This window comes from Zingiber officinale, chromosome 6B (assembly GCF_018446385.1).
Source record: "Zingiber officinale cultivar Zhangliang chromosome 6B, Zo_v1.1, whole genome shotgun sequence".
NCBI classification, from domain to species: domain Eukaryota; kingdom Viridiplantae; phylum Streptophyta; class Magnoliopsida; order Zingiberales; family Zingiberaceae; genus Zingiber; species Zingiber officinale.
In genome coordinates, this window is record NC_055996.1 from 88488423 (window position 1) to 88559992 (window position 71570).

The following is a 71570-nucleotide window of genomic DNA, read 5'->3' on the forward strand; positions in this document are numbered from 1 at the left end:
GCAATTTTAGAAATCCATAGGACCTGAAATGACTACAATCTGAGGTCTCTAGGTCGATCAGTGAGTTTCGGTTAAAACCCACTGATGGACCTAGCGAGCTCCGATTGCACTCATTTCAGTTCCTGTGGATTTATAAAATTACAAGGAGTTTAAATATGCTCTCCATTGTTATTTTCGGCATTCCTAGTGGTGGATCAAAGGTTTTGAAAAACATAAATCTCTTTTTTTTTTCCTTTTTTATTTTTTTCCTATTGTTAGGCCTGATATCTCCTCATATCAGGCCCACATTGGGCCTGATATGGAGAGATATCGGGCCCAACGTGGGTCTAATCTCCTATAATAAGTTTGAGAAAAAAAATTGAAAAAAAAAAAAGAAGATAAAAAAGAGGATAGGAAAAGAGAAGATACGTTGCATGCATAGTAGGAAAGAGAAGAGAGAGAAATGACAAAGAAAAGAAAAAGAAAATCAGTTAAATTTGTCAGGAGGGTAGAATAGGAAGACCACTATAAAAAGGTGCGCTCTTTGGTAAATACTAAAGTAGTATGCACCTTTTAGTAAATTCAAAAACCTAAGTACATCTTTTGGTAAATTACCGTAAATGATTACAATATTTGTTTATTTTATAAACCTCTGATCCTCCCACATCATTAACATTTGATGGACCATCATACTCCATGATAATTTATGATTATGACCATCCGGATTAGGTCTATAAGAAAAAGGGCGGATGGTCTTTGTAAGAATTAAGAAGTTGAGTCTGGGAATAGGATTTGAGAAGAGGAGGTGTTTGAGAATTGGGTGTGGAGTTGTACGGTGCACAAGAATCGGGTTCAGAGTTGTACAATGCTCATCAATCGAGTTCGGAGTCATACAATATTCGGGAATCGAGCCCAAGAATTGAGCTTGGAGTAGTATCTGTTAAAGTTGTAATACATCATATATAAGCTAAAGAATGCATCTACAATAAGATCTAGCTATTATTAATCTCTAAAGTACAATAAAAAATCGAAGCAATATCTTATAAATGATTGATCTGAATCTATCACAAAGGCTAATGTTTTTTACCCATCGCCAGAGTTCTTCTACAAGAATGGGCGGCGACAAATCCTTAGTCCTCTCTCGATGGGGAAGAAAGGAGGCTGAAGAAAGCTTTAGAACGTGCCCTAATTCATGAGCATCTTCCTTTGTATACCAAGCTCATCTTATAAGGACTATCCACCTTAAAGGCTATCCTTCATTAACAGTCTATCAATGTTAATGAACTGGATTATTGGATCTATATATTAAATTCACATCCTTTTAATCCAAACTCTCTTGATATGCATTGAAGCATTAGATCACTTAATTGAGTTTAGTTACTTTAATGACAATTAATTGTGGGTATGTGTTAATCAAGTGTAAGCCCACCTTATGGAGATTAAGTTCACCCATGTGAATTCAAGTAAATTTAGTCCATCCATGCGAACTTAATCCTACAATCTCCCACTTAGGATATATTTGATTCCTTATACATTACATAACCCCTTAGTTGAACTCAACAAATCAAACTTTATGAGTTAAATATCCCTTTAAATAATCTCATTTCTTAAATTAATTAGTAAAGGATTAAAAAAAGTCATAGCTACTATAACTGTAACAAGACTCAACAATAATCACAATTCTAATATCATTAACGACATACATTAAATGTAAATGTGTAGTACAAGAATGACACGAAATGTAATCTACAAGTGCTCATTCTCAATAAGTCCTCTTTATGACATGAACCGGGTCTAAATCATATTTACCAAAATTTTATGCTAAACTGCAGTGATAAATCATGATTCAACTTTATGACACCAAATGAAGTCCACATTATATTTATAACAACTAAATGCAAAACTGCAATAGCAAATATGATATACATATGTCAAAGAAGTAAAAAAAAAACATGCACATTATAGAAAAACTACAGAATATATAATGAACTAAAATATGTGTTCATGAACATAGAACATCACACAAAATATAAATTCTTACATAATGAGTACTTCATCAAAATAAAGAATCTCCTATATTCAACACATGTTGATGAAACACCTTGGGTAGTAAACCCTTGGTGAATGGATCTGCTAGCATGGAATCTGTCCTTATATGCTCTATTATCATTTGATCATTCTGAACTCTTTCTTTAACTGCCAAAAATTTTATATCGATATGTTTAAAGTTTGATGAACTATGATTATTTTTGGAATACAATTCTACAGCATTATTATCATAGTTGATCCTTAATGGTCTGTCAATGCCCCCAATCATCTGTAATCCTGTGATAAGGTTCCACATCCATATCCCATAGTTGGAAGTTTCATAGCAGACTATAAACTCTATCTCCATAATTGAAGTAGCTATTAACATCTGTTTGATGCTTTTCCATGATATAAACCCTTCCGCCAATATTAAGACATAACCTGAGGTGGACCTCCTGCTATCCAAACATCCAGAAAAATTGGAGTATAAGTATCCAATGATCTCTAGATGACCTGATCTTCGATATATAAGCATGTAATCCTTCGTTCTTTGCAAATACAGTATAACCCTATTTACAACTTTCTAATGCTCTAGTCTAGGGTTACTCAAATATCTACCCAATATCTACACAATGTACGCAAGATCCGAATGCGTACAAACCTGAGTATACATCAAATTCCCTATTGCTAAAGCATGTTGGGACCTTGACGTTTACTAGAGGGGGGGCGGGTAAATAGTGTCTTACCGAAAACGTCGCTTCCTACAATGGTTAGTACACACAACGGAATACAAAAATAAATACTAACAAGAGAAAGTAAACCTAACATGTAGATTTAACGTGGTTCGGGGATAAAGCTCCTACTCAATGATTGTCCGTAAGGTGGACGATTCTTATTCGTTGGTAGATGACTCCCTAAAAAACCTCCAGCTAGCTCAAACTCCTTGTCGGTGGAGAAACCTCGCCACAAACACTTGAATACAAGTACACCGATCACATGAGGGCTTGAGAGACTCTAATAGGCTTTAACCAAGTCTATTTCGTCAACTTTGCCCAAGCACCCTGAGCACTATTAAATAAAGCTCAGGAGGAAAACACAAAGTATTTTCCCGCCACCAGTCGAATGGTATAACCACTAGTCACTGGTCCTAACTGAAATTCAACCGTTACAAGCCAACGATCGACTACCAGTCGACAGCTATAGTGCATCAATCGACTGCTACAGTGCATTAGTCGACTGTTACAGTGTACCAGTCGACTGCTACAGTGTACCAGTCGACTGCTACAGTGTCGTTTGGCTGCTACAGTATCGGTTAACTGCTATAGTGTCGAACGACTATTTTCGCAGCCGTCGGGCACAAAAACACTTTGTGCCCTACCCTAGGCAACTAGTCAAACCATAACCCTAGGATTTGACCTCCGAATACATTCACTCAGGGCTCGTCCTTGCTTGACCAACCTATACCTAGCATTCTAGCCTCCTCCAGCAGTCTCGCGTCCCTCGGATGTCTCCCCATCCTTTACATCTTGCTTTCTGGAGCTTCCTTCGGCCTTGTCCTTGTTGTCGGATCTTCCTTTGCCACGAGGCTCCTCACCTTCGGGACTTCATCCATTGCCAAGTCACACTTGGACTTACGTTGTCAAGACTACATGTTTGAACTTACACTGCCAAGACTCATCCTTGGACTTTCCTCCTTTGCCAAGATTACACTTGGACTTTCCTTGTTGTACCTGTATCCTGCACACTTACAATGCATATCAAATACAACAATAAACCTAACTTAAACTTTTGCCCAAACATCAAAACCTAGGGCACCAAGATTGCTCCAACAATCTCTCCCTTTTTTATGTTTGGCAACCTGTTTAAGTTAGGGAAACATAAATGCAATAATAATGTGAATAAATATAAAATCTACACATGCATAAGTCATGAAACATAACCCTAAGCTCCCCCTTCACCTAAGCTCCCCCTTGAGTTAGGATTTCCCGCAAAGGTAAACTTCTCTCCCTTTACCTGAATAATCGCTACCCCTTCACCTAAGCTCCCCTTAGCAAGGATTTCTTGCAAAGGTGTGTAGGTTTCCCACTTAAATCTAAACTCCTCTCCCTTTGCCATATATCAAAAAGAGCTCCAACAATATCTAAATTGTTGAAAACTTGCCATCCAAACTAACCCTAAATTCATGTATTTATTCCCCATGGATCTCATACATCTAAACGAGTTGACACGATCAAGAACACTGCTTAAAAACTCTTTCAGACTTGTATCAGTCGACTGCACTAGGTACCAGTCGACTGCCCCCTTCGATTTCCATTCACAGAGCTCTCTATGTTCGAAAGACACTGTTATCAGTCTACTGGTATCGATACCAGTTGACTGCCCTCATTAAAATGAGTTTACAGAGACATTATGTGCTCAAAAATACTATTACTAGTCAACTGGTATTTGCATAAGTTGACTGGTACCCTATTTTTACAAAAATTAACCTTTTGACCTAACTTCAAAAATGAACCAGAAATTCTATAAACCTCAAAAAATTCTCAAATTTTGTGGAGACGTCTATTTTATCCTTGTCTACTTGGAAAAATATATATAAAAATATATTTATCACAGATCCCAAGAATGACATAAAATTCAAAACTATCTAAATGATTCAATTGAACCTTGACCTAAAATCCTAATTTTGGCTTCCTCTTGATGTATTTGCCCATACTAAACCATAATGCATCCCTAGAATTGCTTTATATGGCATATATACATCCAAAACTATTTTTCATACAATATGAAACCTTTTTCATATTTTCATGTATGATACTCAACCCAATTATGTCAATTTCTTGGATTTGAGACTCAAGTCTGTCTCTAAACCACTTTGGCACATTTGATGACCCATTTTGAGTCCCAAGCATGGTCGCTTGAGATTTATTTACCATATATCCCAAAGACTCTTTGAGCTCCCCTTAGAGCTCTTAGTCTTAGCCACCTCTCTAGGTGACTCATCCACTATGGTTAGGCCATTTCGATGCATCTCAGGTGACACTTGGCCTACAAAACTCATTTTCTTAACTTTAGACACCTTGTCTTTGGTTAATTTATTCTTGTCCTTAACCTTAGACACCTCATCCTTGCCATAATTATATGTCACCTTAGCATATTCCTTCTTATTGGCCTTGGATGACTTTCCTTTGTCCTTGGTCACTCCTCCCCTACCAATGTCATGTGCCACCTTAACACTTGACCTCCTTTTGTTCTTGGAGAGATCCAATTTGATATTTTTGGATCTTTAACCACCCAAATACATGTCAAGTACTTTAGGTCCAATAATGAATCTCTCTAGGACTTTCTCCATTTCCTCAAGCTTTGCCTTCAAGACTTGATTTTCCAATTTTCAGGTTCTAACCCTAGAATCAACATGTCCATCATGGACATTCCTAGACCTACCCTTCTTAGGCATGTGTCTCCCCTTCTTGGGATTAATGCCTAGGTTTTCAACCACTTTCTTCTCCTTAGGCAAGATAGATTGTTTCCTTTTAGGTCTATCATTTGAAATTGATTTCCTAGGGTTATCACCTACATTAACCCTATTCCTATCATTATATCTAAAACCATAAATATGCATGGGAAAATAATTCATATTATTTCTAACATGCATGGAAAAATTTGAATTTGAACTTGAATTCAAGTTAGGGTTTACCTCCCTTACCCTTGAAGCTCTCTTCTTCTCCCACTTTTTTAAGTGCATCAATTTCTTGAGCTCTCCTCTTCTTGGACACTTTGTGTGGTAGTGACCTCACTCACCACATGTGAAGCATCGAATATGCTCCTTCTCCTTGACTCTATCCCTACACCTATATTAGTTCTTAAAGCAACTTTACTAGGTTTTGAGATTATCTTCTTTACCTTCTTAAGCGAAGGACGCATACTCTTGTAGTGACCCATCTTACCACACTCAAAGTATTTGATGTGATCCTTTGCACTCTTCTTAGTATTTGAGGTGGAGGGTTGAACCTCCAAGATCTCCTCTTCCTTGGATTGCTCTTCTTCTTCTTCACTTGAAGATGTGGATGGTTCCACTTTTTCCTCCCTTGAAGATGTGGATGGTTCCACTTTTTCCTCCCTTGAAGATGTGGATGATACCTCCTCATCTTCCTTCTCCTCCTCGAACATTGAACCCGTGTCAACATCCGATTGGTCTTTCTCTTCTTGAACCAATGCTCCTTTCTCCTTGGGCTCCTCCTCTTCTTGGATTTGTGTAGGACTCTCATGAAGCACAATTATCTTTTTCTAAAGGTTGCTTGCGTTCTCGTATTCATCTACATCCAATACCGTATTAGGAGGTAATAAATTAATTAAAATTCTAGTTACCTCCTTGTCTGTCTTCGATTGCTCCCTTTGCTCCTCGGTTCAATATCGAGGTCGAAGACGCTTTCCCTTTTTATCGGTTGGAGTTTTAAATGGTTCCTCCAATGCAATCCATTAGTTCCAATTCATTTTGAACCACATCTCCTTGCGCTTCCTCCATTAGTTGAAGTCCTCACGCTCGTATGGATGTGAGATTCGGATGTCCCATCTGAGAGATCCCTCCAACTACATCTTCTTCCTCTAGTCGCTTTGTTGGCGATTAATCCAACAAGAGCTAACCTCGCTCTAATACCATTTGTTAAGACCTTGACGCCCGCTAGAGAGGGGAAGGGGTGAATAGCGTCTCACCCAAAACGTCGCTTCCTATAATGGTTAACACACACAGCAGAATAAAAAAATTACTAACAAGAGAAAGCAAACTTAACACGTAGATTTAACGTGGTTCTGAGATAAAGCTCCTACTCCACGCTGTCTGTAAGGTGGATGCTCCCTATTCGTCGGTGGATGACTCCCCGAAAAACCTTCGCCTAGCTCAAACTCCTTGTCGGTGGAGAAACCTCGCCACAAACACTTGAATACAAGTACACCGATCACACGAGGACTTAGGAGACTCTAATAAGCTTTAACCAAGTTTATTTTGTCAACTTTGCCCAAGCACCCCAAGCTCGATTAAATAGAGCTCGGGAGTAAACACCAAGTGTTTTCCCGCCACCAGTCGACTGGTCCTAAGTGAAATTCAATCGTTACAAGCTAACGGTCGACTATCAGTCGACTGCTACAGTGCATCAGTCGACTGCTACAGTGCATTAGTCGACTGCTACAGTGTCTGTTTAGCTGCTACAGTACCAGTTGACTGCTACATTGTCAAACAACTATTTTCACAACCGTCAGACACAAAAACACTTTATGCCCTACCCTAGTTAACTAGTCAAACCCTAACCCTAGGATTTGACCCCCCTGAGTACATTCAGTACTCGTCCTCACCCGACCAACATAGACCTAGCCTTTTAGCCTCCTTCATCAACCTCACGTCCATCGGATGTCTCCCCATCCTTCATGTGTTGCCTTTTGGAGCTTCCTTCGACCTTGTCCTTGTTGTTAAGTCTTCCTTTGCCAAGAGGCTCCTCACCTCTGGGACTTCATCCATTGCCAAGTCACACTTGGACTTACGTTGCCAAGACTACATGTTTGGACTTACACCGCCAAGACTCATTCTTGAATTTTCCTCCTTTGCCGAGATTTTACTTGGACTTTCCCTGTTGTACCTATATCCTGTACACTCATAATGTATATCAAATACAATAATAAACCTAACTTAAACCTTTACTCAAAAATCAAAACTTAGGGCATCTAGATTGCTCCAACAAAGAATAGGAGAATTGCTGCATTTCCTTGATCTCAAAGTCATGACGCGGACATTGTTGCAAGCTAAGCCTATCACCTTTTCCATCGGAGTGTCACCGAAGGCATAATTCTGTATGCCATACTGAATGAGCACCTTCTCTATATAGGCCTTTTGTGATAGTCCAAGTATGTACCTTGAATGATCACAGACAATTTTTATGCATAAGACAAAAGATGCTCTACTAAGATCCTTCATTTCAAATTCACAGGACACATACATACCTGAGCATACATCAAACTCCATATTGCTGAAACATAGGGGAATTGTTGCATTTCCTTGATCTCAAGGTCATTATGTGGACATTGTTGCAAGGTAAGTCTATCACCCTTTGCCATTAGAGTGTCACCAAGAGCACAATTCTGTATGTCATACCGAATGAGTACATTTTCTATATAAGCCTTTTGTGATAGTACAAGTGTGTACCTTGAACGATCATAAATAATTTGTATTCTTAAGACCAAAGATGCTCCACTAAGATTTTTTATTACAAATTCACAAGATAGAAATGACTTAATTTCTAGCAATAGATTTTTATCATTGCTTGTTAACAATATATCATCCATATATAGAACAAGTGTGATAAATTTATTCCCACAGAACTTGATATACAAACATTGGTCAATTGTATTCTCTTTGAAGCCGTATGAAAAATCATTTGATCAAACTTCCGATATCATTGACGAGATGTTTGCTTTAAACTATGAGTAGACTTCCTTAGTTTATATAGTAGGTGCTTTGAGTCATCTCACTCAATGTTCACCGGTTACACCATGTATATAGTTTCTTCAATGTTTTCATTAAGAATTGTAGTATTAACATCCATTTGGTATAGCTCTAGGTTATAATGAGCTACAAGTGTCATGATTATCCTAAGAGAGTCTTTCATCGAAACCAGTGAAAAGGTTTCCTTGTAATCGATGTCCTTCTTTTGAGTGAATCCCTTGGTGACTACGCGCGCCTTATACTTTTCAAAATTGTCATGTGAATCTCATTTGATTTTAAATATTCATTTACAACCAACAGATTTCGCACCTTCAGACAATTCTATAAGTTCCCAAACGTCGTTGCCCACCATAGACTTCATCTTTTCCACCATTGATTCATTTTTTGGATGAGAGCATTATTTGACTTCTTAGAATGATGTTGGATTATCTTCCAATTCAATGTCAAATTCATCCTCTTGGAGATATAGATAATCATGATACATCGTGAATTTTCTATTTCTAATGGATCTTCATAGTAACACTTGATTTTGAGGTAGTTTGGAGTCATTTTTAATCATAGGAGGGTAACCCTCTATTTGAGATGATGCACCTTCAAATGAATTGAAGGTGACATGGGAATATCATGGCCAACTACTTCTTCTGGCTATGCAACTTTAACTATATGTTGAATAATAACCATTTCACTATCAGCTGTATTTGTAGTTACCATATTATGATCATTAATATTCTCCTCAAATGATATTTTCCTAGCTTTGTCACTCCTATCATCTTCAATGAATTTGAAATTACCTGTCTCAAACAAGGATCTATTCAAGGGGTTATAGAACTTCAAACCTCTTGAATCTTCAGAGTATCCTATAAAATGACAACTAACAGTTCTTGAGCTCAATTTATTTTAATTAGGCCTATAAGGCCTAGCTTCAGTTGGACAACCGCAGACATGTAGATGCCTTAGAGTAGGTGCTCTACATGTCCACAACTTGTATGGGGTTTTTGTTACTACCTTACCAGGAACTCTATTGAGTAGGTAAACTGCAGTCTTGAGTGTTTCACCCCACAAGAACTTTTGTAAAGATGAAAATGCAATCATACTTCTCACAATGTTCTTAAGGGTTCGATTTTATCGCTCTGCTATACCATTCTGCTGAGGTGTCCCAAGCACGATGTATTGCACCACGATACTACACTCAGTAAGGTAATCCACAAATGGCTTAGGACGTTGTTCACCTGATTCGTCAGATCTACTATTGTATTCACCACCACAGTCTGATCTTACGGTCTTAATCTTCTTACCAAGTTGATTTTTAACTTCGGCTTTGAGAGTTTTGAACATGTCCAGGGATTGCGACTTCTCATGAATAAGGTACAAGTACCCATATCGGAATAGTTATCTATAAAGCTTATAAAGTATGTTTGACTATTCCAAGAAGCCTTAAGGAATGATCCACATATGTCCGTATGTATAAGCCCTAAGACTCCATTAATCCGCCTTGAACCCTTATTACTTTTGTTAGTTATTTTTTCCTTGATACACTTAATGCAGATTCTAAAATCTGACAAATCAAGGAAATCAAGAATTCCTAGTGGCATTAACCTTTTTAGGCATTGTTTAGAGATATGCCCTAAATACCTATGCCACAACATAGATGAATTCTCATTTGTGACACCACGCTTCACACCTATAGTATGCATCACAAGATTATCCGTATGAGTTTCAGTGTTCAATTTATATAGTTTGTCAATCAAAGAACCAGCACCACACAATATAGAATTTAAAAAAATACTAAACTTTTCATTTCTAAATGAACAAGTGTATCCGGATTTATCCAAACATAAAATAGAAATTAAGTTATGTTTAAAAGATGTCATTATAAATATGTTTTCTAAATTTAAAAGTACATTGTTCCCTAAACAAACTCTAAAGACAACTATTGCCTCTACTTTTTTTTTTCTTGCCCGTTACGATATAGATGAATCATTCGACATCAATTGACATTCGACTTGTGAGTAACCCTGCATAGTTATACTTATGTGAGTAGTTGCACAAGTATTTATCCACCAAGTGCTATTAGGTATAGTAGTTAGGTTGACTTCTGAACTAATAAAATTGAGAAGTATATTTTTCTTGGCACGCCAATTGGCATATTTAAGACAATCCTTCTTCAGATGACCTTTCTTTTTACAAAAGAAACAAGTTGAGTTCAGATCTTGTTACTTTTGTATCTTATGCTCTGAACACCCAATCACTGCAAGTTGTTTATCCTTACTCTTATCATTACCCTTCTTACTTTTCTTGTGCAAATACTGAGATGAGGATGCATAATAAGCACTTTGAGATGTGTCACCTCTCAATCTCTCTTCTTTCTATACACATTAATCTATGGGCTCATTTAATGTTCATATCTTCTTTTGAGTATTATAGCTAATCTAAAAGGAGTAAAACTGTGTAGTCAGAGAGATTAGGATAAGATTCACAAGGGCACTTTTCAGACATGTCTAACTTTAGTGTTTTAAGCTTTGAACCAAGTTGGACTTCTCCATAATATACTCCCTAATATTACCCTTCCCTATGTACCAATGGGCACTAACTTCGTGAGAAGTGTAGTAGTCTCAACTTTTCCGTTTGAGGTGATATGATCAGCTAATTCCTTAAGGAAGGCTTTAGCATCCTCCTTAGTTATCAAACCTTTAAGTGATTCCGAAATTGATATTCTTATGATCATCAAACTCATGTGATTAGATCGCTTCCACTTGTTAAAGTTCACCTTTTGATTCGCAGTGGAATCATCAGTCAAAGGTGCAGGGCGATCATGTCTAAATGGATAGCCCATATCCATGCAGCCTAATAAAACTATAATATGCTCTTTTTTATTATTCAAAGTTTGTGTCAGTAAGAACATGGATGTGTCGGATCGTAGACGTTCGATAGAGGGGGTGAATATCGATTACGAAAAATTCTTTGAGTAAACGCAGCGAAAAAGTAAATGCAATGCTAACACAAGAACCAATTTTACTTGGTGCGGAACCTTTGGCGACTCCTACTCCAAGGCCCGCACACAAGGGTGCTTTCGTTGGGCAATTCACTAGCAATTCGAAGAATATTACAATTAAGAATTACAGGAATGCTAATAAAAAAAATAATACCAACAAACTGAAAAGAAGTAAACTGAAGACAGCGCTTTGTCGGAGTAGCCTCAAGGCGTCGCAGGAGCACAGTAGAGCAGAGAGTTCTGAGTTGTTGTAGAAGCTCCACCCCTGCCCCTTCTTTTATATGAAGCTCGGGGCGCCCCGAATCCCTTCCGGGCACCCTGGTGGGACGTGGCAGGTCCAACCAGTGAGCTCCACGTGGCGACGACGCGTTTGGATGAACGTTGCCTCCCGGGCGCCCGGATCCCTCCCGGGCGCCCGGATCCCTCCCGGGCGCTCGGACCTCTTTTCTCCAGAAGACTTCTTCTCCTGCAAGACAAGGTTAGTCCGAGGCAAATATATAATTTATAACCTGCAAAACAGAGTGTTAGTTCAGTTTATAGTTTGACAAAAATAGTATGACTTAGATTCCGTCTTTCCGAGACCGGAATCTAGTCACAATCTCGACTTAGATATCCGAAATGGATCTAAGCCGGATTGACGCCTAATGTTCCCTTCCCAGGAACGCGTCCTCACAGTCACTCTCTTCCAGTGACTTACCTTTACTCACCTGTCAGACGTCTGGTCAGCCTTTCGACCCGTCTGGACTTCTCGCCAAGCGTCCGGTCAGCTCTTCGACCCGCTTGGACTTCTCGCCAGCTATCCGGCCAGCCCGTCGACCTAGTTGGACTTCTCGCCAAGCGTCCGGTCAGCTCGTCGACCCGCTTGGACTTCATGCCAGACATCCGGTCAGCCCGTCGACCTGTCTGGACTTCGTCTGCACACTCGGTCAGAGTGTTAGATCACGACAAACCTAACTTAACCTGATTTGTCATTCATCAAAACCTGAGTTAGACCGTTAGTGCTAACCACACCAACAGGATGTTGTTCAAATTAGCAGATATTAAAAGTACTACATAAACAAAAGCAAAGAACATAGCTCAATTTAACAAATAAATAAGGCATATATCTTTATAGTTGTGCGATAACAAAATGTACCAACCGAAACATGCAATTATATGGACATTAATAGAGATTCCTAGTGCAATTTTACATTAAGTCTTTGAACTAAATTTTAATTTGCTATTGGTGCTCTCTGAATAACTCATGATTACCTTTATCTACCACATAACTCGTCGTGCTTTGGACTGACGCATTATGCACATGATACTTTATTCATAAGTTTTCTTAGTTAGTTTATGTTTCCAACACCACTCACAATATTTTTGATAGGCCACATAGTGCCCCTCTTTTGGGCCAACACACTATGTGCATGATCAAGAAGTTTAACTTAATTTGTGAGCTTTCTTAAATATATATCTAGCATAAGAATGATTTTTCTTTGGACCAATCATCCTTAGCATGGACATACATCCCTCTATACCAATACTCCTAGCCTGCCCAAAGTTCTTGCTTTAGCGATAGTATATATTCGACTAAGCAAAAAGAGCAAAGAAGAATCAAGAAAAAAATTACTGAAAACTAAGCTAAATTCAATTATCAATCAATTGATATTGGATATCAATTGATTGACACATTTATCAATTGATCAAGAAAGGATGTGAATCAATTCATGCATGTGCCAATTGATTGAATACACATTAATCAATCCACCGAATGATCCAGAAGGCTTCTGTTCTCTCGTTCATCCACCCCAATCAATTGATTGACTAATGTCAATCGATTCTCTAATTGATTCAGAAAACTTCTGTAGACAATCTAGCGAACTCCAATTGATTGACCGATTGATTGGTAAATCCCAATCGATTCGCCGATCGATTCAGAAGCTCTTTGTTCACTTCTTACAATCTTTAATCGTTTGGATGATCGATTGGTGATCTCAATCAATTAGCCGATTGATCCAGAAGCTCTCTGTTGGCCTCTTACGATCTTCAATTAATTAGCTGATCAATTGGAGATCCCAATCGATTAGCCGATCGATCAAGAAGCTCTCTATTGGACTTTTATCACGATCAGACAATCCCAATCAATTGACTCCTCATACTGATCGATTGGAGAACATCAATCCATCAGCTGATCGATTCCGAACCCTTCTACTCGTGAACTTAAGCATCCCAATCTATTAGCCTTACGCCAATCGATTGGCGACCGCCAATTGATTGACTGATTGATTCGGGAAGCTTCTGTTTGCAAATTCACGACTTTCCAATTGATTGGGAACCTTCACAATCAATTGATATCAGAAAACCTAATTTCTGAACGTGATTTTCTGCCCTAAAATTGCGTCACCAATCTCATTTTTCATAGATAATGCGAAAAACTTGATTTATAGGTTAAATCACAATCTATCTAAGCTACATTAAATGAATATATATATATATCAATTTAAACAGATTATAAGTCAATCCTAAGCTCTGATACCAATTGTTAAAGTTGCAATACACCATACATAAGCTAAAGGATGCATCTACAACAAGATCTGGCTATTATCAATCTGTAAAGCATAATAGAAAATCAAAGCAATAGCTCATAAATGACTGACCTGAATTTATCACAAAGGCTAATGCTTCTTACTCGTCACTAGAGTTCCTGCTAATGCAGAATAGTCTTCTACAGGAGTGGGTGACGACAAATCGTTAGTCCTCTCTCAATGGGAAAGAAAGGAGGTTGAGGAAAGCTTTAGAATGTGTCCTAATTCATAAGCATCTTCCTTTATATACCAAGCTCATTCTATAGAGACTATCTACCTTAAAGTCATCTATCATTAACAACCCATCAATGTTAATGAACTGGGTTATTATCTATATATTAAATCCACATTCTTTTAATCCAAACCCTCTTTACATGCATTGAAGCATTATATTATTTAATTGAGTTTAGTTACTTTAATAACAATTAATTATGTGTGTGTTAATTAATTGTATGTCCACCTTATGGAGATTAAGTCCACTCATATGAACTCAATTGAATTTAGTCCACCCATGTACCCTTAATCCTGTACTACCACACTCGAAAATTGAGTTTAGAGTCTTATGAAACTCGGAAATGGTGTTCGAAGTCACATAATGTTCGAAAATCAGGATCGAAATCGTATAATGTTCGACCTTATAATATTGTGTTCAAGAATCAAGTTAGCGGTCTTATTGTATTCAATCTAAAAATTTTACACGCAAGCAGTGGATCCTAAAGCATTACTAAAAAAAAGGAGATCGTAAAATTGTTGTTAAACAGAGAACTAGTAATGAGGATCGACCATTGTTGTAGAAGGAGAATTTAAATATGGACGTTCTTACATGAAAAACTATATAAAAAAAAAGGTGATAATAAAAGAACAAGATATGCTAATTCTTACAAGATTATCTCTTTCATTACATTGTTTTCTATTATCTATTTCTAAAAATTTCACTTAAGTATTAAAAGAATTTTGCTGGGACAAGATTAACACCCTCTAATTATGTAGTGGCAGGATCATTCAACTTAGTTACGGAAAAACATAAGGAATGCTCTATCATTGGCTACATGCATCCAAATTCTATTTTATTAAAACAAAGAGTTTTTTTTTTTGTTTTTGTCTACTTACATGGATGATCTTGTCCTTGAACATTGAGAAGTAAATCACTAGTGAGTTAGCTTTGTTGTCAACTTAATCATCAATTGTTTGATGACAACTAGGATGATGTTGTCCTACGAACCTAGATGCCAGCAAAACAACAGGAAAATGTAAGTACCCCAGGTTAGTTTTAATGTGGTCAATTGGGTTAAGTTAGATCATGCGATTTTGATGTCTTGTATATGAGTGTGCAGGGATTTGAGAATACAAAAAGTTAAGTGGAAAATGCAACGAGCGAGAAGAATGACACGAAAAATGAGTCGACAAGTTCGGTGCATCCGAGGAATAAAAAGCTACGGAAGAGTACACCGGTGGACGAGAAGGACCCGTGTGGAGCGTTTAAGGGATGAGAAGTGGGAAGGAAGTCTGCTCGAGGAAAAGATTAGAGTTAGGTTTGGGTGAACTCAATTTCGGATGGTCGAAACATCACTCAAGTGATTGGAGATGTTCATTCTCGGATGAACAATGTTCGAAATGCCTCGAAGTGGATTGGAGATACTCTAGCACCTTTATTGGAAGCGCCCTAAAGGAAGCTAAAGGCACCCTTGCACCTGTCTGAAGAAGGCGCCTTGTAGCAGTTTATGTTGGATCGAAAGCGCCAGATTGGGGGGGGGGGGGGGGGGTTGAATCGCGCTCGTGACTTTCACTTTCATTTCGGAAAACTTTTGAGTAAACGCAGCGGAAAAGTAAACAATGCAAACGCAGACACCAAGAATTTTTTATTTGGTTCGGATCCTGGGGTGACTCCTACTCCAAGACCCACGCTCTTTGAGCGTTTACTTTGGGCAATCACTATAAACACGAAAAATTCTTTACAATTTAAGTGCAATAGTAAAGCAGTCGCAAAATCTTATACCGACAACAAAAGACAATAAGTTTGAAGCTCCTGGTCGTCGGGGTTTTGCTATAGCTTTTCTGGATCGTCTTTTGAGCAACATGGAGAAGACGAATTACGATTTCGTTGTTGTTCTAAGCTGCTGCTCGAGACTGCCTTTTATAGCCTGTGGAGGGCGCCCTCAACAGCATAGAGGGCCCCCTCATCCGCGTTGAATCCGCAGCGTGGATGTGCTCCGACCCGGTCATAGCCTATTTGCTTGAGGGTGCCCTCAAGCTCCATGAGGGCGCCCTCACGACAGTGTCCAAGATGCCCTCAAGCTCCATGAGGGCGTTCTTGCGCCTTACTGCGAGGTTGCTTCTCCAGGTTACTTGAGGCAAATACTCCAATTCACTTCCTGCAAAATACGTTAGTACAACATACCCTGCAAAACAAAGTTAGGACATAATAAGACATAAAATTTGACAGACATTGTACTGTCCAGTTCTAACTTCAGATTTCTGATCGGAAACCCTAGGTCGAACCGACGCCTACTGTTCCCTCATCGGGGAACGCGTCCTCACCTACTTCACTCAGGAGAGTTTACCTATTGCCAGTTGATCCTCCAGACTAACTGGACTTTTTCTCAGTGCCCGAGGCTCCAGGACTTTCCATCGGACGCCCGCTCCATGACTCACCCAGTCTTTCACATAGTTTGTGACACTAGGACTTTCCACCTAGAATCCTCGACTCTAGGACTTTTGCCCAAAGCTCTCGATCCGCCAAGACTTCCCGCCTAGGGTTACCACCCCCTAGGACCTAGGGTTATCTCCCCCTAGGACCTAGGGTTATCTCCCCCTAGGATTTTCCACCTACCTAATCGCAGTTAGGACTTTTACCTAAGTACACTTAGGATTTTCCTGCAAGCTCATTCAAACACGTTAGATGACAAATAATCTTAACTTTGAATCCTTTGCCATTATCAAAACTTAGGTTCGATCGTCGGATACTTTCCGTACCAATAGTTTAGAGGTGCCCTCACACCTCTTGATAAAGGCACCTCAAGGAAGGCGGAAGGGCCCTTGCGCCTTTAACACGGAGAGTTGTCAGATGACCATTGTAACGATTGTTATAAAGAGGATAAACTTCTTTGCTCTTGGAGACGCCCTAGATCCCCTTGAAGGCCCCTCAAAGCAACGATAACTTTTTCTAGGAGGCTATAAAAAATCCCCTAGTGTTAGGAATTCATCAACAATCACTGTACTAATCTTCCTAGCTATTTTTAAGCTTTCAAAGTGTGTAAGAGATTTTTCCGCATTCAATGAAGGAGATTTTTTTATAGTTTTTCACTTATCTTAGATTAACAACTGTGTAGGTTGTGACCAAGTAATTCTTGTGCCCATTTACTTATTTTATACATTTTGTTTTGATTGAATAATTAATATTTTGTCCTTACTAAGTTTGAAAAGCAAGTGATTTCTAACTTTCTTTTCAGACTATTCACCTCTTATAGCTAGTCTAACATGGACAACAGAAAAAGGGTTAGAATAACGGCCATGGGGATTCCCAGCAAGGGGGTGGGGGTGACTCAACTTCTCCTTGGTTGAAACCACTTTAGGGTTGTCCACTAATCATCCCCAAATCAATGGATAAAAGAGAATATACGTTAAGCGAGATTATAAAATACTCTATCTTAAAAGGATAGATATTTAATTTGTGTTGTGAGCCGTATTGAAATACCTATTAATGTAATAGAAGAAGAGTGAAAAAGTATGCTTTTTTATTTTTTAGATATATATGGATCTAATTTCTTTTAATTAATAGTTGACCTAAGAATAATAATTCACTATGAGTATTTTTTATTTATTTGAATGGACGATGAAAAACTTATATAATATTGAATAGAATACCTATAGATGTAATCATCAATTAGATATCTAGTTCAACTAAAAATAAAAAAACTTCAAGTGAAGAAGAGTGAGAAAGTTACTGAATTATTATTTTTAATTACCATATCCAATATTTGAAGTTATTAATCTTGGAATGATAGAACCGCCCTATAAGTTCATTCAATAACCGTCAAAATAAATAGGGGCAAATCGTCCCACAGTCAACATCCTAGAATTATCTCCCCACGGGAAGAAATGCATTCCGCAGTGCACCGTGGATTCTGATCAACCCGTGGATAATTAACTGCAGAAGCGGTGTTTAAGCGAGAAGAGAGTTAACTCATTATTTAGCCAAGGAATGCTTGCTTCGAAGAGTGTGCACATTGTAAGCCAAAAGGCATAAGAGTTTCTTCATTCAAGAGTCTCATGGCATCATGACTCCTCTCTGGTCAACCACCCACAGGACCATCCCTAGCTACAAACCCTAATCATATCACACACCATCACAAACATATAAACCTCTCTACTCGATTCTCCTTCCTTCTTTTGGCTACCACTAAACTTTGTAGGGGCACCTTTTCGCCATGCGCAGTTCAATCAGGAGACGAACTCGGAATGTAATTGATGCTTCATATAGACTCAATGATGTGTGGAATCTGAAACCCAATTCACGCCTGATCAAGAGGCATTGAGGTGGAGCAGAGCAGCGTGGGGACACGAATGATAGATAAATAGGATAGATAGATAGATAGCACATTGGACGGGTAGATGATCCTCTGTTACAGGCCCAAGAGGACGTAGTAGAGGAGGGTGACGGGCAAAGACACGAGCATGCCGAAGATCACTCTGTAGATGAGACGATATGTAGCTAGTTAACGTCGACTAAATACTACAGTTGATCACAGAGGATCGAAGTAGAACATACCCGGTGCTCAGGATGTCAGGGTGAAGACCATACTCCCTCGCGAACACAAACGGCACGATTCCTTGAGGAAGAGCTGCCTGAATAATTTTAATTCATGCGATTTAATTAGAAAGGGCCAATGGCCGTTTTCAGTTTACTGAGCAGCAATTGCAGGGGGCGAACGGACCTGGACGATGGCCGTATGAAGTTTTACTCCTCTCAGCTTCACTGCCATGGAGGCCGCTGACATCACCATGGGCCCACTAAGAAAGCGGATGGACATGCTAATGGCTGCCATCTTTGGTCCACAGGCGATGATCCTTGGCTGCAGCGCCATGAACAGCCCTGTAATGGAGCAGAGCAGCATTTTTGTTCTGTGAATTACGGTAACCATCATTTTCATCTTCTTAAAGATCGAGCTTGACTACCTAGACTAAACATGGCCATCCCCAGCCCTGCGTCTGAGATTATCTTGATGGATTCCTTCACCAGAATTGGCATGTCTAAATTCCATCTGAAGATTTCTGAATCTTAGTGAAAAAAAAAGAGAACCGAATATTTAAGGAAAAAAAGGGGCTTACTTGAATGAGATGAGCGACCAGAGGAGGCCCAAAACGCTGGAGTAAGTGTTGGGATTGCGGGAGAGTTTGCGGCCGACCATGGTAAGAATGAGCCTCACCATGACCCGAGTGGCGGGCATCTCTTGATCTTGGTCGTATTCGATGGCCATTTGCTCGTCTTCTTTGCGCTCCACAAACTTCGCAGTGCTCCTGAAGCTCAAATCCTTTTCCTCTGCATTGGTAATGGAAAAATTAGTAGCGATAGCAGTGGAGTGGAGCAGAGGAGCTCTGCTTGCCGTTCTAAGCTCGACACGTCGTCCAAGAATGTGAGAGTGATGGTTCTTTAGTGTAGTTTGTTGAGAGGAAGCACAAAGAGACAAATGGAGCAGGGCCACGGGGGCAGTGCGCGATGCTCTGCTTGCTTGCTTTGTCGTCGATGGCGATGAAGGAAAGTCCAAAGAGAAACCTGACAAGAATGGTTTTCTTGTGTGTACTTACCTCCAACATCCTTGTCTCCTTGTCCGCCATCGGGCCACACCAACGAAGGCGCTGGGGACTGGTTCCAGGTTGGCCTGCACGCCGGCGAGCGTGCCCACGCCGGCGTGCCGACGACTTCGGTTTCGTTAAAGTTGGAGGCCCGCGGCGTGGGCTGGAGGGAGTACGCGTCTGAGGAGGCGTAGCCCGAGGGGTAAGGGCTGGCAGAGCGGTAGCCGAATGTGATGTCCCGCACTGTGAGTTGCTGCTCTGCCGGCGGAGCCGGTCGCACCGGCGTGTTGACCGAGTAAATCTCCGCTCCGGAGATGTTGGACAGGCGGCGGGGCGTGATGCCGAGGGAGGAGGAGATGGCAGAACCCGGAGCCGATGAGGTGGAGCGCCGAATACGGACGCGAATGCGCCCCTCCGCGTCGATCTCCGACTCGGCCTGGAGCGGATCGCGCCCGTCCAGGGAGATAATGTCGCCGTCGATCTCAAACTTGGTTATCGCCGCCGCCCCCGCGCCTGGGAACTGGTCTTGGATCATCAGCGTCGCCGCGCGGTATTCGAAGAGGAATAGCAAGAGCGTGTACCAAATTATGCACTGGAGCACGACTAGCTGCACCATGAGGCTCTGCGTAAAATCCCCGTACATGGCGCGGAGGAGAGGAATGCCCATGACGAGAGTATTAGGCAGCGTGCCAACGGAGAACAAGGTGATGACCCAGTCAAGGCGGCGGCGACTGGAGCTGCAAGCGGCGGCGGAGAAGGAGGCCCAGAGAAAGAGGAGGAAGAGGACGAAGAGCTTGGAGAGGGTGTCGGCGAGGAGAAAACGGAAGTCCATCTGAAAAGGGTTGTTTTGGGCGATGAAGTGGAAGGAGAGGACAGGAACCGCGAAGGTGGCGACGAAGCGGTTCACGCCGGAGCATTGCTCCGGCGTGAAGATCTTCCACCACTTGACGGAACCGTAGGCGAGGAACATGGCGAAGTAGAGCGGGATCATGGCGCACATGACGGCGTAGAAATCCTTCCAAGCAATCATCTCGACCGCCGACGATGGAGGCGAAGGGTTCCGGAGAGGAGTAGTGCTGCGCTAAGGATCCATTAGATGATATATGCATGGAATAGCTAATTATTCGAAAATAATAATAAATAATTAAATGATATTTCTCTTTCAAGAATTATAAATTAAACTAGAGGTGAAAACGAGTTCACGCGAGCAATTGTATGACTTCTGACACAGTTTGTCTTTTGCTGCTTGATTCTTGTTAAAATTCGGGGAGCCTTGATCCGAGAATTTAATTCAATTCTATCACAAGAGACCGAGGATATATATAAAATGATTTATTTTCTTTAAATCGACTTTTATTACAGCTGGTCCTACCTTCTCTTAATCCTGGTACTTGTGTTTTCGACTTTTATGAAATAGCAAAAAAGGATTTGAACTTTGTCAAGCCATCGAAGATCATCATCCCGTTCGAATCATGCTCCAATTTTAGCTTTACCTTCACTTTCATTCATTCTTTCCTTCTTTCCTTCCTTCCTTCCTTCCTGCGTTAATGATCGAGCAACGCGCGCTCGATTGCAAATAACAAAAAGAGAAGAGAGAGAGAGGGGAAAAAAACAAATGTGAAATAATTGCGCGACATCCTCCATGAGTTGTTGCTGCTTTGATAGTAACAAAAGGTAGCACAAACAAAAAGTTCGGCGAGTAGCTAGGCAATAAATCGAACGAAAAAGCTGCATGCAGAGAGAGATAGAGATAGAGATAGAGAGAGAGAGAGAGAGAGAGAGAGAGGGGGGAGCAGCGTCGATCGGAGGGCGGAGGAGATTCCGGGCAGGGGGAGTAGTAGGTCAATTCGAGGGGTGATCGAGGATGACGTCGTCGGTCTGGCGGGTCGTCTAAGAATGTCGGATGCGCGTTAGTCGGAAGGAGGAGGAGGTGGAGTTAGAGATAGCCGTGGGATGGCATGGGCATCGGGCGGCGAGAGCGGAGGCGCGGGAAGCGTGCAGAAGGAGACGAGGGAGGGGGGCGGTTGTCGGGGGGCAGCTGGAAAAGCCGACGCCATTTATTCCCAGCTTTAGTTCTCTCTCACTCCCCTTCCTTGGCCTGGCTAGCCCCTCAAAACCAACGCAGGTAGGCAAGCAGGCAGGCAGGCAGGCAGCCAGGCAGCACCGCAGCAGCTACGTACAGGCAGCAGTCAAACTCGGGAGGGGGGCTCATCTGTCCCCTCTTTCCTTCTCCTTTCACTTTCCTTTCCCTCTTTATTACGTTTTCGCTCTTGTTTTCTCTGTCGATTAATCAGAAGAAAAAAAAAACGACTGCGAAAGATTCCTCTGTTCTCTGCTCCAAAACAACAAGAACAGTTGCTATCTCCGTGTACATGCATGCTATTCTAATGTTTAAAGAACCACTTCCCTCGTGCAGCGACGTTAGATCCTGAAGCCAATTTCCCATCACTGTGAGAATACTGGTAGATCCTCGGTCGCATTCGCATTCCTTCCGGCTCTAGATAGATTTTTACTGATGCCGAGTTTTACTTTCAACTTCAAGTGATCATCCATTAGTGATGATGAACAGCAACAGATTATCCAGGAGCGCCTTACTGTTCCTTCGATCTCTATTGTTAATACAATCTGTTGAAGTGCAGGAATTAGGGTGGATAAGAAGACAATGAGATAGTTGACGATCCCATAAACAAATATTGGCAAAAGGTGGAACCGTCACCCTGGCCCCACAAGATTCCAGAGAAAGGGGTAGGATAAATGAATGGGGGTCGAAGGAATTTTTGGCGCAGCAGATCATAATTTTATCCCGAGCCTTCGACCTCACGACTTGATTGGCAAGTTGCAGACACCTAACCAACTGATCCAGCCCGTGGGGGGCACCCATAAACGAATATTGTTTCAACTCTAGAATGTCAAAAAACGGAGTATAACTGGGTTGAGACAATTGGGCCGAATTCTAGTATTGGGCCATGAGTTTTCTGCTCCAAGCTAAAACAGCCGAAAATTTGGTTGCTTGCTGTAAAGATTGGATAGTTCTCTTTAATGGGCTTTAAAACGGCAAGAAATAGGAGGGAACTAAGCCCATTGACACTGTGATATTTAAGGCCATAATTAAGAAGAGCCGGATCGAGCTTTAGGATGTGAAATTTTATTTGACAAGGTAACCGGAGAATGGATCCTCTGGTCTGTAATTTACGGACCAAAAGATGGTCCACTTTTTTAGACCCTTGATTTGAATGGACCTCATCTATTTATATGTGGAGTCTATCTAAAACAAGGGGTTCTCATGCAATTTGTGGACTAGAGGATCCCGAATGAGGATACGTAATTTGCGGACCAAAAGATGATCCATTTTTTTAAACCCTTGATTTGAATGAGCCTCATCTATTTATAGATGGAGTCTATCCAAATCAAGGGTCCTCATGCAATGAACCATCCCCTGATCCACAATTTGTGGACCAGAGGATCCCGACTGAGGTAGAGAATGGATCGTCTGGTCCGCAATATGCGGACCAAAGGATGACCCACTTTTTTAGACCCTTGATTTGAATGTGCCCCATCTATTTATAGGTAGAGTCTATCCAAATCAAGGGTCTTCATGCAATGGACCATCCCCTGGTCCATAATTTATGGACCAGAGGATCCCAACTGAGGATCCTGACCAAGTTTAAAATGAATCAAACCTTTGAAATGATTGTTCATGCTTAGCTTGATTTATTTTTTATGAGTTTGAGCTTATTTGATACTTGACTTGAACTTGGTTTATATAGATATTATCAAGCTCTCAATTCAAACTTGACTTGAGTTTGGTTTGAGTTTGGTTTATTTAGATATTATCAAACTCTTAATTCAAGTTTATTTGATTGTTTGAAACTTTTACTTGTTTGATTGGTTATTAAATTTGATAATTCAAATTTATTTATTTATTATTTATTTAGTATATTGATAAAAGTTTTATTAATGAACATGGTTTGTGAATATTGTTCATGAACATTAATGAGTTGAACACATATATGTTTAAACTTGTTTGTTTAATTTAGTAAGTTGTTTAAACTTATTTATTTAATTGATTTTATGTATACTAAATGAACATATATAAATTCTTACAAAATTGAATATCAAATTTATTCATAAATATTTAATTCATTTATAACTCTAGTCATATTTAGGGCTGCAAATGAATTTGTGACTTTTTTCTAACTTTAAAAAAATATTTTATTCATATTTTCAAACATATTAGATAATTTTTTCAAACCAAATTCAAATCCAAAATATGTGTGATTATTCAGAGTGACTCACAAGTTGAACGTGGACCAGGACTCTAATTAATTAATTTTATACAATTTTAATTTAAACATGCTCAAATTAAAATTCAAATAAAACCGAAGCCAAAATTATTTATATTTTTTATTTCGAATTGAATTTGAATATCTTATATATTTTTCAATATCCAATTCAAATAATATTTGTATACTATTAAGTTGGATTCGTTTTAAGATTATCTAAATAAGTGTCTTGATTATGAAGAGATGCATTGACTAATTAAAGAGTTAATCCATGTCGCTAACTCATCATTCTTGCAGTGTGGAACAACTTAAGAGTCGATTAGATATGATAACATAAACACTTTGGAATTTTTAATAGACGAAGAAATTTTTTTTTTTGGTCGGCATCTCCAATGCAATGTTTATAAAGGATTTGTAAAATTTAAAAAACTTAATAAAAATCCTTGAACTAGAGGTTAGATTTGAGATTTGTAATTTAAGAGTAGTGGTGAAAATTTAAATCTATCATTTTATCTTAAAATTGATGTAATATGTATGAAATTATATAAATCAAGCTATGAATGATACCATTAAAAAAATTTATTTAGAATTTTAACTAATGAAGATATTTTAATAAATTTTCATATTATTGATGTGACATATTATAATCATAAAAAAATTTTATTTAAAATTCTAATTATTAGAAATGTCCCTGATTACTAGATTTTTGTTTTTCATATTAAATACGGGGTGGAAGTGGCACGGCAAAGCTCTTGCAGCATTATCATTATACATATTTGAATTTCATAAAGAGCTTTGAAGTTAGAAACCTTAGGAGACTTCAGTTAATTAATGAATGCTTCCTAAAGTCCCTTATCTCATTTCATGCACAAACAAGGCATCACTATATCTTCCTCACTTGAAAAAAGGAAGAGACATTTCTCAAGAAAAATGAATTGATCACCTCCATATATTCTATATATAAGCTTCAAGGTTATTCCTGAAAATGTAATAAATCAGAATTCATAAATTCCGCCATTAAAGTTGAGCATAGAACCAGTCAAATTAAACTAACTGTATTTTTTGTTGACCAACTGACCTGATTAAATTTTGTTAAGTGAATAAATTGAATTGTTACAAAATCGATTAATTTCGTCGGTAATAAATTTAAATAATATTTTAAATAATCATTTTTTTGAAAAAATTAATCGGTATAAAAAATATTAAAAATATTAATGTGTTAATATTTAAGAAACTCGATTAATTATTTTAGTAAAATCTATAATTGTTATTCAATTGATTATGTCAATTAAATCAATAAAATTTCTAAATTAAATGAATTGACGGTAAATTAGAGAAAAATCCTCAATCATAATGTTAACTTTGCATGCAATCCCCATGTCCAAAAAACTTTGTTTCCACTCCCTGCATGCAAAGTATTACTTGTTTCAACTCCCTCATACAAATATTGATACCTAAATTGCCCCTCAGATTTTTTAGTACAAAAATTTCAAAATTGAGTACAAAAAGTCCAAAAATGAATATAATTCTTCTTAAAGTCAGTACTTTATATTAAAAATCGAGTATATTTTCTATCAAAATTGTTCCTCTTATTTTTTTAGGGTTTAGGGTTTAGAATCGTACTCAATTTGATAGAAAATATACTTGATTCTAAGTTAATATACTCAATTTAAGAGGATTTATACTGATTTTTAGATTTTTTGTACCTAAAAATATCATGGGCAATTTGGTAAAGATGCTTAACTGGGGAGTTAAAACAAAGATTTTAATGAGTGGGGACTACATGCAAAAATTTATTTATCAATAGGGACTCCATGCAAAATTATCCATGAATTAAAGGTTTACTCATCCGTACCAGGATAACTAGTTTTCCTATCATCAATGCTGGATCCCTTATCCTTTGAACACAGTCAAATCATCCTTGGAACTTGTCTCCTATCACAACTACTGTTCAACTTTTTTGCTTCAAAAATAAAAAAATTATTCGATTGTTTAAAGGCATTTTAAGCTGAATTCCATTAAGAAAATTGTCGCCTTGCATTATTACTGCCATCATAAGAACGACTATTTTAGACGCCTCTGGGCCACGATTGGGAATGCTTTTGTCTGAAGTAAACAATTGTTTGGAATTTTTCTACTATCCTACTCTTCGGGGAGGAAACCATGAACATGACCAACATATGCATGGTCGCCCAGAAACACTGCAGAAAAAGTACCTTTTCCCTTTTCATTTATGATCCTCTACTCTACCGTTTCTTATTGGTCCTTGCATTCAAGATGATAAATAACTTTGATAGTTTACTTGGCCTAGCAGTTTGTTTCTTTATGTTTAAAGGCTTGATTTTGGATAGGATATTTTCATCGATGTGATAATCAATTCGATTATGCCAAAGATGACGGATTTCACTATTACACAGAATAGATTGAATTTGGGTCTAGTGGTTTCATTGCTTTCCTTTCTCCTGGATAGTGGTTGATTGCTGATTCAATTCTACTCCTTACTTTTTTCTCCTTTACACAAGATTGATGCGTCTTCTCTGAATGATTTCACATGAGCCTGATGCAGTAAGAAAAAGAGCCCTCTGCAGGGATGTGGCCTGATGAACTTGTCCTTAGAGCAACAAAAACAGGAGAGTGCGGTTTAATTTAGAAATTAGATTAAGTTTCCACAGAGTTCATTCAACCAACAATATTCCTAAATCATGGTTCAAATGCATAATATTTCTTACAACCAGTCTAACTGTTTGACAAACACAATTATAGTCTTAAAAAGCATTGTTTCCTTGTCCACCTACCTCTCTTACCAGACAAACACAATTATATGGCCTTCTTGCTCAGTGAGATGCTTTAGCAATATAATTTTGTAGGATTTCTTTTGTTACTGCAGGTGAGAAATCGAATCTCTAATTTGGACACATGCTTTTCCGTGTCTCTCTGACAAAGGTCTCAGGGTCCAGCAGTGTTTATCATCCATCATGATCAAGGAGAGAAATTTTGGGAATGTCACATCTCCTGATCTTCCCTATGCCTCGAGTCTTTTCAGGTGATCCATTCGTTTCTCTCCCGGTTTCCATTGCAAGCTTGTAAGACTGTAAAAGCATATCTCTCACCACAGATTCTCTCTAACTCATTTTACTTTCTGTGTTCTTGAGGTGAGTTGCTGGTAGTGAGAATGCGATCAAATCATTTCTTTTTGTCAAACTCAAAAAGCAGCGTATAGACTGACCACTGATAGCTCTGTCCTGTCTTTGTAGCCTCCCATCAGTCTTCCATTTTTCTCTTGCATTGCAGCTTTTCTTTTCAAAAGTGATGGTGGGAACTATGTAAGATGCTACCTTGATCTTTGTTTATCATTTTGTTTGCCCTACAAGGCAATGCCTAAGCATTTTCTTAGAATGTGACAATTGCTTTTAAGAGTGACCAATCAAAGCCTTCGGTTATGCTTGTGATTGCCAATTTGCCATTACTGAGGAACGCAGTACTGATTTTTTTTTGTAAAGAGAGGCCAGCCTTTTGCAGTCCATTGTAGTCAGTCGAACGAAGAGTTTTTGACTTCGATTTGGTTTGCATTATCAAGGAGCTGAGGTTCTCTCAACATTTACAGCCAACGTTTTGAAGCTCCAGGCTCTGTCAGGTTTTTGCCTTCCACTGTTCTTTCCTGTCAGTTCTCATTCATTTCTGTGAATTAGGATCAATCGAGGGACTTGTTTCCGTCTTCTCCTTCATCCCCAAAACCATTGCAACATTCATCATTTGCCCCGTTTAATCACTTGCAGATTGAAAGCAGATTTAAGCTTTTTATCCATGAGTAAGCCTTTTTCAGAATTGAAACTTCTGCTTCTTACTGTTGAATGACTCTCCTCTTTTCTTTCTTTCTCGAAGATAATTTGGTGTTCTCCAGATCAATAGAAATCTCTCTTTAGCTCAGTTGGTCCCTTATCAGGAACCTGTTCTATGCATTAGTCTTCTTCATGTTCAGATGCATAAGAACTGCATGTATGCCCAATCCTGAAAAACATAATAGACACACTTCATCTGCATTGATTAACCAGATACGACGGCGAACAAGGAGTGACCAGTGATACGATGAATGGTTTCGGAGAAAGTTCGAAGCCATGGGGCGGAGACTCCTCCACTCCATCAGAACCAGCTTACAGTAAAGATGGCTCCTGGAAAGATCTGGAAACATCGATGAGCTCGATATCGTTTGGTTTAGCCGCCACCGCGATCTTGATCGCCATGTTCCTCGTCATGGCGATATTTGAGCATGTGATCAAGCCGAGGGCCTCCTTCCTTCGTCCTCGGAGCATCGCACAGGCCTCCCGGGAGGTGGGACAGCCTCACGGCCACACCATCGCCATCGAGAAGCTTCAGAACTCCCACACAGTAAGCTCTCTAGCTCATCTGATACAATTTGGGTTCAAATGTAGTAGGCGAAGGTTAACGAACCAACTTTGGCAGGCTTTGGCCGTCGACTTCCCTGTTTTGATGCCGGGGCAGGCGTTTCCTACCTTCATTGCTCAACCTTCGCCTCTTCCGTGCCAAAGGGAGGGCATGCAGTGGCCTTCCCACGATGCCGGTTTGCATCGCTCAACCTTCCTATAAAGGGAAAGATGTTCAAGTGTTCGGTTCTTTGCCGCAATGTGCATATTTCCAGTTTGAGCTGCTTCTTGTAGCGTACGAGTGTCGAGTTGGCACAGTTCGATTCTGATTTGATGCTTGTTCAGTGTGAAGTTGGACTATGAATCTGAACGAACGGATCCGACATGGTTCATGATCCGACCCGGAAGAATATTTTGGTAACCTCAGTTCTTCCTAAACTGCGCCGGGTTAATTAAAGTAACGAAAAAAAAAAATTAACACTTAGGGCAAGGCGCGATCCGATTTGGCCCCAATTCTCCCGCCCTCTTTTTCGGAAAATCTGGATTCAACCCTAGTCGGCACCTTTCAATCTTCGTCGTCCCCTCGGCTTCCCCTTCTTTACGAGCCGCGTAGATCCGGGACTCAACCCTCGGTCTGCCCTTCCTTCGCCTCCTCCCTCGCCTCCCTCGGTCGGCCCCATGGTCGTGAACGATCGGCTGCAAAAGCGGGCAAAGCGGCGGGTCACCGCGGCCCCCTTCGACCTCCTAACCTTCCCGGACGATGACGGCGCGGTGGGGCTCGACGGACCTTTTCGGGATAACGTCCGGCTGTTTCTCTCGCTCCACGGCCGACCCTTGGCGCCTCCTCCGATCCTCGCGTCCTCGTCCACCCCCTCCGCCGATGGGCCGCATCTGCTCACTCGGCGGGTGCCGTTCTGCGTCGGAAGCGTCGACGGCCAAGAGGGAACGCCGGCGCCGGACGTGGAGCTATACGTGTTGGAGGAAGAGGTCCTCCGATCCAAGTCGATATACTGCGACCAATGCCGAGTAGTCGGTGAGTCGATCTTTTTCTCTTCCGCCGTTTCTATTTTTATTTTTTACTAAATTATTAGACTTTCCAATTTTAATTTTAAATTTATTATTATTATTATTATTATAAATTATATATAAAAAAACATGTTTGATTTTTGGACTTTTGTTGTGCAGGGAAGAGATACCATTTCATAATCCGAAATGACAATGACTCTTTGTCGAGTGCTGGAGTGGCCTGCATCCGCTGTGGGACATTACTGTCATTCTCCAATTCAAGGTGGCAACTGCAGCTTCTTTAAATTTGCTGCTTGGAGATTTTTTGCGATACACCTATCTGATATTAGAATATTACATTTGTAGATATTCAATTTTCAGGATTATAATGAAAGTTGAATGTAATTTGTGATGTTGTGTTATTAAATTATCAGCTCAGCACATGTATCTTGGCATTTTTTTAGTTGAAACTGGAAAGCCACTGCTTGACTAATTAAAAGCCGAGCCATGGATTTGGTTTATCTCACTGACTTAAAAGAAAATACATACCCTAGTAGAAGCAGGTAGTTGTTAAAAAATGATGGTTTGTAGATCACGATCTTGGGTGTTACATGGGTAAAAGCATTAACAGAAACAGTAGAAAATGAATCAGTTGAATAGAATACAATGACTTGTGCAATTACTAAATATTTTTGGTGATGTGCACTTGAATTCTTATATGAATTCATGTTTCAGGTGTTTCTCATGCCATTGTGAGATAAGTTACGACAGTTATGACGGCTGGGCAAATTCGCTGTTCAAGGATGATACGCACTTGCTGCATGGAATAGTGCATGCTAATGGATATGGCCATCTTCTCAGAGTAATAGGCAGGGAAGGAGGTTCTAAGTATATAACAGGATTTGATATTATGAGCTTCTGGGATCGCCTATGCAAAATGCTCCATGCCAGGTTTGTTCTACCTTCCTATCTATCACATTAGATCTCAAATTGTCTGTGTTTTATGTTTGGATCTCCTGGTCAATTGACATTTACTTTACTATAAATTGATCCTGCATTAGTGACACCCTAAAGCAATCCATATAGTTATATATTTTGTCCTTCAGATTTTGTCGCTATGCTTTGTTTGGCTGACTAGGCTATTTGTGTTAACAGGATGGTAAGCATTATGGATATATCCAAGAAACATGGGATGGACTACCGCCTCTTCATGCTGTCATCGCTGGCCATCCCTGGTACGGAAATTGAGGGTACAAGTTTGGCACTGGCAGCTTTGCTCTAACGGCTGAGGCCTATGAAAAGGCAGTCAACAACCTTTCTGGACTGTAGCTTTCCATCTTCCTTTTTGGCACCAGGTCCCCTCGGACACAGTTGCATAACACCATAGCCTTGTACTGTAGCCTCTCCAACCGTCAGCTATTGACCATCAGGGACCTCTTTGGCTACCTCATTTTTTTTTCCATTCCCCTACCACTGGAGACAAATCTGCAAAAGTGGCTGCAGTTGGAGCCCTTTGTGCTTGGCCAAGGGAGCAAGTGGACCTAGCTAAGGCCACAGTAAGAAAATTTCTTCAAGCTGTTGTTGGTCCTCGATGGGTGGCTTGGCGGGCCCTTAGACAGGTCATGCCATGCTATTGTGCCACCTGAACTGCTCGACTATTGCCTCAAGGCCATCATTGGGAAACATGTTGGTGATGAATTGGTAGTTGTTGCACTCTACAATCCAGAGTCAAAGACAATAGAATACAGGCACTATGACGAGCCTGCATTGAGCATGTTGCCAACAAATCCATTTATCATTGCTATATGGTGTTACGTTGAAATAGTCGACAGCCCAGATAATTACGCAGCCCTGCCACCAGAACTTTTGGTGATGCCAGTGGATGCAACCATTATTGACCTCAAACTAAAGGTTACAAAAGCATTCCAAGAGATGTACCTGGTATTCCAAAGGTTTCAAGCAGAGAAACTAGTCCATTTCGAAGATGCTAGTGATCTGACCCCCATAAAGACTCTATTTGGCTCCCGTGGGGTGGCTCAGATTAGTGGAAGATGCTATAGCAATGACCAAAGCCTTGGGCAATACAGAAAGGAAAGAGGGTTGAATATCTGGGTTGTTGATTGCTCTTGTGGTGCCAATGATGATGATGGTGAGAGGATGATGGCCTGTGATGCCTGTGGAGTCTGGCATCATACTAGATGTGCTGGAGTTGATGATTTGGAGATGGTGCCTGTAAGCTTTTTTTGTGAAAAATGCACAAATAGTATAAAATGCAGACGAAGAGCTTCTGAATGGCTTAAAAATGGCAATCCTCTTAGAAGATGCACGGATGAAATGGGATCCGCTTTCACAAGTTCGGATAGGTTGGAATGCTTGACAACTGCTGGCTAATTAGCTTTTTGCTTGTACAGTTTGGAGCTACATGCATAAAGATCATGAGAGCTGGTGAGTTGATCCCTGGTCTGTATTGTAATACATTTTTAATGTTAGTATTGAAATCAATTTCTGCTTTCTGGTATCTGGAAAAAATGGTTGGAATAGACCGTTATTGAAGCTTGTGGTATTTCATGTAATACTGTCTTAAAATTCTGTGAATACAAAAGGCTTTACTTAATTCACCTGCAACCTCGAGCATAATTTTGAGATCTGCTATAAGAATTTCTACAGTTCAAATAATGAACAAAAGAAAAGGTTCTCCATAATCTTGAACACAGAAAAGATGCCAGTTCCAAGGGAAAAGAAAAAAATGGAAACAACTGGGCAACTTGCTTAATAATCCTAAATCCTGAGCATGCAAGTGCATGATAGTAACAAAAACTCTCAGTTATCTTAAAGCACTTGTCACATATAACACAGCTGAAATGAATCCCTAGACATTCCCGTCACACAAGAAATGTACTGGGTGTCATGCATATGCCTAGCTTCTGCATCCCTTTCTCATATATGCCCCCAGATTTAGTTTGGTGCAAACTACTCAAGTTGTCATTCCAGTGTTGTTCCTCCTACCGTGAAATCTTACATGGACTACTAGGTACCCCCAGGGCGTAACACAGACAGTGGACGTATGACATCTCGGCGCAATGGTCAGGGGTCGATTCTCAGGAATTGATGACCTGAGGTTTACTCCACCATCCGCCTGCCATATTTGTGGGGCCGGCACTAGGAGGGCTGTTAAATAGCGGATCTATATTTAATGTACAACTATGTTGCCCCGGGACATAGCGTAGATGGTGGACGAATGATATCTCTGGCGTGATGGCCAGGGGTCGATTCTCAGGAATTGACGATCCGAGATTTACCCCAACATGTGTCTATGGTCTGTGTACCTGTATTTACCTCCCTTCATATCCATGGGGCCGCTAAGGTAGCGGATCTATTTTTTTTTTTTTTTTAAAATAATGTACAACTAGGCACCCCCAAGGTGTAGCGCAAACGGTAGGCGCATAACATCTCTGACGTAATGGCTAGGGTCGATTCTCAGGAACCCCACCATGCGCCTAACACTTATGTATTTACATTTATCTCCTTCCATATCCGTGAGATTGACACTAAGGGGTCAATAATGTAGCGGATCTATATTTTTTTAATGTAGAACTAGGCCGTAGCACATATGGTAGACGCATGATATCTTTGGTGTAATGTCCAGGGGTTGATTTCTAAGAACTAGCGACCTGTGGTCACCCCACCATGCGCCTAACACATGTGTACCTATATTTACCTCCTTCTATATCTATGAAGCCGATACTAGGGACCGTTAAGATAGTAGATCTACGGTTTATTTTTTTTTTTATGTAGAACCATGCCAGTTTATTTAGGAGGAGAATATGGATTAGACAATCATAGGAGAGAGAAGAAAAGGGAATAAAGAAAGAATCTTTATTGTATTGTTTACTTTGGAAGACAAGAAAGAATTTGATATGGTCCTCGTCAATTGCACCCTTCACTCATTTGTCTTCCTCAACAAACAATGCTCACCCCATGAACCCACTACATAAATGCAATATTTTGTGGATTATTTGTTTTCCCACCACCCTTATCTCTTTTCTTTTAATTCCACAATCATATTATCTCCATGTGTAGCTTTGTAAATCTTTTCCTGTCGACTCCTCTTAACTTCCCACCCAAGTAAACCAACCTAAGTTTTGACATTTCTCTAGCATCAAAAATGTACTATCTCCGGTTTTGCAATCTACTACAGTGTGATCACTCTTAAAGATCTTGAATAGTTTTGCTCTCCAATTCCAATCACACCTTCTGATAGAGCTTCCACCACAACAAGTTGGATTTGAACTGACATACGTAAAGATGGAATAAGTTCAGCCATACAATATACAATTATCTCAATATCTCCAATTATCATGTCACTCCTTTGCCTATTTTGATTGCTCCAGTTAATGCATTACTTCTCTTTCATACTTTGATTGCTCCAATTAATACATCCCCTCTTCTCTTTCACTCAATTTTTAGTGCATTAACAGATAAAATCAAAAGATGAATCGAGAAATTCCCATGTTGGCAAGTGCAGTTTGTTGCATCCCCTCTTCCTCTCCTTGTAATTCGTCACCTTTAAATATATGCATACCGCTAACTCCTTGCAAGTCGTCACCTTTGAACATATGCATACCATCTAAATCTTTCTTTCTTTCTCTTGTTAAAGCTACACGTAATTGTTCCAAATAATATCTTTCATTCTATCCTATTAGGTAATGCAACATATCTGTCTTAACAATTCTTATCTCCATTATGTTTTTTTTTTTGGTACAATTGTTTCCTTACAACCACATATATGTGTAAAAAACAATTTTAAAGATCTGAAGATTGCTAGGCATATAACTTAATTCAATGGAGGGACAAAATTTCAGCACTATACACAATTAGTTGACACTAACATGATTGGATGATGATGACAATGAGATGCAAATGTCAGTCAACCTAACAGAAATCAGAAAATAAAGCCAATCTTTCGTCACTAAGAGAATTATATCTTCAGCATCACAGTGATTTTTAGTTCCTGATTAAGAGGTTGTGGTTCAAGCTGAGTAGATGTTTCTTGAATACTAATGGATAATTATTATTCTACGATGAGAAAATTAAAGGAAGAATCTAATGTTACTTTTAAAAGGTCCAGAGAGTTCCCATGTTGGACAATGCTAGCTTTCTAGACCAAGGATGAAACTCAGAAACTGTTGATTCCCTTATGTCTAAGTCAGAAAAAGATGTTACCGAGGATTAAAAAGACTAGAGACGATAGCAGCTTCAGTAGAGCGTACCTCGGGTCAAAGATCTTTTTCTGAGAGCAGATCATGTGTGGTTGGTAGAGGGGTCGAGGCGTGTGGGCAATCTGTTAACCCTGTTGTTAATATTTACAAGCTTGCTTTAGGATGCTCATCTTGACGTTTCTGACAGAAGGAATTATCATTCAGCGTCAGTCCGTAAACTGAAGTAAAACTTGCAATTTAAAGAAACCCTAGAAATCAAAATTCAGGCGATTCTCATCCAGAAGTCACAAGGTTGATAATATAATTTCGCCCATCTATCAGTACAACTATAGTGATCGGTCACATTATTCTCTTAAAAGATACAATTCATGGTTAGGAACTATCCTGCACCATCATTGAACAAAATAAAAAGGAAAGACTTGTTCCATAATTCGACGCGAAATTGACACCGAAAATAAAAAATGTATATCTATCAAAACAGGCGAACACAAGGGGGAACAGATCGTATGGCATATCCAAAACGAAATGGCAATCAGACGATCCAATAATCCCCTAAGAGCAATCACGTCGGAAACAAAGCCCTAGGAGGACTAGAAAAGATAATCGGCGACTCCCAATCCACAGACAACCATTACCATCACCAGGAGCTCCACTACCAAGCAGATAACGAACGACGAGGAAAGATAATCGGAGGAGAAAATAAGAAAGTACCTTATGAAATCGAGAAGAGATCGGGCTACTGCCGCCTCTTCAACCTAAGCGCGGGGGACGTCCGGAGGCGGAAAGGGGGATTCAATGCGTTCCCTCATGAATCTTCCCTTTTAATCCGTTCCACGCGCTTCTTGACCCGGCGCTCGTGTATAATGTTTCCGATAGCCTTTAAGTCCTATTTACTACGGTGTAGTCGAGGTGCAATGACACGGCAGACGCTTCCAAACACAAACCGTGTTCAAATTTGATTACGCCCGGTTCAACAGTAAACGAGCCGGGGCCGGCTTCAACTTGAACGCTCATTTTGAAACATTCGCCGTCCACGACTAAACTCAAACACCGTGTCGCATAGGAAAGAGGACGGAGACCGCGTAATTATATAAAGTCCTGTTGCCGACCGCTCTTCTGACCTTTCCTTTCTAGCTTCCACCTTCGCGGCCGCCGAGGAGGACCATGCGCATCAGTCGCGTGCCGGAGGACGAGGTCGCTGCCGAAGCAGATCCGGCGGCGGAGTGCCCGATCCAGCTCCTTCCCCAGGACGTCCTCCACAACGTCCTCGGCCGCCTCCCTCTCTATCAGGCCCTCGCCTGCCGACCCGTCTCTCGCCTCTTCCTCGACGCCCTCTCCTCCCCTCCTTTCCTATCCTCGCTCCCCTCGCTCCGCCTCCTTGTCCTCCGTCACCCTCGCGCAGCCTCCTCTCCGCACCCTTCCCTCCACGCCTTTGACCCCTCCTTCCGCCGTTGGATCCGTCTCCCGCTCTCATTCCTCCCCTTCCCCTCGGCCTCTCCCGTCACCGCTTCTCCCTCTCTTCTCTACCTCTGGGTGGACTCCGTCCCTTTTCCCCACTCTATCGATCCCGCCTCCAAGAGCCAGACCAAGTCCCTCGTTGTCTGCAACCCACTGAGCGGATCCTACCGTCTCCTTCCCCCGCTTGGCTCAGCCTGGTCTCGCCACGGAACCGTGATCGCTGGTCCTGGCGGATCCGTCGTCATCATAACCGAACTCGCAGCTCTCTCCTATGCGCCTTGCCCTGATCGATGGCTTAAGTTTCCACTGAGTCTTCCCTCCAAACCTCGGAGCCCGATCATGATGGCTGGTTCCGTCTTTGCCCTCTGCGACGTCGGCGCCCTCTGGAGAAGCCGGTGGAAGCTCTTCTCATGTGGCATTGCTGACCTCGGCAGGGCCCACGGCTGGGCTCCGATTGAGCGGCACGAGTGGGGGGACGTGTTCGACATCTTCAAGCGGCCACGGCTACTTGCAGGAGCAGGTGGCCGCCAACTTCTGATGGTCGGAGGCCTGAGGTCGTCCTTCGTGCTGGACGCGCCGTGCTCGACGGTGCTGATTATCCGGCTGGATCTGGAGACCATGGAGTGGGATGAAGCAGGGACGATGCCCCTGGATATGTACAGGTGCTTTGGAGGCGGCTTCTCCAGTCCATTAGAAGTGGTGGCCGCTGGGGCTGATGCAGCTGGCGCCAATAACAAGGTGAAGGTCTTTGGTGGAGATGGCAAGGTATGGTTTTCTGGGAAGAAAATGAGGGGAAAATTGGCAATGTGGGAAGAAGGGGTCGGAAAGAGTGACGGCGGCCTGTGGAGTTGGGTTGATAGTATCCCAGAGTGCCCCGAAGGTATGTACAGGGGTTTTCTCTTTGATGCTGGATTCACCTCAACACCTTGAACGAGTGGAAGAGACGGTGAGATCTTATACCCAGATCTATGTTTTCTGTGGTATACTTATTATTGATTTATGGACAACTTGGCAAGGACTATACTTCTGATTTATATTTAGGAGGTCAGCGAGATTTTGATTGGACAAATTCTAAAATTATAATAAGTTGTTTATCAAGTGCTTCCATTTTCTCTCTGTTGTTTTTTGTCTGATTCAATGGTATTAGTTGTAAAATGAATCTGAAGTTTGCAAATCTTCCTCTATACTCTTTAGTGGATTGGATTTCAATGTCCATCTGGATTTCCCTACATGAAAAAACCATGCTAGATCTATTTTATTCATGTCATTGATTGTTAAACTATTTTCATCATATCATCAGAAAACACTGAGAAATTTGGTCTGTTATTCATTTAGAAAAAGATTATTGTTTGGGAATTCAGTGATATACTTGGGAAATGATTAATAATACAAATTTCAATGGGGAACTCTCATTGTTCAAGTTCTTGACAGAGAGTTACAAATTGCAGCGGGGAACTCTCATTGTTCAAGTCCTTGTCTGAGAGTTAAGTTGTTAAAGTTTAGTAGTAGTAGCTATTATTCCCCTTTTTATTTACTGAATTCAGTAGAAACTTATTGATTTATCTCCCCTGGATGTTGTTCTGATAATAAAAATGAGACATTCTCTACGTGTGGGTGTTTTGTATACCCCTTCTTACTTGGGTTAGACATTGACAATCTGGGTCAACATTTGCCACTCCTATTGATTGTGTGTAAAAATCTCTCTGGTTGAACCAAAAGGAATCTTTTAAACATGTTGGGAACTTAGATCCACAAAGTGCTGGACACTAATCTGATTTCATGTTAAATGAGTCGACAGTGTAATGATCTATTTCTGGAGTAGTCTGTGTCTATTAAATTTCAATGCCAATTGAAATGGAACAGATATTGCTATTTAGTCGTTTAACAAAAGTTTCATAAGGAACCTAGATTTTTTTTTTTTAATATGAATATCATTCATGGTTGGTGTTCTTCATTTGTTGTCATATTGTGCAATTAAATTAGAATTGATATCATTGCCTATATAATTGTAAAAATATTTTCAAGGTAAGAATTTGTTTAACCTATTTTACAATTTGTTAACTAAAGCTTATTATTCATGATCAGATATAATTCTCAATATGAAAATTCACCACAATTGCTGTAATGAATTTGAGTGCTTTAGTAGTCCATTTTTCTAGGTGCTATATTCAGGAAATATTTTGCTAAATTTATTTCAATGTGCTAATTTGGCTGTCAAAATTAGTAAGTTGATCACGTTCTCAACGTTGTAGTTGAGGGCTTGATAGTCACTATTGTATGGCAAAATACATTCCGATCCTGGTATTTCTCTGAATTTCAATCAATAGCTCCGTTTTTGCCTCCATGTATTTGTTTATATGCTTGAAATATGAAGTATCTCTAGCAAATGTCAGAGACCAGATCCTTAAGTGACATCTTTATTCTAGTTCAATCTTGAAAGTGTCAAGTCGGACAAATCTATTAGTCGATAATCTACTTTTATGGTTTATGGGTTTTTGAATTTATCTCGGTACGACGTTCTCAATGGATGAGTTGACATCAATTTAGTGAGCAAATTACTATGATTCATAGTTAAAAAAATAACATTGATATTCATGAAGTAATCTAAACATTCAAAAGTGTGGTGCAGCAATTGATCGATAAAGTTCAGGATAGTATTGAAAATCAGATGGTTGTGTAAATTGATTTTTTTTCACATGGAGGAAGATAACATTATTACCAAGGTGTTTTATGTTAAGAACTTTGGATATATTGCCAAAGTTAACAATATATGATCATGTTTTCAGATGAACCATGCTTAAATAATTTTGGTATGGACCAATTCTAACCCAGGTCTGATGTCTGGCAACTGCATGTAATGATTTCCTTTTTATTTCTGCTTTGTGATTTCTTATATTTAGAATATGGTTGTTATTTCAACTGAAATCATTCACAATATATTTTATGAGTAAAGTAAATAATTCAAAAAATATAGTGCAGATGATGTTGCAGAACTGTGTCAATTGGTGTTTATATGTTGGTTACATAAGAAAAATATGATGGTGCATCAATATTCTGGACAGAGTAAAAAATGGCTGTACTAACTTTCAGTCCATACTAAAACGTTCAAAATGGCATTAGATTGGCATGAAAATACTTTTGACTGTTCTCAAGATATTCTACAATCTTGCATTTATTGGTCAAGGCAGTTTTATTTATTGTGTTATTTAACAAGAGTAAACATGTAGGGGCTTAAAATCTAGTAGATCATATTTGGCTTATTGCGTAGCTATTTTCCTTAAATGTCTCAGTTGTGTTCATTTTGCCCGTGAATTGTATGACTAATGTGCCTTCTTTTTTGTCTTGTATGTTAAATGGGGTTCAAATTGGCAAGATCTGACTCCTGTACCTTTATCTTCCACCATGTTCCATACTTCTAACAAATAGCACCCAGGAATTAGCATTAAACACAAAAGAGCATAGTGGATACATGATCATATCCATCAGAGATGTTGATAGAGAAACGAAGAAGTGGTTCCCCTTTGACTAGTGCACTTAAAATTCCTCTGTGTAGCATTGATTGTTTGATCCTTGTGTTGATTTCTTTGGCTGTTTCAACTCAGACACGAAAGAATGGCCACTGTTATTCATTGGCCAGCTTAGAATAGCCGTATGATTGATATTTTGCAACCGGCATACGTGAATATATGTTAGTCATGTATTGGATCTGTAATAATGTCTTTGCTTAACATAAAGTTCAATGCTTATGGATTTTTTTGTTGCCCCTACGGATCGGCGCAATTAGTATCGTTGGTTGCTCCAATAGGCCTTAGGGTCAATTTCTAACTGGTACAAAATGTCTCATTGGATGCTTGATTTTCCTTGTGTAAAGAGTCGCTGCGCTAGGGCAAATGCCCTCAATGATTTACTCCCTTCTAACAGGGGCGGAGCTAGGATATTAGTTTAGTGCAGGCAGTCGCTTGTGCAATTTGACGAGGCCACGACATGATAGTACAAGGTAGAGGCCATCTCGCGAAGCGGAGACGGTTGCGTCGGCGATTGAATGGGTGATGGTTGATGAAGAACCCTGACAAGATGAGGGACATCTAGGAAGAGTTGGCAGCTGTCATCGGCTTATCCAGGAGAGCAACCTTGAGAAGCTCCCCCCCAGTGCGCAGTGAAGGAGACGCTCCGCCTGCACTTGCCTATCCCGCTGATGCTCCACGAGGCAGGGTGCTTGTTTATGGCATGGTCTCGGGTGATAGTCAACGTGTGGGTGATCAGGCGATAGGTGTCGGTGTGGAGGCGGCGAGGGCCTTCCATCTTGCGTGGTTCGCCTTGGGTGGCGAGGTGGCGACGGCGACGACGGACTTAAAGGGGAACTTCTTTGAGTTCCTGCCCTTCGGGTTGGGGGTGACGGTCTTGCTCGGGGATGCAGTTGGGGTTTTATGGGATGGAGTTGGCAGTGGTGTAGATGGTCCACCACTTTGAGTGGGCATTGCCCGATGGCATGAAGCTCAGCAAACTAGACATAGGAGATGTCTCTGGGTTGACCTCGCTTAGGGCAGTGCGGCTGGTGGCCGTCCCACTTCGTGCCTCACCTGCTCTCTCGATTGATAGTGAGGATATATTTAGTTGCCTATTTCTTAATAGAAAATATTATAAATATGATTATTATAAATAATTATGTGTAAAAATATATGTATTTTTTTTTAGCCCAGGCAACTGCCCGCACTAGGCCCACGTTGGCAAAGTGTGAGACCATCCTGGAGGGGTGATTAAGGTGATGATTTCACCTTTTGCTCCGATGCTTATGGTTTTTTTTATTTTTATTTCCTGAATTTGAATTTTTCTCTATCTTCTATCTTCCGGTTGCCGCCATGTTGTTTCAAAAAATTTTGTTTCTGAATACAATGTTCATAACCATTACTAGTAGAAATTTACTTGAACATCCATTTTTTTTTAATACCTTAGGCAACATTTAGTAGGAGATAGATGACTAACTTTATTCGTTGCATTTATGACTCTGTAACGTTGTTGATCTTTGATTGTTTCATATTAACACCACTGAAATTTTTTTGTTTGCATGCTTATATTATTTCCCAACTGTAATTTGTGGCAGTTTTTTTTTTTCAAATGATCATATTCTGCAATTAATTTGTTGTGCTCCGCATTGTGTGAACAGCTAATCCTCTGTAGACTAATTAAGATGTTTTGCTGGGTTGTAATCTTACGTTGAGTGATGTTTGACCACTGCTTGCTCTTTTTCCAAAAGAAAATCTTTGCATATAAAGACATGAACAAATGCAGATCCAGAAATGTTGCTTCTTCGGTTAATCGGTTGTGCAAAGAAACGGTGGTGAGTGACACATAATATTTTACTCTGTATAAAATGTCTTTTTTGATTCCTTATTTCATGTGAAGAATGATCATGTTTCAGGACAACTGAAGAAAGCGTGTTAGCTACATTTTATTATGGTATGTAGACAGTAGGTCGCCAAAGTTAATTGACAAAGCTAAACTTATTTTGCAGGTTAGCAGTCGGATGAGTACAGGTTTAGCTCGATTAGACAGAGCTTGTGTGTGCAATTTTCCTCAAGTAATGCAGTCCAAGCTATGCTGAATCTGACCGTATGGTGAACGGTGAAATCAAACTTGGACACTTCTTTGCCAAAGATGCTGCTAGCTTGCAATCGAGAAATGTAGGGCATGTAATTCGTTTGTCTCGATCTTTTGGAAGTTGTCAAATTGACACTCGACAAATGCTTATCTGAGCTCCGTGTGCACCTGAAAAATCTGCTAGGCCTTTGGCACCACTATAGCGCTACTAATTTACATCCATAGATCTCTTTTCGGATCTGCCTGTTTGGCCGTGGATAACCATTCTAATTTAAACTGTGGATGGAATTAATTTACACGTCAATCAGCTAAGACAACCGATTGCTAGGCCTCGTCTTAAGTTTTGATAACAGTGTACCTGAGAAATAAGAGACTTCAAGGCGGGCATTACTAGCGTCGATTATGTAAACCCAAGTAGGTTTTTCACTGGTGTCCAGACGATTTCGGCAATTAAAAACGAAGCCAACGGCCGTATAGCAAATGTCAACAAAATCTTTTGAAAGTAACGCAACTAAAAATGGAAATTTCATATCTAAATTGTTTTTCTCAAGGAAACGAAATACGAATATTACACTTTAACGCAATTTATTTTGTAAACTTATTTAACAAGAAAATGATTTACAATTTGGAACAGCATCTAAAAGTGTCCTACCGGAATTATGATACTGTCCATGAAAACAAAGCTCCCACATCAATTCACGCAACAATATTCACAATCATAGAAACAATCAAAAGATGAAATATGAGTGCTCAAGAAACCATCCCAAAACTGCTCAAAAGAAATAATATTGCCGCCCAGAGCCATCAAAAATTATATTAGGGCTTGAGTGTGTCTCCCTTGTGAGAGCAAACCTCAATGTATCCCACAAGCTTTCAGGAAGCGGTTGTTGTCTTAAATGTGAGATCAGATCAAAAAGGATTTAGGAATAACTCAATCAGACCCAAAATAATCCTGATCACGCTCTACAAGAACAAGCCAGCCACTTAAAACCTTTGAAAGAGAGCCAAGAATAGAGACACAACTAATGGAATTGGAGCAAAGTAAGAGAAAAGGGAACCCAAATAGCATTGGGGATGTGGTCACAAGGCCAAGTTGAACCTGCCACAAGGTCAACAAAGTCGTTAAAATAAGGTCCCCTAAGTGACTAAAATGTTTAAAATGGCAGAAAGGATGGAAATTACCCGGTTTCATTCCCATAAAATTTTGGTAAGATCAAACTGGATAGGGATCAAAACTAGCAAAAGCAACCATATACTTCATGTTAAATCAGCCATTTCTAAGTGAGAACATTCAATTCCCGAAACACCAAAAACTTCTAGTTCCTGCTAAAATGCAGAGATCCTGCTGAAGTCACATGTCAGTGTGCTTCTTCCACAGCATCTAGATTTTAGCAATATCCTGAATATCCAAGGAGCCATGCCATGCCATGACAAAACATCTTACCAAACCAGAGGCAAATGCACAAAGATATGTATCAAAAAGCATTAGTTTTCCATCAAGAACAAGGCACTTGTCGAAATAACATTAACATCTGAGTGACATTCAAGAAGCGAGGTGTGGCAAGAGTGGCACACATGACAATTCCTAGGAAAGAACAGTAGAACACCATAAATGAAGCCAGTACCGAGGCCACACTGCAACCTTAACCAGTTGGGATGTTTGAAAATAGCTTCACACTGCATACTGCATAAACAAAATGTTAATACTTTGGAAAACTGTCAAAAAAAAAAAATAGGCATTAAGAAACATACCTGCAATGCAAGCAGTAATAGCATGCTAATATCTGTGACCACCACCTTCATTAGGACGCTCATATGGACCAGACCTGTCACGACTATAACGATCACCACCACTGCCCCCACGGCTTCCCCCATCTCTGTTGCGAGAACTGAAGCGATCCCCATTACGATCAGGTCCATACCGATTGTTACTGCCATGACTACCCCCATAAGAATCCTCTCTGCCACCATATCTATCCCCTCTTCCGCCATCACCTGAAGGGCATTCCCTTGCAAAATGACCAGGCTTTCCACACTTAAAACAGTCACCATCCGAACCTCGTCCACGGGCACCACCAAAGTCCTTACCACGACCCCTATCATAATCACGACCACGATCGCGTTCATAGTCGCGTCCTGAATCACGATCCCTGTTACCAGGGCCTTGAGGTTGTGCTCTTTCCACAGTAATTGAGCGTCCGTCAAGATCTATTCCATTCATGGCTTCAATAGCCTCTTCCATATCAGCTTTGTTATCAAAAGTGACAAAGCCAAATCCACGAGAACGGCCAGAAAACTTGTCGAGAACAATCTGCAGGTAGGAAAATAATCCAGCTAACCAACATTTATCCAAAAACAAGGTAGACTGATTAAACAGCAAAGTCAAATCCACAAGAACCCCTCAGTCCCCAAGCATCAAGCTATTTATCAGATTATATATCTGGTGATCATGACAAGGAGTAACTTGAAATTTCAAATCTTTGCAAAATATTACATAAGAATCAAAAAATGACATGTGAAACGAATATAACACCTAGCTATAATTTTTATAAATATCAATTACCAGAAACAGTATCATATAGATAGTATACCAGGTTATATTGAAAACAAGTACATTAGATAGAAATTTTACCAGACTACCATACCAAGATAAACTGAATACAATCAAGAAAAAAAGTGAAAATAGCAAACAAAAGCATCTTTAGCAGGGATACTGCATAAAAAATGTCTCCAGGTTCTGTAATGACAATTTTTGAACACTAGAATTACCCTATTAAAACACAAACAAGAAAACGAATAATGATATGGAGAACACAGATGTTGAAAAATAGAAAATAAAATATTTGTGCTCCACGAAGGGTAATAAATCATAAGAGAGATTGTAACCTTTGCCTCAGTAAGATGGCCAAATTTTTTAAATGCATCCTTCAAACTTCCATCAGTTGTTGACCATGAAAGACTGCCAACAAAACAGCGAAACTCATCTGCTTCAGACATTTTCAATCAATTGAGCTGTGGGGTGAGACAAAAAAGCAAGTGAAAAACATGTCAGCCACAAGCATAAAAATAGGACACGATTGAATAAAAAAAATGATTATGGAAGGATAGGAAATATAACAGATACATCAGAGTATTCAAGTTAATAGAATCATGATCCATTGGTTCACTTCCATGCTGCTTGGAATCATAGATGCAAATTAGATTTGATCATTGTAAGACTATCTTTTATCTTTGTGGATATCTAGATCCATATGAAACTAATTCTTCAAGTGAAAATAAATTAATTAACAAAACCCATACAGCAGATTAGGCAGCTCTGTAAGTGAATTAATTAAAACAAATCATGCAACAGTTAATATAAATCAGTCAATTGAAAAATTTGAAGACAGATTAGTCCCTCATGATGAACAAATTCATAACATTGGTGTTGGATTAATCACAAAACTTCAATATCAATAGAATGGTCAGATTGGGTAAGCATAATCAATATCGGCCAGTATAACCATTGAAAATTTAAATTAAAGAAAACAAAGAATGAAAATTAGAAACGATAAGAATACAAAATAAAATGAGTGGATGGTTCAATATATCATAATCTTAACCACTGCCAATAAATATATTCTCACCTTTCAATTTAAAAAAAAAAAATCTAGCTTAACCTATTTAAATCTCTCACAAATGTATCCCTACTTCAAGTTTGTCATCCAATTATGACTACAAATTGATAAAAGATCATTCTAACTCAATTTCATATAATCATGGATACCTAGATTAAATAGATTTTATTTTAATTGATTAATTTTTATTTATTTTTTGTGTCATGAATTAGCTAAAGATGAATAACATATAATTAAATCATAGAAAAACAAAAAAAAAGTATTAGTGGTGGTATAAGATATCAGCATCATCAGTTAATAGATGAAAAACTTAGGGGAGGGATAGAATTTCTAGAGATTTAATAGATTGGAATAGATTTGTAAAAATTGCTGGCAGAAATAGATTTGTTGTCCTGGATTCTATCTAACTGAATAAATTGACTCGGGCTCTTTGTTGGTTCAGACTCTTGAGACAGAATCCATGACAAATGATCTTTCATCAGCAAACGGAAGGTGACACAGACATAGAAATAACACAACCAACAGAAGCATCAAGTAAACGATTGAGCGCTTCTTCCTCTCTAACAGTTTGTCTCCGCCCCATGTAACTTTATTTTCTCTGTTGTTTCTTTTTCATGTTCTAGAATTCTCCGAAAAATCAATTCGCTAATTCATCCGAGAACGTTTGATCTCCAATAGTTGTTTTATAAATCACCTACTATAAACTAAGAATTCATCAGCAGTAAACTTCAGATCCAACAGATCATACCAAATACAGGTCAAAACATGACATAGCATGAGTACGAATCCTCCCTAAAACAGCATCGATAATAGAAAAGAAGAAGAAGAAGAAGAAGAGATATCTCGATCCCCAAAACAGCTTTCCGATAACACTTCTAGATTAAACCCCCAACAAACAAGATGAATTAGAAAATGATTCGGGGACGAATTCGAGCTGGTACTTACCTGAGGATGGAAGCGAACAGAAACCCTAGGCGAGGTCGGATCGGGCTCTCCCTGTTTCCAGGACTCGCTATTTATCATGCGAATTGACCTAGAATATCTGGGCCGAATCAAGATATTTTTTTGTGTGCCGGTTCAGAGACGTCCAACCGGACCAAGTGTAGAAATTAGGGACGTAAACAAGCCGAGCCGAGCCGAGTCGAGCTTTGGGGTGTTCAAGCTTGTTTGATAAGATAACCGAGCCGAGCCGAGCCGAGCCGAGCTTAAAATGAACCAAGCTTTTGAAATGAGTGTTCAAGCTTAAGCTTGTTTGAAGCTTGGCTTGAGCTGGGTTCGTTTAGATGTTATCAAGCTCTCAATTCAAGCTTGGCTTGAGCTTGGTTCGAGCTTGACTTGTTTAGATGTTATCAAGCTCTCAATTCGAGCTTGGTTTGAGCTTGATTCGAACTTGGCTTGAGCTTGGTTTGTTTAGATGTTATCAAGCTCTCAATTCAAGCATGTTTGATTGTTTGAAACTTTTAATTGTTTGATTGGTTATTAAGATTGATAATTTAAATTTATTTATTTATTTATTTTATTGTTTATTTATTATATTGAAAAGAATTTTATTAATAAATATTGTTCGTGAACATTGTTCACGAACGTTGTTCACGAACGTTAACGAGCTGAACACATATGTGTTCAAGCTTGTTTGTTTAGCTTAACGAGCTGTTCAAGCTTGTTTGTTTAATTAATCTAATGTATATTGAACGAACATAAATAAGCTCTTACCAAGCCGAACACCAAGCTTGTTCACGAACGCTTGGTTCATTTACAGCCCTAGTAGAAATGTTATCGCACAAGCAAAAAATAATTGATCAGGTAACGATCGGTCTGGATAAATCAGGAAAGTGATCAGGAAATATACATAGAACCCATAGCAAATGTTTTTTTTAATAATACATTACAATTGAATTTCAAACTTTAAATGGGAAGGATTAACCAGACCTCCTATCCTCAGGACAACCTATCTTCAAAAAAATAATATCACAGCACATGCTCTATTAGAAATTTGATATAATAAAATTAAATATGATTAAGTGCTTATTTTGCTATCATTTTCTTTATTTATCAATGTATTCTATAAATAATTAAGTGAAATTTTAATTTGAGTGCTATGTATATATATATATTTCGTGACCCTTGTCCACTCTTGGATCAGGGGTCGTTCATAGGTGCGATTTTATAGATTTCACATGTTATATAGGTGAGATCCATAAAACTTCACTTATAAATGAACTGATTTAACCTCTAGAATAGAAAGTATGATTTAGAAAATTCATACTCTTCTCAAATGATATAATTTATCATCCTTTTATTTCACGGTAATAATTTTTTCTTAACTAGTATCAATTATCTAGTTCAATTGATTAATCTAAAAATTTCTTGATCAGATGGCTCAACAGTTTAAGAGTATCCATATCAATTTTTCTATCTTTATATCTAAAATTTAGAGTAAATAATTCACTTTATTAAATTTAGACAATCAATTTTCACTACATACTACATCAATTACATTAAAATTTTCATTATCTTCAATTTTATATTATTTTCTTCTTTTTCTTCTATTTTTTTTATTATATAGAAAGAGAGGAAGGAGAGAGATTGAAAAGAAATACTATTTTATTTTTAGGATAGAAATTTCATTCCCTAAATTTAGAAAATCATTATTCATCAAATCTAGATTTAGGGAATATACAGATAACTGATACAAGAATTTTTTAACTATCTTATCTAAAATTTAGAGTGAAATATTTATATAGAGATAGTTGATGTGGATGCTCTATATGAATCATGATACTTGCGAGACTACATAAATAAAAATATAGATCCGTTATATTAACGACCTCATAATGCCGACTTCACAGATATGAAAGGAGATACATGTAGATACACAGGCGTTAGACGCATGATGAGATAAACGTAGATCGTCAGTTCCTAAAAATCAATCCCTAACTATTACATTAGAGATATTATGCGATTTGTACTCCACTTTGGGGCCGAGACTACGTACATAAACTCTCGGGGACAGTGTTTCATTACAGCCATGAGAAACCGCATGAGAGACTACTCGACCGTTGCACCATAAGCCGGGACGGTAACAGCCTTTATTATGTTTCATTATGTACAACAGAATAACTTCCAACAGTAGCTAGTGGTTCATTATTTAGATCTACAGAATGACCGGAGATGTTTTACAAATGTGCAGCCGCAATTTGTTCTCAGAGCTTCACGCACAGGAGCCTCAGCCTCTTCGTTGTCATCTTTGCTATAGGAAACGATGGTCGCTCCACAGTTGACTTACAACATGCTGCGACTATCAGTTGACCAATGCTCTAGTACTGCGTCCACCTCTGTGACCAAGAAATTCTTTAACTCAACAAATATTTCCCTTGTTTACGATTCCTTGAAAGGGAAAAACCAAAAAAAAAGCGTGAAAATTTAAAAAATATATAATCTACCAGTACTGAAGTTATTCCACCAACGCATTTCCTTTCACATGTCATTCCGCCCTAGGAAACTTGATCGCCAACAACTGAAGCATTTGCACCACTCATATAATCTGCACTCATTCTGCAGTTAGCATGTGCACGAATGATTCTGTGTATCCCTGCGCTTCAATCAACCTCACCTACTCTGGATTTCGTCAATCATCTGTGGGGATGGATAGCCTTGAAAAGTTCCATAACTTTGCATTAAGAACTTAAATTAATACACATTTTGCCTCACCCATCAGATTTCATGCATGGCTAAAAGATTTATTTAAGCTGTGGTTGCTGGGATCGACAACAAGTGGAAAAGGAGGGCCACAACTCGGTATACAAGTTTAAAGTTTAATCTGACAATTTGGCCTAATGACAAAGACAGATTGCATTATGTTAAGTATCCTTGCTGATTAACAAGGATTTAAAAGCTCTGTTTTTTTTATCCTTAAAGCTATAACTCGGTCATCTTTAATCCATAAAGAAGCACAGGCCTCGAGGAGAATTAATGAGGCTTAACATCCGATGACAGTCAAACACAAGAGAAAAGTGTTCTCTTGTCATGATCTCTAATGAGATACGACGCCACGTTTATGGAATTTAATAAGGCTAATGCGTTTCATGCATGCATTAAATATATACCTCTAGGTGGAGTACAATACTAGTGCTGATAATCTACAATACTAGTGAACAATCAACAACACCTAGCACGAAAGTTCTGAAGAACAGGAAAGAAAGAGGGAGAGAGAGGTCGAGCACGGAAGGGCCAAAGATCAGAATTGAAGGACCAATTCTGATGAACAATGAAGCTTAATGGTGAGAATTTTGGTGGCTGGAATCCATGCAGCTCACCTGAGTCTGTCACCAAGATACCGGAGAGACAGAAGCCACGAGGGATGTGGGTGATGAAAAAGGTTCACCAAGTCAAGCCTGGTAAACTGCACGCGATGCAAATCCTAGATAATGGGGGAGGGAGCAAGCAAGGAGGATTTGATTTGATTCCATCCGAAAAGGTCGTTTCTTGTTTAGACGTGGTAGGAGTACGTGCAGGCAAAACAAAACAGAGGACAATAGAATACTGCAACTTCAACTTTTGGGCATTAATGCAACAGGAGTAGAATGCAAGGGCGGCCTCGGGAGAAGGTGGCCAGGTTAGCCTTCTCAATAATGGAGGCAAACCTCCCTTCCATTTATAACTGCAACAATGGCTTGCCAATGCCAAGGGAACTCTAATTTGCCACCCCTCTTCTTCTTCTTCTCGTTCCTCCTTAGGAATCAACTCATTGCTGTTTTCTTCAACTCGTACCTTCGGTCCCTTCCAAGATATATCCACAATTTACAGGTTCGTGATTTCCTGGATGATTAGCCTGTATACTTTTTGTGGAACAACTGTTGTCTTTCTTCGTGATTCGTGCCGTGATATTTGGTGTCCATTCTCGTGGAAGTTTCGATCTTTCGGGAGAAAGAGAGAATTGTTGAGAGCTTTTGTTGAATTGTTCTCTGCGCAATCCCTTATTAAATTATTGTTTTTTTTCGCATTTTGTGTTGCTGCAATCGTTGTTGCAAAACTTCAACCATGTCAGATTGCCTGAAATATTATATCAGAGAGAAAATACTTGAACTAATCAATCTGCTCACGAGTCACGAATGCTATTTGATTTCTTGTACCTTCTGTTCTTTAATCAGTCATTGCGATAAATTTCTAAACTTTGTTCTTTGACATTGACAGAGGTAGAAGTATCGACTGTCAAAGACGCATCGCTGGAAGAGCTTTCAATATGTTGCCTTGTGATCAAGTTTCCATTCGCGATTTTGAGCTTGGTGATGATGATAGAGAAGACATCTTCTTCGACTCATTTGACTCTCTTGAGACTTCTCTGAATTCTAAACCATCTACATCAAACCTGGTAGAAAAGCCAGAGTTGAAATTGAGAGAGAATATTTCCAATGAGTTCTTGGCGAAAGAAATTTCGGCTGTTCATGAAAGATGTAAAAAGTTCCTACGTGAAACAGGCTTTGATACATTATTCTTGTCGGAAATGAGATGCACAGAAGAACCCAAAGTAAAAATAAATACTTCATTGCACCAAACGGAATTGGAGATGATGTCTGATTCTTTATCGATCCCTGAATACAGTGGAGAGGAGGATTCCGTTTGTATGAGCGCTGAAGATACAGAAAATGATGTCAATGCTATGCTTCATGAAATTAGCCCGAATAGGACCATGGCATGGCTTGAAACTGAAACCCAAATCGAGTCTCATGTTGATCAGCGATTGTTGGATCAAAAACGCACTGTGAAAGGAAACACAAACCTAAGAAAACGATGGTGGGCAAGATTGTCGGCAAAGAGGAGTGCTAGTGATTTGCTCACAAATGATGCCCTTTTGAGAAATTCACTAGCATCAAAAGCATTGGTGAAAAAAGTAGGTTTTCATAACAGTAGAGAAATCACAGAATTTCGCATGATACAGGAAATTGCTGCACACAAAGATCTGATTAGGACCATGAAGTTCAGCCCATGCGGGACGTATCTGGCCACTGGTGGTGATGATTGTGCCGTTCGGGTATGGAAGGTCAGAAAACTTAGTACAGATGATCTTAGAAGAAAAGGCTTCAACTTTTCTTCGACTCTTAGCCCAGATGATCTCCAGGTCGAGGAAGTTCCACTACATGAATATTTTGGACATACCAGCGATATCTTGGACCTCTCATGGTCTAGGTCTAGTGTAAGTTGCTTTTATTCCCTACCTTCCCTAAATCACCTTACCCTGTCGGCTTACAATGCAGTTTATTCTGTTCCTTGTTCAAATTGAGCATTTTGGTGGTAGTATTTGACAGTTGTGCATGATTTGTTTAATGCAGTGTCTTGTTTCAGCATCGAAGGACAAAACTGTTCGAATGTGGAAAGTTGGCTGCGAGAGCTGTGTTAAAGTTTTCTACCACAATGATTATGGTACATTCTTGACTGCAAGGCTGCAGCTACAGTAGCTTACTCTTTGTTTAAACTAAAAGGTTGCATGGCATGATCAGTGACCTGCGTTCAGTTCAATCCTCTTGATGATGCACACTTCATAAGTGGCTCACTGGATCGAAAAGTGCGCATATGGAGTGTTGACAAGAATATTGTTGTTAATTGGGTTGACACAAGGAACATCATAACAGCCATATCTTACCAAGCTGATGGAAAAGTTTGCTTTTTTTTTTTTAAGTTTTTGCGAGTGTTTTGGTTCAATTTCTTCTAGTCTCATAATCTTTTTCTTTTATTTGAGCAGGGTTTTGTTGCCGGGACTCTAACTGGAAACTGCCGCTTCTATGTTTGTTCAGGTACTCTAGCCACGAGAATTGATCACTAGTTACCAGCCATCTCATTCACTCAACATTAATAATTCCTTTCATTCTTAGGTACAGGCAACAACCTGCAGTTGGACAAAGAACTATATGTGTGGGGCAAAAACAAGTCATCAGGCAAACAAATTACTGGTTTGCAGGTACCGTAGAAGCTAGCATATGGCTTGCATTATTCCTCAGTATTCAATACAGAAGATATCTTTATTCTTCAATCTGTTCATCAACAGTGCACTGGAGATTCTAAGGTCGTGATCACATCAGTTGACTCTAAAGTTTGCATTTTTGACGGATTTAAGGTCGTACAGAAATTTAGAGGTGAATCACTATTTTCATTTTCTTTTCCTGATTAGTTACCTCATTCACGGAGTTACTTATGTTGAGGCAATCCCATGCAGGATCCTGGAAATCTAAGAGTCATGTGGCTGCATCTGTTACAGCTGATGGTAGATACATCGTTTCGGTTGGTGAAAAATCAAACATCTGCATCAGGGATCACTACAGTGACATGGGCATTCCTTCTAAAAAGGCGATGAAGTCTGTATTTTCCTGCGAGCATTTCTTTCCTGAAGGTGTAACAGTGGCTGTTCCATGGGTTAGTGTAGGAGGAGAAGCTTGTTTACATAAAAGCAAGATGGCTTCTTCAGTTCCATTCGAGCAAAATCCCGAGACATTCGTTAAATACCGGAATCAAAATTTATTCTCTCTTGGATCCTGTTTACGGACCACTGGTGCTGCAAGCATTTCAGCAACATGGCCGGAGGAGAAACTTCCAGCGTCTTCAATGCAAGTGAAACTTCCTGACTTGTCTGATTGCCATCGTCAATCAGGCCAAGAACCAGCATTTTCTGTGACTACATCAAGTCTGGTTATTGTTACTGGAAGCTGCAGTGGAATGATCAGGTTGTTCAGGTACCTTAGATCGCCTGCTAAAGTCTGCTAATCTACATATCGTAAAAACTTACTGGAAGGTGCAGTTAGTTCTTTAGATAATAAGACATTGATGGAAGACGCTGCTAGGCATGGTTGTTCTATACCCCAGTATTGGGGGGTTTTCCCCAAAGCAAACAGTGTTCTTCTTTCGGCTTTGGTTGACAGTTTAATTTTCAGTGTTACAGCCCTGAGGTCAGACAAGAAGTTCTACTTTGGTGATCAAACTTCCTTCCTGAAATCAAACCAGGACATAAATAGATTATTTCAGAAAATGAAATTGTAAAGTTTCTGTAGATTGTCTTCACGGAAAAGAATTTTTCATCCCTTGTTAAGGGAATTGCCTGTGTACCTTGTAATCAATCAAGGCTTCGATTGGTTTGGAAGGACCATTTTGTATGTCTTTTGTGTACCTCACTGTTCTTGATTATGGTTAAAGTTTTTATAGGAAGTCTGTAGATATTGCAATAAAAAATAAAATACTTTATTTCTACAATTAATACGTAGAAATAGAAATAATAATATACCTGATTTGTTTAACTTATTTGTTTGAAGCTATACTCCAACCAATAAAATATTTTGACTTCCAAATTTTGGATAGAACACTCTAATATATCTAGTTGATATGATTTCATCTTTAGTTATAAACGTCTTGTCTTATCTTATTTTGTATATGATATTCATATATCTATTTTTTTTAATTTAAATCTTATTCACTACAAATAACTGATGATCATTATCAAAAAAAAAAGAAAATTGAAGAAATTTAGACACGAGAATGAGAAGACTTTCACTAAATTAATGTTGCAATGTAGAGACGGTAGAAAATATTTTTTATTTAAGTAATTTAAGTTATATTTCTAAATAAATAAATAAAATAACAATCAAATAAGTAAAGAAGTAATAGTCAACTAATTTGGCTCAATAACGAAAATGAAAGAAAAAAGAGAATGAAAGTCTTACCTTCTTTTTTGACCGTCCGTCTTGGTTAGTTATGATGACAAGAAAAGGTTAAAGAAAGGCTTCTCTTGTTGAAGAGGAAAAAAGACTAGTATTGTTTTTGGCCGGTTGGAAAACAATAAAAGGAAGGGAAGAAAGATGATTGCTGCTCTTAAGAAGGGAAGAAAGAAAAGAGAATTGATGTTGGAGAATGGAAGTCTTACCTTCTTTTCTAATGGTCTCGGTTAGTTCTGATGACAAAGAAAAGGCAAAAGAAGGGTTGCTCTTGTTGGAGAGGAAGAAAGATTGGGATTGTTGTTGGTTGGCTAGAAAACAACAAAAGGAAGGAAAGAAAGATGATTGCTGCTCTTGAGAAGGGAAGAAGAAAAAAGAATTAATGTTGGAGAATGAGAAGGAGAAGAGAAACAACTAAGCAACACATGGGAAGAAAAAAACAGGGAGACGGAAGGAAGGAGAAGAAGAAGTTTGCATGTGGAGTCTATATATATATATATATATACACACGATTTATATTCTAATTCATTTTAATTGATTCAATCAATTTAACCCAATTAAATTTAATTTGATCATAATTTAGCTAAACCAAGTTTAAATCAACCGAAATTTGAACTAACATACTTCTTATCTACCCACCTACTCGATAGATTTTATTTGATTTCTATCCGATATTAATTCAACACTTGTACTCCATGTGTCTGGTTCGTTTATTTATTTATTTAATTAAATTTTCAATATATACTCTTTGTATGCACATACAACCCTTATGTACATCTGTCTCTGGCCCCAAAACCAAAACGACCAAGCCATATCAGCCATGTCAGCCATTCAGGCTCCATGGCCTTGGTCTATTTAGCTAATCGAACACTCAATGATGGGTGCATCCGTCTCTGGCCCCATAACCAAGATGACCAAGCCATATCAGTCATTCAGGCTCCATGGTCTTGGTCTATTTAGCTAACCAAACACTCAATGATGGGTGTCACTAATTCGGTTCGCTGGTAGGTCACGAATTCAATAACAATTTCTAGTGGTTTCATATCAGGCCTAACGTGTAAATTTTTTATTGATTTTTTTCTTATATTTTAACACATTCTAAAAGTTAAAATAAACAATGAATATCATATTTGAACTCCTTGCAACATCAAGAATCTACAGGAACTAAAATGGGTGCAATAAGAGCTCTCTAGATTCATTAGTGGGTTTTGACCGAAATCCACTGATGGACCTAAAGAACTCTGATTGCACTTATTTCAATTTCTGTAGATTTCTGAGATTACAATGGGTTCAAATTTACTATTCATGATTTTTTTAGCTCCTCTAAATGTATTAAATTTTATCAAAAAATTAACTAATTTTAAATGTCGTTAGACTGATATAATTTGTATATTAGGTCTATGCTATGCATGCAAATAAAAAAGAGAAAAGAAAGGAAAGGAAAAAAATAAAAGAAACAACATGTATAGGAGATATGAGAGAGGAGAAAGGAAAGAGAAGAGGGAAAAAAAAACAACAAAATAAATTAAATTTTTCAAAAGAATAAAAAAATATATTTAAAAAATTATTTTTTTTATAAATATTAAAATAACATACGTCTTTTTTTGATTAATTAAAATTTCTAGATATTAAAGTTGAATTTAAACTCTATCCATTGTATCCGTACGTAAGAATCAGAGTTTTCTTTTGAGAAGCACACCTGCCACGCAATGCAAGGACAAACCTAAGGCGGGCGATATGGATGCCAGCTATCAACCTCTGTCCGTCGACACTTCGATAGTGGGAAGGAATACTTCTTGTCGGCTGAAAAAGGCATCAGAAAAAGCGAGCTTTCTTCAGTACATATCATCAAAAATGAGATGGTTAATTTGCGAGAGCTGCTTTTTCCCTTCTCCACACCGTCCCTCCCACTTCCTCCTCTCTCTCCGTTCCAAATGATGTTTTTATCCTTTCTTTTTATTTTTTTTTAAATTTTATTATTTTTCATTTAATTTTATTTTTTTAATTAGTTTTATTTAAAAATAATTCAAGTATATTTTAATTTTATTTAGTTTTTATTTAATTGTATTTTTTTAATTAACTCAATTTATTAATTTTTTTACCAATATGATATTTATTTAATTTTATTTTTAATCAATTTTGTTTATTATTTTTTATCAATATTTTATTTTTTAATTCTATATAAATTTTATTTAGTTTTATTTTATAATTAAATTTTTTTATTATTTTTTTCATAATACTTGCATTTTTTTTAATTTATTATTTTTTAAAGTTTTGTTTTTTTATTGATTTTATTTTTTTAAATCAATTTTTTTATCATTTTTTTTGAATAATTTTTTTATATGTTTATAATCTTTTGTTTATTTTTAGTTATAAATTTTAGGAGTTATTATAAAAATATGGATCAAAATAAAAATTATATATTTAAAACTATCAAAAACACTAACAATTAATAGTGAACACATTCATAACTTAAGAACAAATTTTTTTTTTCAAATAAAGGGTACATGCAATAATACAAAAAAACACAGAAATATATAAAATAGAAATTTTAATCAATATTGCCTCCAAATTCTGCTCCCGACGCGTTTGATGGTGGTGTACATATTATTTCGTACCATAAATGAAAACGTGTCCTATAACGAGTGACCCGTCCTTTAGCTTCATACGATGAATGTTGCCACCACCATGTTGGAATGGGTGGTACAAGGTAATGAGGATGTAAGAAAACTTGTACGAAGTGATTGCCAACATGAGCAATAGCTATTTCTCGACGCTCTTGGTTTGGAACTGGAGGAGTTCTTAATGGCAAGTGAGTAAAACAACTCCTAACATTCTCACCAAATGTATGCAGTACAAGATTGTACTTTGATGGATGACAATTCCCAAAGGCATAAAGTCTATCCAATACATTTCTAGTGCCCATGGCTTGAACCAATTCAATGAGAATAATAGATTGGTTACCAAATTTCGATCTTGATAAAGTTGAATCTCTTCTATAAGCTCGAATCATACTTGAAACTAACCTTCTTCACCATACCCAATTAGTTCAGCTATTGCTCTGAATCCACAATGACCATCAGGTTGAACATCAGCAGTGTGAAAAATATAACGTTGTAGAGGCACAGGTAATTTCTCAATATAAGTATCATGGATGGGTGGAACTGGAGAGTGATCATGGGGTGTTTAAGTATTGCAAACCTTTGACCCCCTTCCACGTCTTCCTCTCCCTCGAGATGTTGCAGTCGGTTGAGAGACCCTAGATCCTGAAGTGGATGCATATGCAAAAGAAGATATGCGACGTCTACTTTGCTCATCTCTACCCGTAGGTCGGCCTCTATGTTCTGTGTTGTATGAAGGGGCTCGAAATGTACTTTGAGATGGATCTATCATATCGAAAAACTTATCTATCATATGTTCTCGCATATTTGGATCCATCCCATCTAATATATCAACAACGTGGGATGTCCTATTAGGTTGTGCTCCCTCGTCATTAAACTGATGTACGTGTATCAACAATCTCCTCCAATGAGCGTTGATACTCTGAAGCGGAATTGGAATGGAAAAGTAATGGTAATGTACAAGATTATGCTCGCATGATAATCCGTATACAATTTTGATAGAACAGTTTCATCTGCTAACTAGCTGGTGAGATGCTTCCTCAATGCATTTTAGCTGACCAGAAATCAACTTCATTACCTCTAATGAAATCCGACACCTTATTTGACTGCAAATGTCATCATGTAAATGTTGATGACGTGGAATGTTGAGAGATTTCTCGAACGACTTCTTAATATCCTCGAACTAAATTCTCAACATCTTATGTATTTTTTCAAAAGATGTCTGTAGGGATGACATGGTATCTCCTAAATATAACTCAGTCTCGCATGTGCAAACTCTGCCCTGTAATAAAAAAATTCATTGTGTTTTAATACTGAAAAGAATTGAAATAGTACAATAATGAACACAATTTAAATAATAAAGTTATAAAGTGATTATACCTTTGATTTGAATTGCTCCCAAGGTACATACATGTATCAACCCATGCTGAAATAAATCACTCTTTGTAATAGTGTAACCATGTATCCCAAAGGTAATTTAGAGCACCCTCGAATCGTTGATACTCCTTGCGCATGACATTCCACTTCTGCTGGTAAGACCATTGTGTCGATGAATTAATGAGTGAGTGTCATAATGCATTAAAATGTTGCCACTCCAGACCAAGCATAGGGGCGTATTTCTTTATTACACACTAGTTTATGTGTCAAATACAAAGGATGTGACGTGCATTGGGAAAACATATTTCAATGGCATTAATAAGCGCCAAATCCTGATCTGAAATAAACACCAATGGCAACGATGCCTTCTTTTCAACCATCCACTTCTTTAAGGTACCTAATGCCCATGTCAGTTGCTCTATCCTCTCATTACTAAGATATGCGAACATAAATGAGTAAGTTCGCATTATGGATGTGATACCCACAACCTTCAATAGTGGTATCCGATACTCATTGGTCTTGTATGTGGCATCAATGATCAACACAAACGAAAAGTTGACAGACAACTCTAGACTTTTTGGATGAACCCATATCCGTGATTTCGTTGGTGTCTGGATTTGTACGATAATTATGGAGGTATTTTTTCTTGATTAATTGGTCCAAACCATACTGAATAGAATTTAGACCGCCCCGTTTGGCGGATTTATTTGTGAAAATGACATTGTAAATGCTTTTGATCCCTGTAGTGTTTGACGGGTCTCTTTCCTTCAAAATACTAAGAATTTCATGAGGTGTGGTGCTATTGGCTATGTCGAGCATAAATTCTTTCTCTATTGGTTTTAACCTACTTGGGTACTCATGACCATCAATATATTATGCTAATTGATGATTATGAAAACCACAGACAACCCTTAAACCCCACATTACACTATCTGGAGGTATTGGTATACCTCGCAACTCAAATGGACATTCATATTTTTTAGTCCCAGTATTTCTTTTTAAGGATTGTCCATCAACTAGATATCGTGGCGGTTTGTACTTTCCACCTCTTTCACACATATGATGACACTTTGGTAGCTTGTCATCTTTTAAATTAGCAAATTTTTTAATAACCACTACAATATCATTCTTTAGATCAACTGTCTTTACCCAATTTATCATATCTTCTCTACTTTTAAATATCTATATAAAAAAATATAACAAAGATGTATAAGTATGATATTACCAATCTTAATATAATTTCTCTACTTATAAAATAAATAATGAATATGCATAAAATAATGATAATAACTAACCTGATTTGTGGTAAATTTGACTGTATAATCGTGATTGTTGTTGGAGATATCTCCACTAGGAACATCATTCTCAATTAACCAACTATCTGAAAATAAACCCAAATAGTCATCCATAGTTTCCTTCTATCAATTACGAAGAGTAATGACTAAGAAGATAACTATGTTTCAGGAAGAGAGAAGGAGAGGTTGAGAGGAAGATAGCAGTGAAGGGAGGTGTGAATGAAGAATGACTAAAAATGAAGTGTGAGAGGATTTAAAGGAAGATGGTTTGACATGTGTCAAGAGTTGAAGGGTGGGTAATTTAAGGTGAGGGGAGGTTCTAACATGTGTTAAGAGTTGAAGGGTGGGTAATTTAAGGGGAGGGAAGGTTTTGACATGTCTCAAGAGTTGGAGGGAGTAATTTAAAGGGAGAGGAATGTTTTGACATGTGTCAAGGATTGGAGGATGGGTAATTTAAAGAGAGTGAGGAGTTCTGACATGTGTTAAGAGTTGGAAGTGAGGTAATTTAAAGGGATGAGAGATTTTGACATGTGTTAAGGGTTGGAAGGGAGGTCATTTAAAGTGATGAGAGATTTTGACATGTGTCAAGGGTTGGAAGGGGTAATTTAAAGGGATGAGAGATTTTGACATATGTCAAGGGTTGGAAGGGGGGTAATTTAAAGGGAGGGGAGGTTCTGACATATATCAAGCATTGAAGAAGGGTAATTTAAAGGGAGGAGGTGTTTTGACAGGTGTCAATGGTTGGAGGATGGGTAATTTAAAGAGGGTGAGAGATTCTGACATGTGTTATGTGTAAGGGTTGGAGGGAGAGATGATTTAAAGGGAGAGAAGGTTCTGACATGTGTCAAAAGTTGGATGAGGGTAATTTAAGTGTTGAATTAGGAAGATAATTTAAAGAAAGGGAGAGATTCTGACATATGTTAAAAATTATATAAAATAAAAAAAATTGATAAAAAAATAATAAACAAAATTGATTAAAGAAATAAAACTAAATAAAAATTTAAAAAAAAATAAACAAAATTAATTAAAAAATAAAACTAAATACAACTTAAAAAAATAAATAAAATAATAAACAAAATTAATTAAAAAATAAAACTAAATAAAATTTAAATAAAATTTTAAAAATATATATAAGTATTAATGAAAAAAAAAAAATAAATAAATTTAAAAAATAAAACTAAAGAAAAATTAAATAAAATTTAAAAATATATATAAGTATTAATGAAAAAAATAATAAACAAAATTAATTAAAAAATAAAACTAAATAAAAATTTAATAAATAAAAAAAATAAGTATTAATGAAAAATAATAAACAAAATTAATTAATTTGCTAAAAAGAATGTTGCTTAACCTTTTGAATTTTTTTTGGTTAATTGCTAGATAATTTTTTTTCATTAAATGAGATGATTTAAAAGATCTACTAAAGGATTTTACTAGATGGGCACTATTCCATATGGTTAAAAGTGATTCACTCATCTCAGCATCTCCGTTAATTTATTCTTAAGCTAATATAAAGTAAATCATGGGTGACTACTAACCATTATTAGTACAATTAGCTAAGACATAGGAGAATACATGTTTGGATGCACCGAATTTCGATATCAAAATCTCATATGACAATACCTCATATCTTAACCATCACACCACCATGAAAAGACAGATAAACACTACTCCATGCACCTTGCATGTATCATAATTGTAGCATAATCAATTGTATGTATCATAATCAATACCAAACTTAAAGAGCCTTTCTTCATGCTCCTTCGCCTATCAGAATGCTCCTCCTATCAGGGTGTAAGCGACTAAACTTTTGACACCATGCACCTTATAGTTATGTACGAACGAGACCATTAGAGTGGGTCATACATGTTTTATTTATCAATAATGGGGTTGGCATGAAACTCCGCCCATGACGATTGAGTAATGACCGATCCTAAGTCCGGATAAAGTTGAAAGCTTACTAGCTAATGTTAAATTATAGCAAATGTTCAATGAATGAATTCATTAAACTATTCTATTATACTAATAGTATATTGTTCTTTGAAAAGAATGTATTGTAGGGTTTGACTATAACGTCTTGGCAGGAATCACTACATTTCTAGAACTCAGGTATAGTGCTAAATATACAAGAGTTTGCATTGCAGAGTCTGACCACAACGTATCGGTAAGGATCACTACATCTTCATGAAAACTTTGGTGTAGTGTTAAAGAGACAAAATTTTTGACACCATATGTGGGATAAGAACAAACATTATAGGAAGACTAATAATTTAAGATTTGAAACATGTAACATAAGAACCCTAAATGGTAAAATAATGGAGGTAGTAGATACGATAATTAAGAGAAACATTATTATTTTGTGTATACAAGAGACTAAATGGGTAGGTGAAAAGATAAAAATGATAGAGAACTCGGGTTTTAAGTTATGGTACACAGGAAAAAGTAAAACAAGAAATAGAGTTAGTATTTTTGTAGATAGTTGGTTAAAAGATAAAGTCGTTGGAATAGTTAGAAAGGAGGATAGAATTATAGCTCTCAAGATAGTAGTGACGAAAGAAGCTACAAATGTAATTAGCATATAGGCACTTCAAGTAAGATTAGATGAAGAAACTAAATCGATATTTTGGGATGACTTAGATGAGGTATTACAAAATATTTCGCCAAATAAAATGATTTTAATAGGAGATGATTTAAATGGACATGTCGGAGTGAAAAATGAGGAATATGAGAGGGTGTATGAGGGTTATGGGTTTGCAACAAGAAATGAAGAAGGGAAAACTATATTGAATTTTACGATAGTATATAACTTTATACTAGCTAATACATTTTTTAATAAAAAAAGAAAAACACAAGGTCAAGTTCAAAAGTGAGAATAATAAATAATAAATTAACTTTTTTTATTGTTAGAAAGACTGATAGAAAAATTTGAAAGATTGTAAGGTCATCCCTGAAAGCTTAACTACCCAACATACGTTAATAGTATTAGATATACGTCTTAATCATAGTATCAATAAAAGAAAAATGTACACGACTCCTAGAGTTAAGTGGCGGAAGTTAAAGGATGAGAAGCAAAACATATTTAAGGAGAAGGTAGAAGTAAAAATATTAGGTGAAATATATAGTGACTCTAATACGATATGGGATAAGATAGTATCAAAGTTGAAAATAGTAGCCAAGCGTGTACTCAATGAGTCAAAGAGGCATGCACTTTAGTATTGGAATGATAAAGTACAGGAGAAAGTGAAGGAAAACCAATAGCTTATAAAGAATTATATATTTGTAAGAACAAGGAAAACTTAAAAAATATATACAATAGCCAAGAAAGAGGCTAAGAAAGCAGTGAATGAAGTTCAAAAATAAAACTTTTGAATGATTATATCAAATTTGGATACAAAAGAAGGCGAAAGAAATATTTATAGAATAAGTAAAGTAAGAGAGAGGAAAATAAGAGATCTTAGCCAAATAAGTGTTAGGACACTTTGAGAGCTAAAGGGGGAGGGGTGATTAGCTCCGATCGCTTCGTTGATGCTTTGTTGCAGCGGAAACTTGAAGCAATCGCTAACACGTTTGATTTTACTTGGTATCCATCTCTTTGAGGTGACTAATCCAAGGGTCTACTCCTCACTCATAGATACACTATGAAAAACCTCCTTCCCAGAGACGGAGAAGCCTCGCACAAACTTGAATATGATAATACAATGAGAGAATACAACAAAGAAATAAATACTATAATGAAAACCCTTGCTCTTGATCTCTTGTTGCCTGGATTGTCTCTTGATCAATTTGAAATGTAGCAGTACTTCTCTTCAAACTTCTCAAGAATTGACGAAAATTGGCGGAGAAAGGTTGGCTTCAATCCTTCATGAAATCCCTTTATATCACACTGATTTAGGGTTTCCAATTAATTGACCTTGCTCCTAATTGAATACCACTTTAGATCAGATTGAATCTAGTTGTCCAAACCTCACAATGACTCTTTTCCACTTTTCCTAATCGATTAAGTCCTGTAGGAATCGATTGAACAACTTCCAATCAATCCACTGATTGATTAAGAAGCTTCTGTTCACAAAGAAGCTCCTTCCTAATCGATTACCTAATCGATTTGTAGGCCTATAAATGAACCAAGCCTTCGTGAACAAACTTGGTATTCGACTTGGTAAGAGATTGTTTATGTTTGTTCAATATACATAAGATTAATTAAACAAACAAGCTTGAACAACTCGTTAAGCTAAACAAACAAGCTTGAACACATATGTGTTCAGCTCGTTAACATTCGTGAACAACACGAACCATATTTATTAATAAAACTCTTTTCAATATGCTAAATAAAAAATAAAATAAAATAAATAAATAAATTATCAATCTTAATAACCAATCAAACAATTAAAAGTTTCAAACAATCAAACAAGTTTAAATTGAGAGCTTATAACATCTAAACGAACCAATCTCAAGCCAAGCTCGAACCAAGCTCAAGCGAAGCTTGAATTGAGAGCTTAATAACATCTAAATGAACCAAGCTCAAGCCAAGCTTCAAACAAGCTCAAGCTCATAAAAAATAAACCAAGCCAAGCTTAAACACTCATTTCAAAAGCTTGGTTCATTTTAAGCTCGGCTCGACTCGGCTTGTTTACAACCCTATCGATTTAAGAAGCTACTGTTCATTTGCGATTTCTCCCAATCGATTACCCAATCGATTGGAGATACTCTTGATCGATTACCCAATCGATCCAGAACCCTTCTGTTTCACGAAAAACTCCTCTCAATCGATTACCCAATCCATTGGAGATGCTCTTGATCGATTACCAATCGACCCAGAACCCTTTTTTTGTAAGGAAAGCTCCTAATCGATCACCTAATCAGTTGACTTTGGGCCAATTAATTTCCTAATCGATTGTCCAACCCTAATCCCCTAAACCTGATTTTATGGTTCCTTTACCCAACTCGAAGCCTTTCATAACTTGTTGAAACTTTCCGTTACCTAACATACAATTAACCTTAATCTTCTAGGACTTGTTTACCAAGTGTTCGGTCAACCCCTTGACCAACTTGGACTTTCTCTTGCCTAGTTCCCAACTAGGATTGTCTATCGTGTCAAGTGTTTAGCTCCCAGCTAACCCACCTTGGATTTAACCTAGTTCCCAATTATGTTTGTCTAGTCCCACTAAGACTTCACTCGTGCCACGTGTTTAGCTCCCAGCGAACTCACCTTGGACTTAACCTAATTCCCAACTAGGTTTGCCTAGTCCCACTAGGACTTCACTTGTGCCAAGTGTTTAGCTCCTAGTTAACCTACCTTGGATTTAACCTAGTTCCTAACTAGATTTGCCTAGTCCCACTAGGACTTCACTTATGCCAAGTGTTTAGCTCTTAGCTAACCCACCTTAGACTTAACCTAGTTCCCAACTAGGTTTGCGTAGTCCCACTAGGATTTCACTTGTGTCAAGTGTTTAGCTCCCAGCTAACCCACCTTGGACTTAACCTAGTTCCCAACTAGGTTTGCCTAGTCCCACTAAAACTTAACTTGTGCCAAGTGTTTAGTTCCCAGCTAACCCACCTTGGGTTTGCCCAGTCCCACTAGGACTTCCATTTATCTAATATCTAGTTAGGGCTTCTTTGGTGCCTAACTTTCAGTTCCGACTTTGCCAGTCAAGTCTCCAGTCAATCTTGACTTACCTGACTTCTAATTCATGCATATTATCCAAAAATCAAAACTCAAGCTTGAGCCAATCCGATCTTAGTCAATCTGGTCAACCTTGACTCAAAGAACATTGCATCAACAATAAGATGTATTAAAAATAAATGTAATAGGATACTAGTAAATGATGGAGAAATAAAAGAGCGGTGGAAGATATATTTTCATCAACTTTTTAATGAAGGTTTAGGTGACCAACTTAACTTAGGCAATTTAAGTTGGTCAAATGAGTATAGAAATTTAAATTTTTATTGTAGAATTCATACTTCAGAAGTAGAACAAGCTTTAAAAGGGATGTAAAATGGAAAAACCATAGGATCAGATGATATTCCATTAGAGCTATGGAAGTATTTAGGAAAATAATGTATTGAATGACTTATAAAATTATTTAATATGTATTAAAAATGGAAAAAAATATCTAATCAATAAAGGATAAGTACTCTAGTTCCTTTATATAAGAATAAAGAAGACGCACAAAATTATATAAACTATAGGGGTATTAAACTAATGAGTCATACCATGAAACTTTGGGAAAGAGTAATTGAAAAAAGATTAAGGAAAGAGACCACGGTGATTGAAAATTAATTTGGGTTTATGCTTGGAAGATCGATAATAGAAGTTATACATCTTCTTAGATAACTAATTGAAAAGTATTATGAGTAAAAGCAAGATCTATACATGATATTCATTGGCTTAGAAAAAATTTATGATAGGGTTTCAAGAGAAATTATATGAAGAGTTCTAGAAAAGAGAGGTGCTAGCGTAACATAAATTGAACTAATTAAGGATATGTATGAGAATGTAACGACCAAAGTAAATACCTCAGGTAGATTAACTGAAGTATTTCTAATAAAGATAAGGTTATATTAAGGATAAAATCTAATTCTTTATCTTTTTACACTAATCATATACAAACTCACTATAAGGACACATTCAAAATACAGCACCATTGTACATAAATAAATCTTGTCACTAGACTTACAAGAAGATATTCATCATCAATAAATAGTTGTCTCGTCTAACTAATTGAACTATAGTCGAGTTATTTGTTTATTTTTTCAGTCTGTGTGTTCCTCTTCAATTAGTCTTCCCATCATTAATGTGAAGCACGACCATGTGTTCTTTGTTGGAGCAATCTAGGTGCCCTAAGTTTTGATGTTTGGGCAAAGGTTTAAGTTAGGTTTATTGTTGTATTTGATATGCATTGTGAGTGTGCAGGATACAGGTACAACAAGGAAAGTCCAAGGGTGAGTCTTGGCGGTGTAAGTCCAAGCATGTAGTCTTGGCAACGTAAGTCCAAGTGTGATCTTGGCAAAGGAGGAAAGTCCAAGGATGAGTCTTGGCGGTGTAAGTCCAAGCATGTAGTCTTGGCAACGTAAGTCCAAGTGTGATCTTGGCAAAGGAGGAAAGTCCAAGGATGAGTCTTGGCGGTGTAAGTCCAAGCATGTAGTCTTGGCAACGTAAGTCCAAGTGTGACTTGGCAATGGATGAAGTCCCGGAGGCGCGACCTCTTGGCAAAGGAAGACCCGACAACAATGACAAGGCCGATGGAAGCTCCAGAAGGCAAGACGTGAATGATGGGGAGGCATCCGAGGGACGCAAGGCTGATGGAGGAGGCTAGAAGGCTAGGTCTAGGTTGGTCGGGCGAAAATGAGTGCTGAGTGAATGTACTCGAGGTAAAATCCTAGAATCAGGGTTTACTGTAGCAGTATTGTAGCGTTACTGTAGCAGTCGACTGGCGACTGTAGCAGTCAACTGGTGCACTGTAGAGAGCCGTTAAGAGAGCCGTTGGGCTGACACCAGTCGACTGGTGCATGGACCAGTCGACTGGTAATGGGAAAATCAGCTTACTGATTTGTTCCAAGCTCTATAAGAAGGAGCTTGGGATGGCCGGCCAAGGTGACGAAATTAGACTTGGTTAAAGCCTAATTAGTAGTCACCAAAGTGCTCAAGAGATCTTTGTGTGCCAAGAGGTCTTGGTTGGAGTTGTGGTGAGGTTTCTCCACCCACAAGGAGGTTGAGCTAGCCGGAGTTTGCCGGGGACTAATCCACCGACGGATTAAGGGATCGTCCACCTTACGAACACGCCGTGGAGTAGGAGCAAGTTATCTCCGAACCACGTTACATTGACGTGCATTGGTTTGCATTTCCTTTCTTTGTCTTTTAACTTTCATATTTGTATTTAGTTTCGTATTATTCCGCTGTGCAACTAACGAATACGTAGGAAGCCATCGATTTTGGTGAGACGCTATTCACCCCCCTCTAGCGAACATCAAGGTCCCAACACTTCATGATACTCTCACATTTTGAATTATCTTCTTTATATTTGTCGTGTACAATTGAGCTAAGCAATCAACTTCAAAATTGAATCGATCAAATCAATTTACCAGAAAATAAACAAATTATTTTTTTAAAATTAACCGAATCAATCAAATTTTTGATCCTAAATATATCTGATAAAATATCAGTTAATTAAATTTTCATCTGAATTAATTGATTTTCTCTACCATTAGATATTTCTATGCCATTTTACTTTTCTATTAGTTTAATTCAAAATTAGATATAAGTTTAGGGATTTAACATTAAACTTATTCGGTTTGACCGAATTAGAAATTTTAAAATTGAAATCAAACCGAATTAATTGTAATAACAAATATTTTTATAAAGACAAATTGAATTTTTAAAATAACCAAATCAAATTTTTAAATTCGATCAGTTTGGTTTATTAAATCTATTTAATCAAATTTTTATTCACTCCTATGTACAAAAGGTAGTTTATAATGGTACAACAACATAATCATGAAGCACATCACTTTTCTCTGGGTTCGTTCTTTAGAAATCTCGTTGATACAGACAAAATCTCCCTATCTAAGGCTCCGAACCTCCTGCTTTACCGCATCACTTAAATTAGATTCGCACTAGTAAAGCTCCTTTTGTTCTGCACCGAGATTGATCTCCAACAGTAGTTCACAGTAGCTAAGCAAGCCTCCGATTTGAGATATCAACAGTCTTGCACCAAAATTGGTTTCTAATAGCAGTTTGTCACAGCTAAGCAAGTCTCCGATATGAGATGTCAACACAAATCAGTGGAGGTTGGTGGTGCAAACTTTATCCCTTCGATGCTTAAGTCAGCACAAGGCTGAAAAATAGAATTTGTGTTCTCTAAGGGAAGGCTTATGCTAGAAACAAAAGTGTCTTCTGCTGGGTAAGAGTTGTAGCAAGCTATGAGAGTAGGTGCCTTCCATTGAGGAAGGGCCTTTTGTCCTTTGGTTGGAACAAGGAGGAAAAATAAGAACAGTGTTGAAGTCGGTCAACTATTGCATTGACTGAAAAATACTCACAAAGTTTACATTTGGGAGAGTGCAAGGAAGAGAGAATCTTTTTCTTGGTGAACTTCCTTTACCTTATATAGATATGGAGCTTCCTCCCCCATTGACTCTCCCATGCCTTATCACTAAATCACATGTTTGTTACTATCAACTCTCTGCATGGGGAGAAGTATGGTGATTGTCTTCTCTTCTCTAAGATAACTTATGACAGGTTTGACAAATATTAGTTAGGGTACATGAACCTCTCCTTATAATGCCACGCCTCTTGTTTACCCATTCCACGATTACTATTGTCATCACCTTAATCAGCCAACCTTCACTTTGTCCATGCAATCCACTGCTCACTGTTCAGCTCCTAGTTTAAGAATAGTTAGCAGTGACAATTAAGTAAATTAATTGGCAGATTCGGAGTTAACGAGAGATATCCACATGTGGGGATACTCTTATAGCCTGGGATACGACACCCCTTGTTATCTTATTAGACAAAAGGGTGTTAATGAGAGTAGCACATTAAAATGATCAGAGGGGTATAAACCAGGAGAGACGTTTACGGGTAGGGAGGTTTTTGAAGTCTGGGGTAGTTGAGGTCTAAGGGAGACCTTTGTAGGTAGAAAGGTTCTTGCAGCTTGGGATAGTTTGAGTCCATGAGAGATTTCCATAGGTAGGGAGGCTCTCATGGCCTGGGACAGGTGGGGTCTAGGGGAGATCTCCACAAGTAGGGAGGCTTTTCTAGCCTAGGACAGTTAGGGTTCAGGCGAGATCTCCACAAGCAGGGAGACTCTCGCAGCTTGGGACAATTGGAGTCCAAGAGAGATCTCCATAAGAAACCAGGTTCTCATAGCCTAGGACAGTTAGGGTTCAAGGGAGATCTCTACAAGAAGGGAGGCTCTTGTAGCTTGAGACAGTTGGGGTCCAAAGGGAGATCTCCGCAAGCAAGGAGGCTCTCATAGCCTAGGATGGTTGGGGTCCAGGGGGAGATCTCAGTAAGCAAGGAGGTTCTCACAGCTTAGGATAGTCAGAGTCCAAGGGAGATCCCCACAAGTAGGGAAGCTCTCATAGCCTAGGACAATTAGGGTTCGGGGGAAGATTTCTGCAAGCAAGGAGACTCTCACAACCTAGAATGGTCGGAGTTTAGGGGAGATCTCTACATGTAAGGAGACTCTCATAGCTTGGGATAGTGTTAGTTAGAGAGACATTAATAGGAATAATAAAGTACAGTAAGTGAAGGGGTAGGAGTCCAGGGGACTATTCCTGACTTAGAATGCTTGTTGGTGCAGGCTACACTAATAATCTAGTTTTAATTAATGACAAATACATTAAAGTTAGATATGTTGTTTGTCTAACCTTTCTACCAAGTGTGTAGGAGTTGACTGGTCTGAAAGACCGACACCAAGCTAAAATCCAACTAGGTTCGCGGGACCTGATAGCTGGTGGGAAGTCCAAATAGGTTTACAGGGTCTGATATCAAGCGGAAAGTTCGGTTGGGTCCGTGGGACTTGACAATCAGCCAAAGTCCAGTTGGATATGTGGACCTGATAACTGACAAGAAGACCTAATGGGTGAAAGACAAGTCAAGTGACTGCAGTTGGTAAGTGAAGATAAGCAACTGGAATAGATATCTAGTGAGAACGCGTTCCCCGTTAAGGGAATTATAGGTGTCGATCCAACTTAGGTCCATTTGGAAAATCTAAGTTGAGATCTTGACTAGATCCTGGTCTCGAGGAGGCAGGCTCTAATTACTACTCCTATCTGTTGAGTTGTACTAACTCTGTTTTACAAGATGAACATATTTTTATTGCCTAGGACTAATCCTTTTTTTGTAGGAAAAGAAGGAACTGAAAAAGAGGGTCCCGAAGCCCAGAAGAGGTCCGAGCGCCCGAACCAGTCTCGCCCATGAAGGTGCCTGGGGCGTTCGGACCGTAAAATTCATCCACAAGCTGATGTGGAGCATGTCTACTGGCCGAGCCACGTGGTCCAGATGCCCGAAGGTGTTCCAGGTGCCCGAAATGAGCCTATTTAAAGGCCTTCGACCACGAGGTTAAAAACAACAACTATTATAATTTTTTCTCTTGCGTGCGACTCCGAAAAAGCTCCGACGACATCGAATGACTGCTCTAAAGTTGGAAGAATGAAGAGTCCTTCAGATTTCCTTTATGTGTTGGTAACATTATTCTTTTTAGTTCTTGTAATCAATTCCTTTAATACATTTACAAATTGATAGTGGATTTCCTAACAAAAGCACTCGATGAGTGCATGCCTTGGAGTAGGAGTCGTCAAAGGCTCTGAACCAAGTCAAACTTGGTTTGTTAGCATTATTTTCTTTTCTTCTGCTGCGTACTTTGATTCTCTCTCGATTTTCTGTAAGTACCCCGTGATGGTTTTGATGTGATCAACCAGGTCAAGTTAGGTTCTGTTGTTATTTTGATGCCCTGTGTCTAAATGTACAGGAACTTAGGAGCACAGGAAGTCGAGCGAAAGACGCAGCTAGCAAGAAGAATAACTTGGGAGAGAGTCGACAGGCTCAGTGCATCTGAGGGATGAGGCACTAAGGAAGAGTACGCTTGCGGATGAGAAGGAGGCGTGCGACATTTCCAAGGGATGAGAAGCCGGAGCGGAAGATTGCTCGAAGGCCAGAAAATGAGTTCGGGTGACCTCTATTCCGGATGGCTGAAATCACCCAAGCGAGTGAAACTAGAGCGGAAGACCCGAACCCAAAAGAGCAGAACCATAGCATAAGTCCTCGACCGAAAAGTCAACTAATGTTGACTTTCTTAGTCTGGGTGCTCAAACTTGGTCCAAGAGCCCGGACCACTAGGGGTAGCCAAGGCGCCCCTGGTACGCGCCCTGACTGCGCCCTAGGTCTGGTTCGGGAGGTCGGAATAGCTTCGGGAGCCCGGACTAGAAATTTTATCAAAACGACAGATGTCACAAACAGTTGTGATGTGGATAAAATTCTATCCGCGTCCAAACGCCTAGAACCCTTTTATGCGCCTGGAACCCTTCCAAGCACCCCGATCAGGGCTATAAATACAACCCTGATCCCAGAAGCTAAAGACAACACTTGTAATCATTTCTCTTTCTCTTTAGCTTTTTAATTGTGTGTTTTAACTATTGTAAGAGGTTTCTCCACCTGAAGGATACTTTCTAGT

The 71570-nt window shown here is 38.6% G+C and overlaps 5 protein-coding genes, 1 long non-coding RNA gene and 1 pseudogene across 8 annotated transcripts; 4 read left to right on the forward strand and 3 right to left on the reverse strand.

Moving 5' to 3' along the window:
- Nucleotides 1–18282: 18282 nt before the first annotated feature.
- LOC121993016 (auxin efflux carrier component 6-like) lies at nt 18283–21151 on the reverse strand. The gene is made up of 6 exons (XM_042547685.1): nt 19862–21151; nt 19385–19595; nt 19232–19317; nt 18991–19148; nt 18825–18901; nt 18283–18745 (listed from the first exon to the last, which is right to left on the reverse strand). The coding sequence occupies exons 1-6, from the start codon at nt 20877–20879 to the stop codon at nt 18679–18681; spliced, it is 1617 nt and encodes a 538-aa protein (XP_042403619.1). The 5' UTR covers nt 20880–21151; the 3' UTR covers nt 18283–18678.
- Nucleotides 21152–28218: 7067 nt separating this feature from the next.
- Nucleotides 28219–28874, forward strand: LOC121993019. The gene is made up of 2 exons (XM_042547686.1): nt 28219–28518; nt 28594–28874. The coding sequence occupies exons 1-2, from the start codon at nt 28219–28221 to the stop codon at nt 28735–28737; spliced, it is 444 nt and encodes a 147-aa protein (XP_042403620.1). The 3' UTR covers nt 28738–28874.
- Nucleotides 28875–29192: 318 nt separating this feature from the next.
- Nucleotides 29193–31910, forward strand: LOC121993017 (annotated as a pseudogene).
- Nucleotides 30876–35588, reverse strand: LOC121993020. 3 transcript variants are annotated; one of them, XR_006115049.1, is made up of 4 exons: nt 35450–35588; nt 34790–34918; nt 31458–31937; nt 30876–31370 (listed from the first exon to the last, which is right to left on the reverse strand). It is a non-coding gene; the product is annotated as an uncharacterized LOC121993020 (long non-coding RNA). The 3 variants fall into 3 exon arrangements; XR_006115048.1 differs by having other exon boundaries at nt 31458–31981; XR_006115047.1 differs by having other exon boundaries at nt 31458–34918.
- A 245-nt stretch (nt 35589–35833) lies between these two features.
- LOC121993021 (SKP1-interacting partner 15-like) lies at nt 35834–39963 on the forward strand. Its single transcript, XM_042547687.1, has 2 exons — nt 35834–37142; nt 39570–39963. The coding sequence occupies exon 1, from the start codon at nt 35903–35905 to the stop codon at nt 37124–37126; it is 1224 nt and encodes a 407-aa protein (XP_042403621.1). The 5' UTR covers nt 35834–35902; the 3' UTR covers nt 37127–37142; nt 39570–39963.
- A 3302-nt stretch (nt 39964–43265) lies between these two features.
- On the reverse strand, nt 43266–46490 carry LOC121993022 (glycine-rich RNA-binding protein RZ1A-like). The gene is made up of 4 exons (XM_042547688.1): nt 46357–46490; nt 44681–44806; nt 43547–44105; nt 43266–43478 (listed from the first exon to the last, which is right to left on the reverse strand). The coding sequence occupies exons 2-3, from the start codon at nt 44789–44791 to the stop codon at nt 43572–43574; spliced, it is 645 nt and encodes a 214-aa protein (XP_042403622.1). The 5' UTR covers nt 44792–44806; nt 46357–46490; the 3' UTR covers nt 43266–43478; nt 43547–43571.
- A 3188-nt stretch (nt 46491–49678) lies between these two features.
- Nucleotides 49679–53166, forward strand: LOC121991217 (uncharacterized WD repeat-containing protein C18H10.05-like). Its single transcript, XM_042545233.1, has 9 exons — nt 49679–49925; nt 49988–50018; nt 50605–51604; nt 51741–51831; nt 51909–52066; nt 52151–52202; nt 52287–52366; nt 52454–52541; nt 52622–53166. The coding sequence occupies exons 1-9, from the start codon at nt 49679–49681 to the stop codon at nt 53164–53166; spliced, it is 2292 nt and encodes a 763-aa protein (XP_042401167.1).
- The last annotated feature ends 18404 nt before the right edge of the window (nt 53167–71570 follow it).

What these genes read in the sequence shown, in the direction of transcription:
- LOC121991217 (XM_042545233.1), top strand. Translation starts at nt 49,679, where the DNA reads ATGAAGCTTAATGGTGAGAATTTTGGTGGCTGGAATCCATGCAGCTCA. An exon ending in CGTGGTAGGAGTACGTGCAG is followed by an intron (nt 49,926 to 49,987) that starts GCAAAACAAAAC and finishes TTAATGCAACAG; the next exon opens with GAGTAGAATGCAAGGGCGGC. An exon ending in GGTCGTACAGAAATTTAGAG is followed by an intron (nt 52,542 to 52,621) that starts GTGAATCACTAT and finishes AATCCCATGCAG; the next exon opens with GATCCTGGAAATCTAAGAGT.
- LOC121993019 (XM_042547686.1), top strand. Translation starts at nt 28,219, where the DNA reads ATGAATGGTTTCGGAGAAAGTTCGAAGCCATGGGGCGGAGACTCCTCC. An exon ending in AGCTTCAGAACTCCCACACA is followed by an intron (nt 28,519 to 28,593) that starts GTAAGCTCTCTA and finishes CAACTTTGGCAG; the next exon opens with GCTTTGGCCGTCGACTTCCC.
- LOC121993016 (XM_042547685.1), bottom strand. Translation starts at nt 20,879, where the DNA reads ATGATTGCTTGGAAGGATTTCTACGCCGTCATGTGCGCCATGATCCCG. An exon ending in AGGAGACAAGGATGTTGGAG is followed by an intron (nt 19,596 to 19,861) that starts GTAAGTACACAC and finishes TTACCAATGCAG; the next exon opens with AGGAAAAGGATTTGAGCTTC. An exon ending in CCTGACATCCTGAGCACCGG is followed by an intron (nt 18,746 to 18,824) that starts GTATGTTCTACT and finishes TCTCATCTACAG; the next exon opens with AGTGATCTTCGGCATGCTCG.
- LOC121993022 (XM_042547688.1), bottom strand. Translation starts at nt 44,791, where the DNA reads ATGTCTGAAGCAGATGAGTTTCGCTGTTTTGTTGGCAGTCTTTCATGG. An exon ending in GCCATCTTACTGAGGCAAAG is followed by an intron (nt 44,106 to 44,680) that starts GTTACAATCTCT and finishes TCCTACCTGCAG; the next exon opens with ATTGTTCTCGACAAGTTTTC.
- LOC121993021 (XM_042547687.1), top strand. Translation starts at nt 35,903, where the DNA reads ATGCGCATCAGTCGCGTGCCGGAGGACGAGGTCGCTGCCGAAGCAGAT.